Here is a 72,089-nt window from a genome sequence, read left to right as displayed (position 1 = left end):
CTGAGAGAAGCACCACCAGCCCCTTGTCCAGAACTCCTGAGTCCTAGGGCACTTCTTCAGAGAGTGTGTGTATGGGTGCGGGCGGGAGATTTCTGATCTGCTGACCGTGCCTCACAAGCTGGGCCCCGGCAGGGCAGTTTCAGAACAAAGCAAATCACCAAGCACAACAGCAACAACAACAACAAAGAAAAATATCAAATACATTCACATTCAAAACCACCTGATAACCCCCACTCGACACAGGCAAATATATCAAAGATATAAAGACAAAGCAAAACAAAACAAAACAAAGCAATACAAAAAGCAGCGACAGTCTCGGCCTAAGCCCACCAAGCAATGTCCGGGTTGTACTCTGCTGTACCAAAGAGCCCCCTGCTTATTGCGCAGGCAGAGCCGGTCACCTGGTGCCCAGAGATACTTTGGGACTGCAGACTTAAATGCGTGGGCCTGAGGGGTCTGGATGATAGTTTTTACAATGTCAGTGCAGTTTCTGCCCTTGCCTGCACATATGCACACTGAGAGTGGTACCACCAGATCCGTGTCCAGTACTTTTGAGTCTTAAGGCACTTCTTCAGTGTGTGTGTGTGTGAGTGCGGGCGGGAGATTTCTGATCTGCTGAAAGCCCAGAGCTGCGTCTGCCTCACTGCTGATCACCGGGTGTGTCTCTGCAGCTGCACCCACCCTGCCCTAGGCAGGCCAGAAAGGGTGGGGGCTGGGGATGGAGGGGTCTTCACTCTCCCAACCCAGCCGCGCGTCGCCCTCTTCCCGCAGGCCAGAAAAGGTGGTGGCTGGGGGTGGAGGAGTCTCTTCTCTCCTAGCGCAGCCAAAATCACACACACTTCCCAGTCTCCCTGGGTCAGGGATGCCCGTCAGGCTTCCCAAAGCCTGAGCGCTACGGCTCCTCTGTAATCTGACACCACTCCTCAGTTCAGGGGCCGGTTTAAGTCTCTGGAAGGGCGGAGTAGGATTGGAAGAGCGGGGCGGGGGAGGGGCCCAGGTATGGAGACTATGTTCTTTGTCTGCGCTAGGGCCTTCCCGGCGGGAGAAATCAGCTGTGGGACGCAGGGAAAAAGCCCACCCCCTGGTCTCTGCGCTCTCCGCTCCGCCCTGGGATCCCGTGCGTGCCCGGCACAGCGGGCTCCACCGCGGTTTTCCCGTTTAAGTCTCTGGACGGGCGGGGTAGGATTGGAAGAGCGGGGCGGTGGAGGGGCCCAGGAATGGAGTCTGCGCCCCCCGTCCTCCGCAGGGCGCGCCGGCCGGGAAGGCGGCGGAAGAAATCAGCCGTGGGACGCAGGGAAAGAGCCCACCTCCTGGTCCCCGCGCTCTCTGCTCCGCCCTGGGATCCCATGCGTGCCCGGCACAGCGGTTTTCGGTTTTCGCCCCCGCCAGCTGAGGCTCCGTTGGGGGCTGGGCTCTCCCGCCGCTGCCGGCCGGGCGTTTTCACTCCGCTCCTCTTTTTCCTTCCCCTGCTCGCCCTATTAGCGCACCTTCAAGTACTTCTTAGCTTCAAGTAATCCACGAATCTCCCCGCTGTTCTGTGTGATGAGCGAAAAGTTCTTTGATGGGTTATAGGTCTCGTTTGCAATAAGATCCGGAGAACTCAGAAAGTGCGCCCTGCTGCTGCCATTCCTATGACGTCACTCTCGTGTTGTTCTTTGATTGTGTTTCTGAGTTCATTAAGCTGCCTGTCTGTGTTTTCTTGCATCTCATTGAGTTTTTTCAGAACTGTAATCTTGACTTCTCTGTCGTTTAAGTCACATATTTCCATATCTTTAATTTCATTTTCTGGAGACTTTTCACTTTCTTTCTGAGCTGTCTCGTTGCCTTGGTTATTCATGGCAATTACTGATTTACTATTCCTCTTCCTAGACCTCTACAGAAGTGGGTTCTGCAACAGGTTGATAGGAAGAGGTCTTTCTTTTGTTTTCCAGTACGTGTTGGTAGAATGTTTTATTTTCTCTCCGACTGCAGCCTTTTTTTCTGTCTCACACTGTAGTGTTATGTTTTCTCTGCACTATTCCAGCTTCTCACACAATGGGGCCATTCCCTGGAAGGTGGGCTTCTTCTCTGTTAACAGTTCCCCTGGGTCATAGGGCAGCGCATCCGTGTGGGGATGCGGAGAGCGTTTGAAGTTCCAAAGCTCTTCCCTGCACCAGATTCAGGGCCCGTGTGTTTCAGCAGTTCTGTTTACTCCTGCAGGGATCCGCCGAGATAGGTGGGGACAGGGGTGGGTGGGTTGTGAGAGGTGGCCCAGAGCAATGAAGGCGACCACCACCGCAGCCTGTCCTGCTTCCGCAGCTCCCTCCCCTTTGCTGGAACTAGTTGGGCTGCAAATCTGTGTCTGCAGACCACAGTTCTCAGAACTGCAAATATTCTGTTCTTTTGATCTGAAACTGCTACTGTTCTTCTTCTAGCACTGGGCAGGTGGGGGCAGGGCTAATCTCAGTACCTAAGGCTTCCGTTCTCTGCAGCAGTGAGGGCTTAAACCACCATTTTCAGCCTTCTTCCCTCAGTCTTTGCTCCGAGGGCTCTGCCATGAGCATTGTGTTCAGCTGTGTTATATGCTGCCCTCTCAGCCCTGTGGGCCATAAACGGAGCCCTAGCAGTCTGATTTCTTCCCTCTCCCACACCTGCCGTAGTTCTGGGACACAGCGAGCTCGGAGCCCTGAGCTAGGTCTGCGTTCTGGACCCACATGGCCCCATCTCCGCACTGCTCCCTTCCCTTCTCCCCTGCTCGTGCAATTTGCCCACCTTTATGTGAATTCAGTAGTGAGCCTCTTTGTCTTGCCTGTCTGCTGTGCAGTAGTCCTTTGTGTAGTTGTAATTGTTCAATTTGTTGTAAATTCCAGGGGAGCTTTCAAAAGGCTCACCTCATGCCGTCCGATAATTCTACATTTAAGTTTTTGAGGAACTGCCAAACTGTTTTCCACAGTGGCTGTACCATTTTACATTCCTATCATGCTACCAAACCCTTCCACCCTATCATCAAAGCACAAATGTTCCATCTTCTTGACATCCTCAGTAACACTCGTTACTTTCTGTGTTTTTCAAGATAATAACCATCCTTGTGTGTGTGAAGTGGTATCTCATTGGTTTTGACTTGCATTTCCCTAATGATTATACCTCATTTTAAAATAAATCCTATTATCTGATAAATACCTTAAGAGATTTAAAGAATATGCTTACAAAATCTAGAATCCTGACATGTCTAGAAGTTATTAAATTTAGTTTGTGTAAAGTCAACTATACCTTTAACTGAGGAAACTAGTGCTTCAATGCTTTAAGCATAAATATGGTGGGGTCTGTGCTAGACACTTATCACAGGTCAGGTTCCTGGGATGGAAACTCTGAGACAGAGTTTAGAATGCAGGCTGTTAAATAAGGGGTGTCCTTGGGATGAATACCTGTGGGAAAGAGGGGAAGAAAGTAGAATTTGGGTCCTCAATAATTTTTAAGAATTTAAAAGGACCCTGAAATTAAAAAATAAAATAAAATAAAATTGAGAGCCACTGGTCTAGAGCATACTAGAAGAGGTAAAACCCCCTCAGAGTCTCTTCAAATCAAATATTTATCTGACTACTAAACTTGGAAGACCCTGTCTCCCAGTTCCTACCTCTCTCTCTCTCTCCTCATCCATCTCCCCTCCATTTCTTTTCCCACTCTTTCCTAAAACTCTCTCCCCTCTTAGATGTGTTTCATTCTGCAACCCTGTATGCAGCATATGTTTATCTTACCTTCTGCTCCATATCCTTTCCATGTATTAAGAAAAATCAAATTGCTCCTGTCTCCATGCTGGCATTGTCTTTAATGAAGACAGATACATTACATATAGTTCAGGTGTTTTTAGAATTTTTAAATCATGGAAAGTCATTTTGTTATTGTATTATGCAAATAGTCAGGAATGTATTGCATTTTATCTACACTATAAGTTGAAATGGCACTTTTGTAATAAAGAAATTTAAAACAATACCAATAGCATCTATTTAAAATTTACGGTGAAGAATAAAAGTATATGCTTAATTGCCATCAAAAGATTAGACTCTCATATTCAATTGAGGCTCATTCAAAATATGGAAGTTCACCACCTCTGTTTATTTCAATCCAAGTGTGGAAACCACCAGAGGACAGAAAAACACCCAAAAGTCCACCACATGACAATGTTCCTTCAGTGACACAATCTGTCTTGAAAGAATGTCATGCTACAAAGGACACAGAAAAAGCAAAGATCTGAAGTAGCTGGAGTAAGGAATCACCATGGTAATCAAATACCAAATAAGAAGAGGGTTTTTTTTTTATTGTTGTTCTGGGGATTTTTTGCTTTTTGAAAACATACTGTGTTGCTTTCTCCAAGCATCACACACACGCGCGCGCGCACACACACACACCTCGCTAAATTTAGTTGTAGCTCTGTCACAACAATGATGACAAAATTTTCCTCTAACCACAGTGTGTTCAAGCACAAACGGTTCCTCTTTCTGGGCTCTGGTTTCTACATACACAAATTCCTAATGAGGTGACACCTACTCTCCCACAGCAAGATTCCTTCTTGAGAGGGAACAGTGAGTATCCAGCTATATTCTATAGGCGACGGTGCTAAGGAATTAAACTGTATCCTAGTTGGTGAGTTCTCTGACTTATTACCCATTTCACAGAAACTGATGATCCCAGCTGATCCAATTTCATCAGCCGAGGGTGACATGCAGAGTTGGCCGCATGTTGGGCAGTATCTTTGTCACCTTGTGGAGTGACCCCTGCTATGCCACCAAACCCTTTTACCCTCTCTTCCCCAAGAGGTTTCACCATAGCAGCTTGCACACGTAACTGGCCTGAAGATGGAAGGGTAAGAGGAAACAGGAAATTGAATGGCAGTAAAGGAGAAATGAAAGAAAAATGAGTGTGAACAAATGGGACAATGTCAGCAGAAAGGAGAACAACAGAAGCGGAACTGCAAGAGATGAGGGAAACTTAAAGATAAAAGCGTACTAGAACTTCTAATAACAGTTCCCATTTATTAGTGCTTACTATGTGCTAGGCACTGGATACACGTTTTATGTGAGTTTCTTCATCTCATTCAATACTTACAACAAACCCTGTGATAGACACTATTATGATGCCTATTTTACAAAAGATAAAAATGCTCTTGCAATGAAAAGAGACCCCAAAACTCCCCACAACATTTAAAAGACGTCAAGAGAGGAGAGGATAAAAAAAAAAAAATGGGACAAGTAGAAAGCACAAAATCAGATGGCAGATATAACTATTAATATATTAAAACTAAACTCCACAGTTAAAAGACAATGATTGCCTAGCAGAAAATACAAATTTGCAATATATGTTATTTACAAGAGCACATCTAAAACATAATGGGAGAGACAGGAAGGTAAGGATGTGGGAAAACACACCAGGCACATACAAACGACAAGAAAGCTTATGAAGTTATAATAATATTAGTTAAAATAGACTTTATGGCCCAAAGCATTACTAGGTTAATGAAAGTTACCTCATAATGACAAATGACTTGGTTCACTATGAAGCTATAACAATTCTAGATTTGCATGCATCTGATGAAATAGCCTCAAAAATCATATACCGGGGGTGCCAAAAAAATGTATACAAGTGTACACTTTAGTCAACGTTGCTCAAGCAATAGTTCACCATAATCAGAAGTATCTGGACGCTGATGGTAACCACTTTGAGCACCTCTTGCAATTGCAGAAGTCAAAAATGACTCGTATTCATCTTTTGTTATCAGTATACATTGAGTATTACAATTTTAATATACTTTTTTCCTTTCTCAAAATGTGTAGACATTTTTTGGCACCCTGTGTGTGTGTACACACACACACACACACACACACACACACACACATATGAGGTCAGACAATTAAGTTTGCAAACTTATCCCAGAAAAAGTGCCACACACCTCATTGCTGAATATCACTAAGGTCACCTTTGAAGTACTCCCCTTGGGAAGCTATGCACTGATGCCAGCGCCTAGTCCACCCTTCAAAGCAATTTTGGAACTCTTTTTCTGGAATGGCCATCACAGCTGTCATCATATTACCCTTCATGTCCTGAATGTCATCAAAATGTCTTCCTTTCAATATTTCCTTTATCTTCGGGCAAAAAAAGAAGTCATTGGGGGCCAGATCAAGTGAGGAGGGAGGGTGTTCCATTTTGTTTACTGGCTAAAAATTCCCTCACAGACAGTGCCATGTGAGCATTGTCGTGATGCAAGAGCCATGAATTGTTGGAGAAAAGTTCAGGTCGTCTAACTTTTTCACACAGCCTTTTCAGCACTTTCAAATAGTAAAGTTGGTTAACTGTTTGTCCAGTTGGTACAAATTCATAATGAATAATCCCTGTGATATCAAAAAAACGTTAGCAACATCGTTGCAACAAGTTTGTGAACTTAATTATCAGACCTCATATATACATATACCTATGTGTGTGTGTGTATGTATATATATATGTGTGTATGCACATATATATGTATATGTATACACACACACACACACACACACACACACACAGAATTATAAAGAGAACTTGACCAATCCATCATCATTGTATCATAGTGGGAGATTTTAACATGTCTCTCAGTAACTGATAGGTCCAACAGACAACAACAACAAAATCAGCAAGTATACTGATTTGACCAGCACTATCCATAAACTTGATTTGATGGACACATGTAGAATATTGAGTGCAATAATTGGAGAATATACATTTTCCTCAGACACTCATGGAACATTTACAAAAAGCTGTGCCACAAAGCAGAGCTCATCCAATTCACAAGGATTGGTACCATCCTGGAAACTGAGGCTGCAGAGAAGTTAAATGACTGGCCTTTGCTGCTGTGGTTGAGAAGTGGTGAGGCTGGCCTCTAGTTCTTAGTCCAGGGTGCACACAGCACAGCACAGCACAGAACAGCAGGAGAGACGCTACCAGTGAAGTCGGGCTGCAGTTGTCTTGCTCTAAGTAGCACAGAACCAGAAAGGGCAATCCAGGTGAAGGTTGTGGGAAAGATGAGGTAATTCAGGGACTAAACTGGGGTAGGTTTTGCTGCTTCACTATCCCCCAAGCCCAGTGTTTGCCAAGTGAGGCCTCAATTCCTTGCTTGCAGCGGGAACTGTGCAACAGGCAGATAGGCAAAGTGACTTCTGGGGATGTGCAGATTAGAGTTTTGATTCCTGGGGCAGAGTCACAGCTATGCAAAGAGCCCCTTCCTCAGAGAGGCTTTGTGGATTGAGGGGCCAACTAAGAGGCAAGAGAGACTGACTGGAGGTTTCTATGTTCAGATGTAAATATTAATTACCCTACACATTCAAGACAAACAATGGAGACTTTTCAGGGCAAGAAGATGTAGGCTACTAACATGCAAATGATACATTTGAATCTTTAAACTGAGGAGTCTTGAGGCTGAGAGAAGAAAGAGAGAGAGAGAGGGAGAAAAAAAGGGAGAGAGAGGGAGAGAGGGAGAGAGAGAGAGAGACATGAGGGAGCTGAATGGTGAGGCACCAACAGGGCTGTTAAAGGCTGCCCTTGACAGTGTGCAGCTGGGCAGGGAAAGGGAAAAGGGGATAGGGCCTACATACGTAAGGCTGTAGATCCAGGGTGGAGAGGGTGTTGTGAAAAGGTGTCATGGTATCCTGGCTGAGGTGCTGGGGTAGTGGCAGCAATGACAGCACTCCAAGCAGAAGCCAAAGAGGGAGCCCTGACCGATGCACAGAGGCCCTTTCCTCTTTCAGACACCAAAGTGTCAGAAAGTAGAATAGGGCCAATTTTAGAGAGGAAGGTTTTCAGCCTGAAGGGACTGAGGCCACAGAGCAACTGCAGGGGATATTGAATGCTTTCAGGAGAGCAAGAGAGAGTAGGGCCCCAGGGGCGTGCTGTTTTATAGAGTAGCACCCTAAGTCCTCGGGCCCAGAGAAGAATCAGCATCACAGCCCTGGGGTCTGATGGTAACAGCAAACCACTGTCTAGGAGGCTGACTACCAAAACCTCAAAGGGTATTTCCCTAGCCTTCTTGCCACTGGGCAAGAATTAAGGAAGTCTTGGTAATTCATCTTAGAAACCAGATCTCCCAAATACCACTTTTATTATGTCACCACCTTGTTTGTAAAAGTCTGCTGTGATCCCTTATTGCTTGAGATCTAGCCATAAACTGACTGCTGCTCACTGCTCACCTCTCTCTGTTTCAGTTTTGGTCGTCCTTCAAGGTCTAGTTCAACTCCATCTACTCCAAGAAGCCTTTAAAAACAATTCCAACCACACTGGTCTGTCTCACCTTTCTCTGAAACCTGTATCACAAATGAACATTCTTATTGTTTCTGGTTTTTTTTTTTTTTTTTTTTTTTTTTTTGCATTTTCTTTAACTGCTTTATATACCTTGTCACACTTAGATTGGAAGTTTCCCAAGGGAAACAAGAACTGCTGCTTTTGGTTGGTTGGTTGGTTGGTTGGTATCCCTCATAGCACCTAGCAAAGTGTGATTTCTTCATTCATTAAAGTATTTATTGAGTATATACTATGCATCAGGGACAGTTCTGAGTGCTGGGGATACAGCTGGAAACAAATCAGAAAAACATCCCTGCCCTCATGAAGCTTCCACTCGAATGCTGAGAGATGGAATCACCTGGGAAGGGGGATAATGAGTGAGTGTGGATGGGGCTTGCAATTTTTGATATAGTGGCCAAGGCGGCCACCATGAGAGATCTGAATGATGGGAGGGAGTAAGATCTGTGGCTCTTTTGGAGGTGGGGAGCAAGTAGCAAAGGAAATAGGCAGGGCAATAGTGTACTAGGCTGTTGTGACGAATAGCCAGGAGGTCAGTGTAGCTGGAAGAGAACAGAAAGGACAGATTAGTGAGGTGGAAAGGGGTAGGGCCTTGGGGGCTGTTGGAGAGTTCTGAGCAGAGGAGTGCCTTGTGAATTTAAGAGTCAATTTAATAACCTCTGTAAAGTTTGGAGACCTAGAGGTCAATAGGACTCAGGACACTGACCCAGATACCCCAGCACCACGCTACTCTGCCTCAGGCTAAACCCAAAGGGTCCTGTCACAGACCTCTTGAGCAAACAGCACTCCCTTGAGTGACCCCTCCGACCTTGTAGAAACACCACTTGCTGAAGAACAAGAACCTTCAATCAAGGCAATTAAGCCTGCACATTGAAGGCAAGGTATGTCACTGACCATGTGACATTCATCTTTATCTTCTCTGTGGTGCCACATGGTATCTTCACTCTAGCTGCCCCAAATAAACTTAGAATCTAAGTAAGAGCAGTGTGCTTGCTATACATGTATGGCTTCAAGACAAGGCCCGTGGTTGTCCTTTCCAATTAGATGACTGCCCCTAAGCTCCTCCTATGTGGAAATCCTAGAGTCACTCTGAACAGAGTCTCTGGCCTCCAGGAGGTTGAATCCAGTGGCAGAAATAGATATGCACACACACCTCTGTATTATTTGCTATGGTAGAGGGATTTGTCAAGTGCCATGAGCACACATATAGGAAGGAGTAAAGAATTTTGCATTTGGGGGTTAAACAAGCCCCAAAAATGTGACACTTGAGTAACAGAAAAGCTTTCTGGGCAAAGAGAACAGCAAGAGGAAAGGTTTGGAGTCAGAAAATATCAGAGGTGATAAACAGGGGCCAGGCAAGTAGTAAGTGAAGGGAGCAGGCCAGGCCAGGGAGCGTGTGCCCTGTTGCTAAGGTGGCCGCCCCTGTTTGTGCCTGCTGACTGTTGGTATACTGGAATACAGTTCTAATGTTACCAGAACTTCTGATTTCTTAAGAAAAGCTGGAAATATGGAGTGTTATGCAAAATCTCCTGATTTTTCTTTTTTTTCATTTTTGTCATCTAAATCCAAATAAAGTTAAACATGATGCGGGCCGAACAAAATTGCCTACAAGGGACATTCAGCCTAAAGGTGGCCATTCGGCTAGGAGTGCGAGAGCTCTGAGTGACTTGGGTAGCCTGGCTGGTGGTGAAGCTGGGAAGAGTTAGGGAAATATATCATGAAGAAGCAATCCTGCAGACAAAAGAGTGGGACTTCCTTTTGTGGCATTTGAGAGGTAAGGGTGTCACTTAAGAAACAAGCTGGGAGTGAAATGATCAGATTTGCACATTGAGAAGATCTGTTTTGGGGAGGGCGGATTTGAAGACCAGTTTGATAGTATAAGGGAAAGGCAAAAAGGCCCTAAGTTGAACAGTGGAAGTGAAGAAGGTAGAGAATACATCTGAGAGATGTCTTATGATGTAAGTGACTGCAGGGCTAGATGGTGGGGTGGAGAAACTAGGAGCACTTGATACAAGGAAAGGAGGTGTCAAGGATAAGTACCTTTAGCATTAATCTCTCACAAATTTTTAGTTGGCATTAGAACAATGGGTGGGTAGGGGCAAAGTACAAAAGATAATAAAGAGTACAGTAGCTCAGGATTTCTCAACTTTGGCACTATTGTCATTTTGAGTTGAATAAGTCTTTGTGGTAGGGGACTATCCTGTGCATAGTAGGATGTTTAGCAGCATCTCTGGCCTCTACACATGAAGTGTTAGTAGCACGCCCACCACCCAAAGTCATGACAAAAATATCTCCAGACATTGCCCAATGCCCCCTGAGGAGGCAAAATCACCCCCATTAGAACCATTGCTCTACTGTCAGAAGGAGGGAAATTCCCTATTTGCTTCTTCCCTTTTTGTCTTTGCAGTGGCCGTGAGGATCTGTTCAGTTTTTGCTTAATAAAAGGTAGGAGACACTTTGTGGGATTCTTGACTAAGGAGCCAGAATTCTTAGGGAAGACGATGGTTTATGCGGGTGTCTGTGCGCTTTATGAATACAGGAGGGTGTTTCTAACTGATGGAAGAAGACCTGACTTTGGAAAGAGAGACATTATTCTCTCCTCCCAGATATTTTCTTGTTTGTGCCCTTTTCTAACTTCACTTAAAGAAAAGGAGAAAGCCCAGTTAGAAAGGGCAGGGGTCGGGAGAGGGGGAAGCCACCTAGAGTGGCTGAGGTAAACAGATCAGCCCAGAACTCCAGCCACCTCAGGACAAAGTGCAAAGGAACGGGAATTGGTAGTCTCACACCCAAGTTGTCAGGGCTCAATGAATTAAGGGTTAAAGCTAAACTTGATGTTGACTCATCATGACTTCGATTACACAAAGGCAAAATGAGAGCTCTGTGTTTATGGCAGTTCCTGGAAAGCCTTCCATTTATCTTCATCTTCCTGCAGACTAGGACAGTGGCCTAATTCCATCCAAGATTTTCTTTGAATAAAAGTACACAGAAATTACAAATAAAAGTTTGATGTCCAAGAAACAGCATTCCTAACCTTCACCCTCCCTTCAAATTTTTAAAAAAATGTTGCTTTATGTTTAGCGTCCAGAGGAAGTGGAACTGACTATAACAGTCTTACTCACAGACAGCAGGCCAGAACTATCATGGCCACACTGCCGTCCTTTGTCCTTTTGTTCACAATGTTCAAATTCTCAGGGTCCGTTCTGGAAGCGAAGGACAAGCTGTGACCCTTATTTTCCTAATCATTTGCTACCATTACTGTTCTTTCATTAAGCACTTGCTCAGTCTATGCAGACAGTGCCCCCAATGGCAGTCAGCCAGTTCCCAAGGACTCCTGTTCCAACTGGAGACTTCTTAAAGGCAGATGACATAATCATTTTGGAAACATTATTATAAACTTATAATATGTTTATGGCAAATGTCAACAAGTGCGTGTGTGTGGTGATGGGGGAGGGAGGCCTTAGGTTAGAGAGTGGCTGCTGTCCTGTTTGCAGGGAGATTTAGAAATTATAGTATAAGAAACGATAACTGAGAAATAATCTGTCAGTTCTGTGGGCTTTGATAGTTTACAAAGTGTTTTCATAAACATTATTTTGTTCAATAATATATGCAGGAAAGGATTTATGCTGAACCTTGAACTGCAGGACTCAATGTCCGAAGATTCAGCACAGGCAGGCCTGCTTCCTGGAAGCCTCCCTTGCTCTTCCCTTCCCAGAAGGTGCCCCTTCCTTGTGTCCCAGAGTTCCTGGTTCTTGCCTTTATGATAGCCCCTCGCACTGGTTGCAGCTTTTAATGACTGTCTACCACAGTTCGTGGAAGGACAATAAGTATTTATTGAATTTAAGGGTCTTAATTCCAAGAGCAAGTTCCGGATAGGTTAAACATCCGCATGCCCTATGGGGAAGATCTAGACTAGGTGTATTATCAGCATTTTAATTGCTATATTCTTTGCAACATATTTCAGGAGTATACACTGGTTTCATTCAACCAAAATACACTTCAGTTACTGGGTGTCATCATCCATTCAGACATGACTCTTTTTTGGGGGTGGTGACAGAATGATACCCCCCACCCACGATGTCCATGTCCTAATCCCAGACAACTGTGAATGTTCCCTTACATGGCAAAAGGGACTTTGCAGATGTGATTAAATCAAGGGTTTTGAGATGAGATTATCATGGATTATCTGGTGGGTCCAATCTAATGACAGGGTTTTTATAAATGAAACGGGAAGGCAGTAGGGTTAGAGTCAGAGGAGATGTGACCAGGGAAGTAGAAGTCTAAGTGGTATAGCAATAAGCCAAGGGATGTGGGCAATCTCTAGAAGTTGGAAAAGGCAAGGAAACAGATTCTCCCTTAGAACCTCCAGAAGAAAAGCAGCTCTGCCCACACCTTGATTTTAGCCCAGTGAGACTTCTAAGATCCAGAACTCGAATACTTCAAAACTGTGTTGTTTTAAGTCACTAAATTCGTGGCAATTCATTACAGCAGCAATAGGAAACTAATAAGGGTTCCGGCTTTCCTCCATTCCCAGCCTCAATGACCCTAACATTTAGACTTGTGCTTTTTCTTTCCCATTCGACATTATGTATTATTCAAATAAACCTCTCTTCCTTGTCACAGAGCAGCTCTGCCAAGTCCTCTTTCTGGCCTTCGAAATCCACCCTGTGAGGTCGGTCTGCGATTATTCACCCTGATGTCACAGTTTAGGAAACAAGGGCTCAGAGGTCAAGATTGGAAGCCCAGACTCCCAGGCCAAGGTTCTTTCCGTAGCTGGCCCTATCCTCGGCACTCCTGAGGCCCCGCAGTCGGCACGCAGCGGCGACGCAGGCCGGGGCGGGGACGCGAGGCACTGGGGTTGGGCCTCGACGTAGTCGAGGAAGTTCTGTTGGGCCGGCGACGGGACTCGGGAGGGGACAGGAGCGGCGAGACCAGGTGTCGCGCCGCGGAGCCGCGGAACCGCCGCGCCCCGCCCCCGCCCGCGCCCCCGCCCGCGCCCGCGGGCTCGGGTTACCTGCGGCCGGTGGGCGGGGCGGCCCTTCCCGTCTGCGCCGTCCCCCAGCCTCCAGGGCGGCGGAGCCGGGAAGTGGGAGCGGGAGCGAGGGAGGCGGAGACTGGCGAGGCTGCCACCGCCCTCCGGGATCCAAGGCGAGGGGCTGCATGGAGCTGCCGGCGCGGCTCTGCGGGCTGTGGGCGCTGCTGCTCTGCTTCGCCGACGGCGGGGACGCCGCGCCCACGGGTGAGTGCAGCCCTTCGGCCCGGGGCGGCGGCCGAGGGGCTGGCGAGAGCTCCGCGGGGCCGAGAACCGCGGCGGGGGTGGGCGCCGGCGGTTTTCTCTTGATACCCAGCGCTGGGCGACGGCAGCCTCCTGCGCAGGGTTAGAGGTGGGGGACCCTGGAGCGGCGGGGCTTGCCCGGATTCCGGGCGGCGGCGGCGGAGCGCGAGGACGACTCGCTGCCGCACTTCCCTTACGCTGTCGGGAAGAGCCAAGGAGCCCGGCGCCGGGGCGCGGGACCGAAAAATGTCCGCGGCGTCGTCCGGGGGCGGAGGGGCTGGTTGGAATCTTGAATGTCCTGTGTGGACTCTGGGGATGAGGGGCCAGAAGCCAGTGGGGACGGCGACCGATGTCCTGGCGAGCCGGATTCAATGAAGGGGTGGGTGTGAAGGGAACCTCTACAGAGCCTCTTCCTCATAGAGTAAGGACGTGACGGTCACGGCCTCCTCCGGAGTCCAAGAAATCCGTTGGGAAATCCGGAGCAGCATCCAGGCAGATGCCTTTTTATTTTCTTTAACAACCTTTATATTTTGGAATAATTTTCTATTTACAGAAAAACTTGCAAACAAAGTACAGAGAGATCCTGTATACCTTTCACCCTGCGCTGCAACTTTTATTCAACTCGTCAGAGTTTCTGTGAAAAGTTGGGGGTTAATGACTTCCTCACGAACAGCTCCTGGCATGAGTGACCTTGCGGACATTTTGGGCCATGATACTATCTCCAAATTTGATAGTTTTTTTTTATCATATCGACACAAACACCCACAGTTTGCTTACTGCATTTTCACCAGCGTGTTGTGCTTTGAAACCCAAGTTGAATGCTTATTAGGAAACCTTGACGTCCTCTATTGATTCAGTCAACAATACGTATGCAAAGTCTGCTCTGTGCCACGCAGTGTTTAGGGGCTGAGAATGCAGCGGTGAGCAAAACAGATCAAGTCCCCGCCCTGTGGGTAGAGTCACAGAGCGGGGAAAAAGTAAAATATTAAGGTATGTCATATGGCCCGGAGTACTGCAGAGATAAACTAAGAGGGGAGGGGTTTGCCATTGTAACGAGGGTAGAGTGGGAAGGCTCACTGAAAAGGTGACATTTGAGTAGAGACCTGAAGGAGGTTTGAAGTTTGTCAGTCTGTAATTATTCAAGTGTCTGCCTTGTTTAATACTGAGCCAGACTCTGTAGGTTCTCTTAGAACCTGTGCATTTACAGCATCATCCTTGTCTCCAATGTGCCTCTAAGTTTAGTTGAGGAGATTCGATTCCCATAATAATTTGGGGAAACAGGTCCAGAGATGGGAAACGACTTGTCTAGGGTCACCCATCTCATTAGTCTCCTGATTTTCACAGTGCTGCTCCAGCACCCTCCCTCCTATAGATTCCCTCCCACACACACCTGAAACAACAGCTGGCCTTCTAGACAATACTGGCAACCCCCAACTTAATCAATTTTGTCACATGGGTTCATTGGCAACTTGATTACTTAGAATACAGAAACTTTTTTCCCTATTAGAAATATTGATAAAATTGCATTGAGGTATGAGGAAGGAAAAAGGGGGGGGGGCTTGAGTTTTAGTGGTCTGACATTTCCCAGCTGTGGGACTCTGGGCTAGTCATTTCCCCTTCCTTATGCAGCAGTTTTCTCATCTGTGAAAGGAGGGGATGGAGCTCCGTAAGTTCTAAAGGCTCTCTAGCTCTAATCATCTGAAAGTTTATAAAAATGATTAGGTTACCAGCTTAGTTTAGTCTGTTTAGGCTGATAGTCCACATTGTGACATGTCTTAATAACCATCTAGCATTTATGTAGTGTTTATGTGAGGCAGTGTTCTAAATTTTTCACTTGTACTATTTCATTTAATCTTTACACAAAACCTATCTTGTAGGTGCTATTATTAGTTCCATTTTGTACATGAGGAAGCTGAGGCACAGTGGGGCTAAGAGCCTTGCTTAAAGTCTCATAGCTGGTAGAGTGGAGGAGCCAGGCTTCCGACACCAGCAGCCTGATTCCAGAGGCCAGGCCCTTAACCATGGTATTCGTCACCTCTCTGTTTAGAAGTGAGGGGAGTCCTTGGCTGGGAAAGGAGCTGGGCACCTCCCATAGTAGCAGGGCAGGACTGGTTCGAACCCATGAAAGTACGTACAGGCCATTTGTTATGAAGTGAATAATCATAGATTGGAAACTCGCTTTATAATTGCCAGAATGTGTGGTCCAAACAGTAAACACTGTAGGCATTCAGAAGAGTGGAAACCGAGGGCTGGTAGTTTCGTGGAAGAGGTAAAACTTGAGCTAGACCTTCAGAATGGGTGGAATTTGAGTAGGCGGAGGAGAGAAGTTATTCCCTATGTGGGGGCATAGCAGGACAGCGAGGAGGGTGCATTGGCAAAGTCAGTCCAAGGGGAAGAGCCTCATTTGCCCTTGAAGGCCCTGAGGGGGGGCCAGCGCAAGGGAAATGACACTGGAGGAGAAGCCAGCAGGGAAACTGAACTGGTTGAGGGTAATTGCTGGAGTATGATGCTGTCGTGCGGGAGACCCTGCTCACTGTGCCATTTGTCTTGCTGGGTGTCATGCGGGGCCTCTGGTCCCACTCCCCACATAAAAACGCAGGATATGGCTAGTCCAAAAAGAAACACCCACGGAGCCATAGATAGGGGAGTCATACCACTATAGTCTCTCTGGCAGCTGGGCGAGACACGCGCAGTAATAGCCACAGGATCCACAGTCCGCCATTCACTTCTCTGCCTGCCAACCAACCAACCAGTCAACGCAGTCCCACAGTTACATCAGTAGCCAATTAGCTAACTGGTTACAGTTGATGGCCAACCAATCACAGCTGATGGTCATTCACTACCCAAGCCAGCACCTCCCCATGTGAGGCCGAGAGCCTGGAAACTGCTCTCTGGGACTCTGTCCCCACAGATGCTATGCAGGAATTTAGGCTTGAAGGTGTCCACTAGAAAGATGTGTTGTGAATGCCTTCTGGTCAGAACAATGGCTTAATGGCGTCTGCCTGGCTTGTGGGGCCCAGCAAAGCACATTAGTGTGATCGGGATCACGAGAGAGGTATTGCAAGAAAGAATGGACAGAGGTCGATGACTGAGTAGACATAAGGGAAGAAGATGGATGACTCATATGTGATTCCTGTGATTTCCTTAACTTTTCCCAAAATATGCATGCAAAACTATGAGCTAAGCAATATGTCTTATTATGAGAAAGAGCATTGCTCATGTTAATTCCTAATTAGAATAGGATATTGTGCTAGATGATCATACAGACTCACCTGAGGTTTGAAGTTTAGTTTGGGAAGCTACGTGAGTCCCTCTCTCCTTCCCACTTCGCTCTCTGAAGTCAGTGATCAACCTCTAAGACATGGGTGAAATTAGGTAACTAAGGAAAGCGTATCAGGTAGAATAGATATATGTTCTGTCTCAAAGACCATGGGCACATATCACTTCCAAAACAATCATTTAGAATTCTTTTGTCTCTTCAAAAAGAAAGACAGCAGCTAGCTGACATTTATCTAGCACTGCCTGGTGCCAGGCACTGTTCTGAGCATTTTATCTATGTTAACTCATTTAATTCTCATAACAATCATTAGGTTATTGTGATCATCCTCATGTTATAGATGCGTAAACAGGCATAGAGAGGTTAAGTGACTTGCCAGCTAGTGAGTAGCATAGTTAGCATATGAATTCAGGCAGTCTGGCTCCAGAGTCCATGTTCTTAGTCACTACACTATACTGAAATTATCTATCCTACTACATTGAGCAGTTGTCAGAGACTTTTATAAGAAGTACAGTCTCCACTTATTTATGTAGATGTCACAATGTATTATACACGCATACACATGTATTTACATATATTTAAACATCTGGAGATTATATTTAAAGTTTCTGTGTGTATGCGTGTGTATGTGTGTGTGTGTGTGTGTGTGTGTGTGTGTGTGTGTGTTTTAAAGTATAGGAAGTAGAAAAATCTCAAGAGAAATGGAAGGAACCATTAGAAAATGGATGGCAGATAACCACAAGTAGCCTAAAATGCAAAACAATTAGACGATCTGACTAAAGGACACTTTAAAACAGATGGGGGAAACATCAAACCCATTTGGAGATTGGAAATAGGGTAGGTTATTTATTGTTCTATTAAAATACTGAAGTTAAAAAATAGACTAAAAAGGTCTTGTACCTTGAAAATTGGGGTCCAATTTAAGTGAACCATAACTAGATAATATTTTTTATTATCAGGGCTTTAATTTTTGTGTGGGAGTGGGAGGTGGGTGGGAAGATAGTGCCAGGAAGTTTGCTGCAATGTGGTTCTGGAACGTGCAGAATGCGTTAGGTAATCCTAAAGTAGATTGTAGTCTTCAGTAGGAGCAAGTTTTTATTGGAGACTCTATATCTGACCAATGATTTGTCTTCAAAAACATCATTGATAGGGCCAAAACGGAATAGTGGTATACTCCTGTAATCGCTTCATACCCTAACGCCAGCACTGTTGCCAGAGCCATTGGTGCTCCCTGGCACTAGCTGGGTGTGAATGCAGTTGGGATTCCCTGTTTCCACAAGAACTTGGCCTGCTGTGGGCTGTTCCTCCTCACAGTTGGGCCTCTGGTCTACCTTGCAGGAAAGCTAATGGTACTGGAGTCGGGAAAGAGGGAATGAACATTGAGTCAGGGGTCTCTGCAGGCTGCTTTGTAGAAAACTGACTGTTGGGGAAATCCCAACTACGTAGTGCCTGTCCAACTACGTAGTGCCTGTGTGGTTGATATTCTTGGGACACATAGAACTTTTTTGTTCAGTTAAAGAGGAAGGTAATGGTTTAAGTATTGCAGATTATATAGGAGGCCCAGTGTACTCTAAAGCGTTGGCATAGAGTATAAAATATAACTATTGACTAATAAATTAATACAACTGTAGTCCTTAGTAATTAATAATGATTAAGTTTCCCACTTTAGACAATTTGAGGGGGTTGTTTTTTAAATTAGTTTAATAAACTTTATTTTGGAATAATGTTTGATTTACAGAAAAGTTGCAAAGATAGGACAGAGCATTCCTGTACATCCCACACCCAGTGTCTGAGGGGATGGTTTTCATAGTCCTGGCCTCAGAAGAAGTTCTCAGGAAAGACTGAAATGATGTTTTCTCCCCCCACCCGCCACCAATGTATTTCCCTGTATTTGGAAGAAGCAGTGAAACTCCTTTCTCTGATATTCAGAGCTGCGTCCAAAATAATAGTCAGTAAATATTTGGTGGAGACAGTGGTGGGTTTTCTCCAGATGAATTATTTTTAAGACACTGGTTCAAAGTTTCTCCTCTTTTCCTCCCTCTTCAGATGAGTCAAAGCTACAGTTCCAGCTGTTTAGTGTCACACCTCAGCGGAGCAGCAAGGGCTGTTCAATTTCTTTCTCAGTGCTTCTAGGGAAAACTTATAAAAACAATTACCAGGTTAAGTTGGCAAGGATGATTAAAGATGAGCTGCTTAAGTTCACTGGCAGAACTGCTGAGAGGGAAGTGTCTGTTGAGGGAGATGTGGATTCCAAGTGTAGGGGACCCCAAATTCCTGCAGAACGAAAACTTAAAAATTTGGGAATATACTCTTCTCTGTGTTCACAGTATAGCAAGTAGTTACGAATGTGGAGCCTTGGAGCCACACTGTTTGGGTTTGCATCCCAGCTCTGCCATTTACCAGTCTTGGGATATGGGACAAGTGACGCAAAGTCCCTGTACCTCAGTTGCCTCATACTTAAGGTTGTTGTGAGGATTCAGTGGTTGAATATGTGGAGAGTACTTAGAATCGTGCCTGGATCATTGAATGTTAGATATTTCTACTCTGTTTTCTTGTTCTTGGCCTCTAGGACTTGGAGGAATGGATTAAATGAACCACTAAAAACACTGGCTGATGTTGATATATTTATTTCTTGTGCTTGATTTGAACAGAAACTCAGCCACCAGTGACGAATTTGAGTGTTTCTGTTGAAAACCTCTGCACGGTAATATGGACATGGAATCCTCCAGAGGGAGCCAGCCCGAATTGTAGTCTATGGTATTTTAGTCATTTTGGCAACAAGCAGGATAAGGTAAGTTTTCTGGAACATATCTCATTGATGAGATAAAGGGAACACGATGAATTAGAGCCAAGAATAAGCCAAATTCTAATCTTACTTAAAAATGGGAATTTTATCTTGGGTTGTGTTCAAATTTTAACTGGCAAAATTGCAGAAACAACTGTTGACAAAATTGAACATTTGAGGGTATTTGCTAATTATTTGAAAATCAAATGCAGTTGAGATCCTCTGATAGGAAATGCTAGATATCTTTATCTATTAGGCACTCAGTAAATAATTATGTTAAAATTGGTCCCTGTGTTCCTGCCTGTAGCCTTGTATCTATACAACACTTCTAATTTCTCAGGGGTTTTTCACATTCACCATCTTGCTAATTACATGCACTGATAGGTATGCAAGAACTAGTGATGCAAAGCAAATGGCCATATGGAAAGTGAAAAAAAAAAAAAGATGTCAATGGCAGGTGGGGTTGACTAGACTAGGTTTCCTGATGCCTGAGGAAAAATGAGGGGAACTTTCACCCTATCCAGTCAGATGTAGTTGATCGATTTATGTGAATTTTTGTTAACAAGATTGGATAATTTTGGGTTCTTTATGATAATCTTATTCAACAGAATTTTCTCTTGGACCTTACTAGTTTGTAGCCCCTTCTAATTGATGGGTTCTTCAAAACATCAGATCATCTGTTCAAATCTGTTTTATATCTTTATACTTTCTTTCAGTGGGGGTGTGTGGCGGGGAGGTGGGAGATGTTTGGGGTTGACTTTGTCCAGGATTTTGTGGAGGCCGAATGAGAAGTTGTTATTAGTGACTACTTTGGAGTAGGGAATTGTGAAATCGCCATATTCAAGTAGCTTGGTGGCAGAAAGTCAGGAGAACTAGGTTCTTGGTAGCTAGTGCACCACTCAGCTAGCTCAGTGGCCTGTGGTAAATTACTTAATTGAAAAGACCTCTCTGAGCCTCAGTGTCCTTGTGTGTAAAGTGTGGCTCTACTCACTTCCCTGGCTTGCTGGGATATGGAAACTAATGTATGCGAAGGCTTAATAAAGTGAGGATGGAACAGGCTTTTTCTCTTGTGGGAAATTTGCTAATCTGCCTTTCTGCCCTTTTCTTGCTGAGGTGTTAATTAAAGTGTAGGTGTTAATGGATAAAGAATTGAGACTAGTCAAAGTATTTGTATTTTAAAAGAGGTCCTCTAAATGCAGAAGCCTGCAGTATTTCTAGCAGGGAAAACTTGAGTAGTTGAGTTCCCCTTTTCACTATGTTGGCTTCCTCTTCTTCCTAAGGAGGGGTCTTAGGCATTTGGAGTCAGTAGCAGCTTTTGGTAGTTCAGTCTTGAGAAATTCCGAGAAAGACCCTTAAGTGTCCACTAAGTATCTAATCCAAACTTGATGAGAGGTCACCTTTTTTCTAACAGTCACCTTTTTTCATTAGCCTGTCAACCATGCTCAAGGATCAGTCAGGTAGACATGCTGATATTCTAGCCTATAAATGGGTCTAATTCCTCAGTATACTTACAGAAATTTAGACTTAAAAGTAAATTTAGGAGGCAGTGGAATCAGATAGAATTGGATTTGAAATTTTGTCTCTTCCCCTTTCAAGCTGTGTGATCTTGGGCAAGTCACTTAACCTCTCTGAGTCTCCATTTCCTTGTTTGTAAAAGTCCAGGGGGTGGGGGTGGGATGAGCTAATAATAGTACAGAGGACCCTTGAACAACTCAAGTTCTAACCACACAGGTTCACTTATACATGAATGTTTTTCAATAAATACAGTAGGTTCTTGATATGTGCCGGTTTTTGTATCCGCGGATTCAACCAATCACTGATCAAAAATAGTATTTTTATATTCCCGACCGCGGTTTCGCAACTGTGAATTGAAAATATTGTTTTGGATTGAAAATGCTGTTTTCGATCAGTGGTTGGTTGAATCTGCGTATTCAAAGGGTCAACTGTAGATCAAAGTTATATGAGTATTTTCTACTGTGTTGGGGGAGAGTGGGTGCCCCAACCCCCTTGTTGTTCAAGGGCCAACTGTACCTACTTCACATGAAGAGCATGTGTATTAAAAGGAGATGATGTTTATGATGCACCTGGCACAGAATTAGTGTTCAATAGTTGTTAGCTTTTATTATTACTATTGTTAGGTTGAACCATAAGCAATTGTCACTTTTATAGGTCATATTCTATGGTGCAACCTAATGTCATTTAATCTTGTTCCCTCCATTTTGCCTCTGAAGAGACCAGATGGAGAACATAAAGGGTGACCTCTGCTTAAAGTCATTTATTCCAGCCATTTGACAGCATTGGTGACTATCAGTCCCTCCGTTGTGATAAATTATTCCTTCCAATCAGTGCTGGGGGGAGATTTCCTGTCTGGACCTTTTGATTACAATCTTGAGGCTAAGAATGAATGGCAGGAGTGACTTTCCTTTTTTCATTTTGTTCTTTGGACACAGCATTAACATCATCAGACAACTGGGGTGCATATATCCTTTGAAGCATATTGAAGCAGTGGCATTATGATAGTTTGTAAATGTTAAGGGGCTTATGCGAATGTCTAAAGGTCCCAAGTTGCTAAGTGAGATAAACCTTTGAGGTCATTTTCAATCTTCAGATTGGAAGACCATTAAAATGAGTCAAGGATTCATAGATGATTTAAAAAAAAATTATCTTAAGTGGTTGCCCTCCACCACTGTTTAAGCAATCTCTAATAGTTTCCCAGTCTGGCAAGTAGAAGAAGGATCTGGCATTAGATTTTAGATAGCTTTCATCACCAAGAGATAGGCAGGTCTCACCAGGTGAGTAAGTTAAAAGGCATCCAGAGAGGCAGAGCTGAAGCTGACACCCCTTTTCTTCTGAGAAAGAAATCTGTAATTGGGAGGAGTTTGATCCAGCCAAATGAACATTGTTCCTGAGGGGTAGGGGTCAGTTCAGGACTCTGGCCTTGGTTTTTGGTAAATATTCAAAGGAGGCCTGATTCACTGAGATGTGGAACAATACCATACAGCAGCTAGCTACCAGTGGAATGAGTCACCGTAGCCAAAAGTCACATGGGAGCCATCACACATACCTCATCAAGATCTGCTGGGAGGGCTTTAGCTCCTCGCCTGATAGAGAGAGATGCACTTTACTTGGCAGTCGTTGACAATTCGGGTTCCTATTTTATTCATGCCAATTTAACATTATTTACTTTGAGCTTTGAAGAAGATTGAAAAAAAAATATTTCTATTCCCCTACTGTCTCTTTTCCAAGTAATTTTATTATTCATATGCCCAAAACATAAGGTTCAAATTAAGGTACTAAAGTAATTTTTCAATTAAAACAATTCCATATAATAAACATATTTGTATAATAAAACTCAGCCCTCTCACTGGAACAACATCTAATATAATAAGAGAACTGGTATTTTTCCATGATGATTCTAATTTATGGCATTTGACTGTATATTTTTCCCCTGGTGTCCTCAAAAGTCAAATGCAGCTTCCAAACAAGAATTATCAAGGATCCTTAGGTCAGGGTGGCTCCTTCAGGGGTATTCAACAGGTCCTCAAATAACGACATTTCTTTCAATGTTTTGTTGTAACGTTGATGAGATGCCATAGGAACTTAACTCTTGTTTACATCAACTCGCCTGTGGTGCAGTTGGTTTCCTTATATGTCGTTTCACTTAAAGTCACAGAACCTACTAACAACGTTAAGTGAGGATTTACTGTGTAGGACTTGTGCTTAATAAAATTATGAGGTTGGTGAAATTTGCATTTGGAGCTTTCCTGCCACCATTACTATGATTCTGGTCTTCAGCTTCACAGGCTGAGAAACCTCATTTGCTCAGCACACATTCACCTCTCAAGGGCCACTTTCTTACTTTGCCATGAAAATTATAAAGGCAAAACATTCTAGAAAGCCCTCTGTCAGCAAAACTGGTGCGTTCCATCCCTGTAAGCAGCAACTGTATGGAAAGCCAAATGATAAGTAGGTTTCTTAGCAAGGAATCAGGAATTAGGTGTGAAAATGTACTTGGCTAAGAATAGCTGGAGGCCCCATTCCGGGTAGGCGTAGCTTTGCAGGTGGGACAGAAATACCCAATGTTCATGGAGTCTTGTCTCCTGGCCAGAATTTTGCTCACAGACATTTCTTTTTCTTTTCCTGCAGGGCTAACCAAATAACTCCCTTTTCAGAGTGCTGTCTTGCCTGGGTCTAAGAGCTGTTCCGTATCTATAAAGTGATTTTTTTCATGTCTTTGCTATGGTTCATGAATTCATGAATTCTTGAATTCATGAATTCTTGGCTAGCTACCTCTCAGAGAGCATCCTATGTCCTGGTTTTGGGAGTTGCCTTCATGTTCAGCTGGCAGCAGGCATGTAAAATGGCAGAGTATCCCCTTAGCGTCGTAGAGATAGCTATGACAAATTTTCCCCTTCATGTCCATCAGCACGTATATAAAAGGAAATGCTGTCTCCATCTTGAGTCAGAAACTATTGCAAAACAGGAAACTCCTTGGAGCTCTGATTAAAAGCAGCTCCATTCTTAATTCCAACTCTGTCACCATGGGAAATGTTAATTTCCTGAAGAGCCCTTTAATCTCATTATTCTAAATCATAATAACCAGATTTATGATTTATGTCTGTGTGCTGTCTATGAGTTGGCTTTCTGTTGTGGTTCCACAAAGCTGATCTACTTTTCAGAATAAGAGTGTGGTATACTCAGTGCACATAGTGATCCTTAAAATTTATATGTAGACGTGAGGTAGTCAAAATGGTCAAACAGTACAGAAAGATGCTTAATGAAAAGTCTCTCTTTGGCCCGCAGGTCCCCCTTCTTTACTTTCTTTCCTCAGAGGTAACTAGGATCACTAGATTCTTAAAGCAGTCCCATTTACCTTGATCTTGATGGCATACTGTGTCTGCTTGTAATTGAATTTTAAGAATCTTACTGTGTTTCCTTTAGAATGGCTTTTAGACAGTTGAATGTTTTAGTATGGTAGGCTTATAGGTAAAGGTCATGATGTTTCTACATTTAAAATGTGGGAAATTGTCTTTTATCTATACCGGGTTTTCTCAGTGGTAGCACCATTAACATTTGGCACGGGATAATTCTTGTTGTAGGGGGAAAGGGAGGTTGTCCTGTGCATTGTAGGATGTTTAGCAGCATCCTTGGCCTCTACCCATTAAATGCCAGTAGCAGCTCCCTTCAAGTTATGGCAACCAAAAATGTTCTTAGACATTACTAAATGTCCCCTGGGGAGCAGGGGAGCAAAATCACCCCAGGTTGAGATGACTTATTTATATCATTGGATAACTTTCCTTTTTTTTTTTTTGGTCTTATAACACCTCGACATGCTAATGTTTTATTATGTAGGTGTATTTCTGTATGTTTGCTACAGCAATGCCTATTTTTATTTCTAAACTTTAGAAAATTGCTCCAGAAACTCATCGTTCGAAAGAAGTGCCCTTGAATGAGAGGGTTTGTTTGCAAGTGGGGTCCCAATGTAGCACCAATGAAAGTGACAATCCTAGCATTTTGGTGGAAAAGTGCATCTCACCCCCTGAAGGTAATAACTGAAAGCAGTTTCTTTTGGTATTTAGAGAATAAATCCAAATTATCCGTGTGCTTATGTTCGTTGTTAATTTCATTTTCAAACATTTGCTGAGTCTAATAAGTTTCCAGCACTTCACTAGGTGGTAGCAACACAGTGATCAATATGAGGTCATCCCTGCCTTTGAAGTGTTCACAGACACCTTGAATACCAATGTCCTGACTCATTTTATGAGGAAGAAGGGAACTGAATGAGTTGTTGTAGGTCTTCAGAGTCCAGGTCCAGTGCCTCAGAAAACCCCAAAATATGTACCATCTTCCTCATTATATAGAGAGATTAGTTTGATATACAGGATTATTTGGGGAAAGATGTATAAAAAGGAAAATGGGCATGGTGGCCTGGTTCCAATTCAAGACTACCCCTAGGAAAAGCTGTCAAGTAGTCAGGTTGATCATTGTGCACCAGCTGCCTTCCCACCCATTATCCAGTGTCCTTTGGCTTTTATGTTACATGCAGGGAGTAGCATATAGTGATTAAGAGCAGGGCTACCAGGACCCAGATGTTCACATTTAAATCTCAGCTCGGCCAGCTTCTAGTTGTATGACCCTAGGCAGATCACTTAGCTCCTCCTCCCTTCAGTTTCCTCTTCTGTAAAATGGGGATGATGATAGTACCTGCCTCCCAGGACTGTTGAAAGGATTACATGTCAGTATAAGTGAGGAGCTTAGAATAGCGCCTGGCAAAGAGAAAGTGCTCTATACATATTATCTATTAATATCATGTTGCCCCTTGATTGTGCAGGGCCTCTTCTCTAACCTCCAAACCTTAGCACTACATGGCTTGTTCTATAGACCATTCTGTCTACTTGCCTTGTACTAATCAAAAGTATATGAAGTAGTATTTGTAAAATTGTAAAATTCAGTACTGCTAGGAGGCTGGGAGCATGGTTTAAAACAACTTACCTCCCCTGTTCTCATTAGTTTAGGAGTTTGATAAATAATAAAAGAAACCTAAATTGTATTATGATAGTAAAATGGTTGATGATGACTCGGTATAGTACCACTTCAAGGATTCTTAGGGATAACATGTTTGCATCTTAAACAGAGGCATTTAATTTAGAGACGTGATGCCTTAACTCAAAAAGCTTTATAAAGGTAGAGATTTTAGATCATAAAGATTTTAGGGCTCCTAAAGTCATAACACATAATAGGCAACTACTAAGAGTCACATTCATTTAGGAATCCTGTAGTCATTTCCTGTGATTGAAATATATTTGATCTTTAAACTCCCTCTCCAGTTAGGGATATAAGAGTTGGGATCCCTTTATGACAATAAAAATGTTTTCTTAGTATCAGGAGTTAAGAGAGAAAGTTGTGAACATTTTAGATTTGGGTAAAGCAGCATGAAACACCCTCACCATTCCCATGCCCCAGAGTGATTGGCTAGTTTCCTTTACAAGGAGAAAAGCGTCCTAAACTCTTGGCTGCATATTCTAGGTGATCCTGAGTCGGCTGTGACTGAGCTACAATGCATTTGGCACAACCTGAGCTACATGAATTGTACTTGGCTCCCTGGAAGGAACACAAGACCTGACACTAATTATACTCTCTACTACTGGTGAGTATGGACAGGAGACTTACAGGGGAAGAAGCACTGATTGTGATGATGTTGGGAACCTTTGGATCTAGCATAGTTTGTTTTTTTAAAAAGACAAAAGCCTATTTTTGGCACCCCCAAGAAGATGGGCAGTTTGCTTCAGTGGAAAATGCATCTGCTTTTGGTGTCTACTTTTAGGAAAATAATAATTATAGGTCCACAGGATACTGCAAACAAACGTACAGGGAGATCTCAAGTACCCTTCACCCAGCTTCTCCCAATGGTAACGATATCAAACCAGAAAATTGGCATTGGTACAATCCACCAAACTTACTCAACTTTTACCAGGTTATATGCACTCATTTGTGTGTGTGTGTTTCTATGCAATTTTATTACATGTGTAGATACAGAATAGTTCTATTACCTCAAGTTGCCCTTTTATAGCCATACCTACCTCCCTCTGCATTCCCCCCTACCCACATTCTCTTCCCCAAGTCTCTAACCTCTGGCAACCTCAAATGTGTTCTCCATCTCCATAATTTTGTCATTTCAAGACTTCTACTGAAATGAAGTCATACAGCATATAACTATTTGAGGCTAAAGTTGTTTTGCTTTTTTTTTTTTAACTGCATGATACCCTTGAGATCCATCTAAGTTGTTGTATATATCAACAGTTTACTCCTTTTTATTGTTGGGTAGTATTCCATGACATGGATGTACTACTTTGTTTAACCATTCATTTATTGAAGGATATCTCGATTTCCTATTTTTTGCTATTATGAATGGAGCTGATGTAAATATTCGCATTCAGGTTTTTATGTAAACATAATTTTTCATTTCTCTGGAATAATGCCTAAGACTGCAGTTGCTGGATCATATGCTAATTGCATATTTAGTTTTATGACAAACTGTTGTCCAGTGTGGCTATACCATTTTACATCCCCACCAGCTATGTATGAGTCACTGGTGCCTACCTTAAAAAAGGAAAATTATTGTCATGTCCAGGGTTAAAAAGTAATTTAGCTCCCCACAAAATAACTTATATGTGCCATTTTTGACTATAACTGCAAAATTTGTTAAATTTCTAACTTAATCTTTAATCATTCCCTTTCCTTTAGAGCCTAGAATTATTAGCAACAGAACAAGGAAGAAAGGACCAGGTTAATCAATTCAATAAAAATTTAATTAGCACATATTGTGGGTAAACCACTCAATAGGCAGCTGAGATAAGAAACATGTCTCTTTGCTCCTAAAGCTTAAAATGTAGAGGGGGAGACAGTGCCCAACACAATTACTTATATATATAAAAGGACAAATGTGTGATGAAGGCAGTGGCAGAGGTCTAGACAAACTCTCGTGAGGTATAGAAAAACTCTTGTGAGTAGCTAGTGTGGAGCTTGGGGTAGTAGCAAGGGGAGGTTTTGATGAAAGGGTGAGCAGCATAGATGGAGGGTTTCTAAGAGGCTGGCGTTTGAGGAGGAGCATTCCGAGGAATGGGGATATTTAGTCAGTGTGATGTCAGGGTGGGAAATCTAGTGTTGGCAATCTGCTCTCCACAGAGCCTTGTCCTCCTTTCTGTCATTCTTTCAAACCACTTCTGAGAGAATGGAGTGTGAAAGACCGTGTCCAGGACTAGTGAAGCTATAAGATAAACATGGATTTTCATCCTGGAGTGTCCATTTTGCCCAATGACTTGAAAAATATTTTTGGCATATTAAAGCACTCATGGCTACATCATGAATTGTATGCAAAAGTTAGGGTTCTGCTCAAGATGGCAGAGTAGGTAAATGCTGTACTTGCCTCTTGTCATGACCACATCAAACTTTCAACTAAACTATAAAACACCCTTTATTGAGAATCACCTGAAGTCTACCTGAACCGAATTCCTACAACTAAGGACATACAGAAGAATCCATGTGGAGACTGGTAGGAGTGGCGGAGACACAGAACAGACTGGTGCCACACACATATGTGGTGATTAAAAATTAGGAGCGAGGTGTCCCAGCCCCACATCAGACTCCCCAGCCCATGGCTCCAGTGCTGGGAAGAGAAGTCCCCATAACTTCTGGCTGTGAAAACCAGCAGAGATTGGGGCTGAGTAAGATGGAGGATGGCTGCACTCCCAGGAGCTCCTCTTAAAGGGCCTGCACATGAATTTACTCAATGACATACTCACTTGCTCAGAGCTCCAGCACTGGGGCAGCAGCTCAAAGGATGCCAGGGACACATGGGGACAAACTGAATTGTCTAGCTTCAGGACGAGGGCTGGAAGGACAGCTTTTTCCCAGACAGAAGTGATGGCAGAAGCCATTATACCTTTGTTGAGCCCTCCCTGCCACCCAGAGTGCAGAGTCTACATCAGCCTAGCTGACACCATTTGCCCCACCCTGGTACCCCATCCCACCCAACTTGCGGACCCACCCAAGCCACTTGTAGTGGCTTTTCCATACAAATGGCCTGTCTTGGCTCATGCTTCAGACTTTCTTAAAACGTCTGAAAGATTCACAAACCGCAAACAAGCAGCATCTGGCCTCAGCATGCCCTGTACCTCTTGCTAAGCAGCCCCACGCCTAGCACTAGTGGCAGTTGGTCTCGGTTTGCATTAAGCTTCTTCCAAGTACCACCAAGCCCAGCACAAGTGGCGACCATTGGCAGATCACACTGTAGCTCATACCAAGTGACCCAGAGCAAGGCACAGGCAGCAGCTGACCTTGGCGAGCAGTAGAGCCCCTCACAAGAGGCCCCAGGACCAACACACCTGGTGGCCCGCTTCAGATCACACCAGAGCACCACCCAACCACCTCCACAAATGACACACCCAAAGGGCAGACTTGGCAGGTACCAGAGCCCCAGTAAAGTGAACCATGCTCTGTAGAGTTAGCCCCTGCACAACAGCTCCTCCTCTGTAGTCACAGCCAGTCCTCACAACCAATCAGATGAGGGTCAATCCCTCCCATTGATGTGCAAACAGCAACCAAGGCTCAACTACAATGGGAAGGCATACACATCCCATAAAAGGGACACACCTGGAGCACCCAGCTTAGGTGACTGGGGAGACTGCACTACTAGGTCCATAGTTCACCTGCTACATAAGACCACTGTACTAAGAACAGGAGACATAGTAGCCCTACCTAATACATAGAAACAAACACAGGGAGGCAGCCAAAATGGGAGACAAAGAAACATGTCCCAAATGAAGGAACAGAACAAAGCTCCAGAAAAAGAACTAAACAAAATGAAGACAAGCAATCTACCAGATGCAGAGTTCAAAATACAGGTTATAAAGATGCTCAGTGATCTCAGGGAGAACTTCAACAAAGAGATAGAAGATGTAAAAAGGAACCAATCAGAAATCAAGAATACAATAACTGAAACGAAGAATACATTAGAGGGAATCAATAGTAGATTAGATGAAGCAGAGGATCGAATCAGCAATTTAGAAGATAAGGTAGCAGAAAACACCCAATCAGAACAGCAAAAAGAAACAAAAAAGAATCCAAAAAAGGATAGTTTAAGAGGCCTCTGGGACAACGTCAAGTGTACCAACACTTGCATTATAGGGGTACCAGAAGGAGAAGAGATACAGCAAGGAATTGAAAACCTATTTGAAAAAATAATGATGGAAAACTACCCTAACCTGGTGAAGGAAATAGACGTACAAGCCCAGGAAACGAACAGAGTCCCAAACAAGATGAAACCAAAGAAGCCAAGATACATCCTAATCAAAAGGTTAAAGACAAAGAGATTCTTAAAAGTAGCAAGAGAAAAGCAGTTAGTTACCTACAAGGGATCCCCCATAAGACTGTCAGCTGATTTCTCAACAGAAACTTTGCAGACCAGAAGACACTGGCACAAAATATTCAAAGTGATGAAAAGCAAGACCTACAACCAAGATTACTCTACCCAGGAAAACCTATCATTTCGAGTCTAAGGAGTTTTCCAGACAAGGAAAAGGTAAAGGAGTTCATTATAACCAAACCAGTATTACAAGAAATGTTAAAGAGACTTCTTTAAGAAGAGGAAGAAAAAAAGATAAAAAATATGAATAATAAAATGGCAATAACTACATATCAATAATTACTTTAAATGTAAATGGATAAATGTTCCAATCAAAAGACATAGGGTGGCTGAATGGATAAGAAAACAAGACCCTTACATATGCTGCCTACAAGAGACTCACTTCAGATCAAAAGATACACACAGACTGAAAGTAAAGGGATGGAAAAAGATACTCCCTGAAAATGGAAAAAACAAAACAAAACAAAAACTGGGGCAGCACTTGTACCGACAAAATGAACTTTAAAACAAAGGCTATAGCAAGAGACAAAGAAGGACCCAGTAATCCCACTTCTGGGTATTTATGCAAAGAAACCCAAAGCACTACTTTGAAGGGACATGTGCATTGTATTTTCATTGCAGCATTATTATAATAGCCAAGATATGGAGGCAACCTGGGTGTCCACAAATGGATGAATGGATGAAGAAGAGGTGGTACATATATGCAATGGAATAGTACTACGTCATAAAGAATGAAATCTGTCATTTGCAAGAACATGGATGGACCTAGAGGGTACTGGACTGAGTGGAGTAAGTCAGAGAAAGACAAATGCCATATAATTTCACTTATATGTGGAATCTAAAGAACAAAGTAAATGAACAAACAAAATAGAGAACATTTTGATGGTTGCCAGATTGGAGGGGGGGTTGTGGGATGGGTGGTAAAGGGGGAAAGGATTAAGTACAAATTGGTAGTTAAAACATAGTCATGGGCATGCAATGTAAAGCATTAGGGAATATAGTCAATAATATGGTAATGAGTATGTGTGGTGTCAGATGGGTACTAGATTTATCGGGGTGATCACCTTGCAAGTCATATAAATGTTTAATCACTATATTTTGCACCTGAAACGAATAGAATATTGTATGTCAACTGTAATTGAAAAATAAAAAATTATTTTTAAAAAATGCAAAAATCACATGAATTTTTGAAGGAAAACCTCCAGAGTTACCTGGGGGTTTGCATTCACTCTCCTTCCCTGTTCCACAGGGTATTTCTGGCAAAGTTGAGAAGCCTTGCAGGTGAAGCCAGGTGGCATTGAGATTGTGTGGTTGAGTCTGGAGGGGTTTTTCTGATATGAAGAATTGTCCTTTGAGGTTTTGTAGTTTCACTGCCCACTTGTGTTACCTGTTGTTTCATCTGTCCTTAAAACCCTTCAGTGTCCAAATCTTCAGTATGACAGACAAAGCCCTTTATGACCTGGCTTCTGTCAGTCTCTAGCCTCAGTCTCATCTCTCTCCGTGCACCCCACCCTTCTTACACCTTACTGTCCAGCCCACACTGCTTTCAGTTCCTCAGTCTGACTCTTCAAACACTCAAACAGAATAATGGAATTCAAACTGAACAGTGGAAGCATTTGTGTCCCTTTGCGGCCTATGTCTTGCCCTCTCACCTGGATGCCTCTTATTTGTCCTTATCTTAGCTCAGATATCACTTCCTCTCCAGAAAGCCTTCCTTGACCTCTCAAGTTTAGATATGTGCCCCCATCATCATCGTGTCCCATGGTACCGTGCACTTTCCCGTGACTTAGTACTCAGCACATTGTGTTGTCATTTCCTGTTTGCTTAGTGGTAGCCTCCCCAGACTGTGGTCTCCCTTGAGAACAGGGTCTGTGTCTTGTTTTCCCCAGTGTCTGACACGTGGTGGGTGCTCCATAAATAAATCTTGAATGTTTGGTAAGATCCAAAGCTAGAGAACATTTGGGACTGGGGTGAGGACTGAGGAGGGATAAACAACTCAGGAGAATTATACTTCAGAAATAAAAAGAGAGGAGGATTGGGTTGATCTGACTCCCCAAAGAATTGTTAGTGAAGGGGCCAGAAAAGCCTTAAAAGGAGTAGCTTGGCTCTGATGATGTTGCAGTGAACTCTGGAGAGAGCTGTTACTACAGGCTTTGAAGGGGTTCTTAAAATTGGTAACATCCCTGTGTTTGTTATGCTGCTAACTCCTCTTGCTTTCCCTGGAGTTGTTACTGGTAAAATCACAGGCAAAGCCTTTAAAGAGTCTGTGTCTATAGAGGGGGCAGGGAAAGGAAGGGAAGAAATCTTAAAACTGTGTCTTATTCCATGGCCAATTGTGTGGGATAGGAATCGGGGTGACAATAGCGGTAGATGGTGGCCTAGTCATTGGAGTTCTTGTAACACAAAAATGGGGAAGTGTGTTCGCGCATATATTAGCACAATCCAAGTCTTAGAGCAAAGTGCAAAATGATCACCCTCCTGGGTGAATAAATTACAAAACACTGGACCAACCAATTCAAAACAGCATTCTTCTTCCTCTGGGTTGAAGTATTCCTCTTGCTCTGGGCTGATGCAGTGTCTTGCCAAAGCTGACAGCAGAAGGTGCTTGGGCTGCCTTTCAGCCCTCAGTTGACACCATTGTGCAAGGCACAGTCTACCATTACTGGAGGTGGTTCTAGAAGCCATCCCAAGAGAGGGGCAGTTCGCTGGCACCCTCGGGGGCAGGGATCGTATTTCTTGTCATATATATTCCCGGAGTTGGTCATCAGCGCGGGCTCTTGCTGTAGTGTAGACTTGTGCTGTCCAATACAGGAGCCACTAGCCACATGTGACTATTTACATTTGAATTTAAATTAAAGCAAATTAAAGCTTCAGTTGCTCAGTCTTATTAGCCTATTTTGCAGATGGCTGGTGGCTCCTGTGTTAGCACAGATACCGAACACTTCCATAATCCCAGAAAATTCTGTTGGACAGTGTAATATAGATTCTATATCTTCTGTCCTCACCATCCCATAGCTTTTTATTTTCTGGAGGCACACTGCCTGGGTTCAAATCCTGGCTCTCTTTCTTACTAGCAAGTGTGATTTGGAGTAAGTGCCTTCCCTCTGAGACTCATTTTTGTAATCTGTAAAATGGGTATAGTAATAATAGTACTACTTCTTAAGGCTGTTGTGAGGGCTGCTATTGTATGGAAAGTATTTGGAACTGTGCCTTACCCCTAACATGGATAGAGTAAGCTATATTGTTTTTGATTATTCATCCCCATTCCCTTGCAGATTAGCCAGTATACATTGCTGGTCTCTTCCCCCACCTCACAGGACTAGTACCTAGCCCATACTTCCTGCTCCTCTGCTCTCCCCTAGAGATTCTTTCCAGTCAAAAACGCAAAAGAAAGGGACACATTTGGCTCATTACCAGGCACTCAGAATTGAATTCGGTACCAGTTTAAACCATGTCAAACTGCCAGACTATTTCCCTAATCCCCAATCAAAAAGTGGAGGGTCATTTTGAAGCCCCAGGGCAGCGACCTGTGGCTCTGCAGGGACAGTCTGGCATTGAAGAAGCCTGACCTTAATAGCTACAGACTAGCCATGCCAATGAATTTTAGGGAATTTCTTGCCACATTAATCATCTTCAGAGTTTAGGAAACAGCCTTTCATTTGTCCATTCCCTCATGTCTGCAGGGTGAGTCTGTGGAGGATTTCAGTGTGTAAATTTTAACAGGAAGCACCTTAATGCATTCTGTCATAGGTCATCATCCAATCTTTCACAAAAAGTCCCCAAAAAATCATCTATTCAAAATCAATATTTTTCCCTTTTCTTATTTTTTCTAAATTACAACAATTTTTTTCTTTTTAATTTTATGTATGGGGTCCGTGACAATATGTGAAATAGGGTACAAAAATGAAAACGGAATCTCAAAGATTGCTCAGTAGAGGAGTGCTTTTCATTTGAAACAAAAATTAATTTTCTACATAGTTTTCTTTAGTTATGTAACAGAAATGTCACGAGTGTCTTCAGTTTCTGTTTCTGGCTGTGGATGGAAAACATTCCAGGCTTGTGTGATCTAAAAACTAGCCAGGGTAGTAACTTACTTTTTAAAAGACTATTGTCATTCACGAACCAGTAGGGCCTACAACTAGGAAGAAAAGTTTGTGTACTTTTTTTTTTAAAGGGACAAGAGCATTTTCTATATGAAGCATTTCTTTGCACAGCCTTTGAAGGATTAAATATATTGGATCTAAATTTTTCTTCTCTCTTTTTAAGACCTTTTAAGAGCAGTTTTGGGTTTACAACAAAATGGAGAGGAAGGCACAGAGATTTCCCATATATATATATATATATATATATATCTGCGCCCCCCCACACACACATAGCCTCTCCATTATCAGCATCACTCACCAGAGGGCACATTTGTTACCGAGGATGAACCTGCATTGGTGCATCATAGTCACCCAAAGTCCATAGTGTACCTTAGGGTTCAATCTTGCTGTTGCACATTCTGTGGGTTTGCACACATGTATAATGACATGTATACATGATTATAGTATCATGCAGAGTATTTTCACTGCCCTAAAAATCCTCTGTGCTTTGCCTATTCATCTCTCCTCCACTCCAACCTCTGGCAATCACTGATTTTTTTCCTATATTTTTACCTTTACTAAAATGTCATATAGTTGGAATCATACAGCATGTAGCCTTCGCAGATTGGCTTTTTTCACTTAAGAATATGCATTTAAGTTTCCTCCATGTCTTTTAATGGCTTGACAGCTCATTTTTAATTAGTGCTGAATAATATTCCACTGTCTCAATGTACCACAGTTTATTTATCTATTCACCTACTGAAGGACATCTTGGTTGCTTCCAAGCTCTGGCAATGGATGAATAAAGGTGCTATAAACATTCGTATGCAGGTTTTTGTGTGGACATAAGTTTTCACTCCTTTAGGTAAGTATCAAGGAGTGGGATTGCTGGATCATATGGTGAGAGTATGTTCGGTTTTGTAAGAAACCACCAAACTGTCTTCCAAAGTGGTGGTAGCATTTTGCATCCCCAGCAGCAGTGAATGAGAGTTCCTGCTGCTCCACATCCTCGCCAGCATTTGGTGTTGTCAGAGGTCCGGATTTTAGCCAATCTAATAGGTGTGTACTGGTATCTCATGGTTGTTTTCATTTACATTTTCCTGATGACATATGATGTGGAACATCTTTTCATATGTTTATTTACCTTCTGTGTATCTTTGGTGAGGAGTCTGTGACGGCCTTTGGCCCATGTTTTATTTGGGTTGTTTGTTTTCTTATTGTTGAATTGTAAGTGTTCTTTGTATATTTTGGATAACAGTCCTTTATCAGATGTATCTTTTACAAATATTTTCTTGCAGCCTGTGTCTTGTTTTCTTATTCTTTTCATATTGTCTTTTGCAGAGCAGAAGTTTTTAATTTTAATGAAGCCTAGCTTATTAATTATTTCTTTTATAAATCATACCTTTGGTGTCATAGCTAAAAAGTCATTATTCTACCCAAGTTCATCTAGGTTTTCTCCTATGTTATCTCCTAGGAGTTCTATAGTTTTGCATTTTACATTTAAGTCTGTGATCCTTTGTGAGTTTAGTTTTGTGATGAGTGTAAGATCTGTGACTAGATTCTTTTTTTTTCCATGTGGATGTCCAGTTGTTCCAGCACCATTTTTTGAAGACTGTCTTTGCTCCCTTATATGGCCTTTGCTCCTTTTTCAAAGATAGGCTGACTGTATTCATGGAAGTAGATCTGAGTTTTATAAAACCTGATTTGTAACAGAATCCCCTGGAGAATTGCTGTCAAAATGATGATTCCTAGGCCCTGGGCAAAGCCTTCTAAGTAGGATCCTCTGGGAGAAGGTTTGAGGAATCTGCATTTTAAATGACTACAGATGATTGTGAGGTAACAGGTCAAGGGTTTGGGACTCTTTACTCTTAGTTCATTTTTTAAATCGTTTCCCTTTTCTGCAGAACTTTTGCACAGCTCCCATTGTGGTTGATGATGTAAGGCTTGACTCTGTGTCTTCTGCCAGTTATTACAAAACAGAGTCCTTTGATAGCCTAGAAAAAAGTGTAATGAGCACATGCTATCTGTCTGCACTGTGCTAGGTGTCAGTGATCACTGGGGAAAGGTATGTGTAGAGGTTTTCGAAACAGGAAATAAGATACCAGTAGTACTGGTTATGGAACACATTTAAAGCCACACGGTGAAGTAAGACACTTAGAAAGCCAGTGTGTTCTGGAATACTGATCTGGCAGTGATTGGAGGGAACTAATAATGAAGGTCCAAGAGGTCAATCTGGAGAAGATATGAAGCCTGAAGTGATTAGGACATGAAACAGGGTGAGGGCAATGGGAATATTATAGGAGAGAATGCAACAAGCTTTGCAAAGGAAGAAATAACAGAATTTGTTACTAGAATGTAGGGAAAGGAGGGAGGAAAGGTGATTTCAAAAGCTCTAATCGAGGAGCCCAGAAAAAATGAGCTGTAACTGATGGAAATTGGAAGGTTAGAAGAAAAGGCAGTTTGTCAGGGGAGAGGGGACATATGTTTTGGATGTTTTGGAGGCAAGAGTGGAACACTCAGATGGAGCACTTAGAAATCTGGGACTGGATCCAAGGTGAGAGATCAGGATTAGGAATCCCCAGCATAGAAATTCTAGTCGAGAGATGGAAGTGATAAGCTGGGGGTGAACAGATGAGGGAGTTAGAAATAGAGAGGAATGTGCAGAGGGCTGAGGACTGAGTGGGAGCCCTCTGAGAAGAGGAGAAAGGAGAGGGACAAGACAAGAAAGCAAGGAAGGAGCAGACAGAGAGACCAGAGGAGAACCATGGACTTCAGCAGATGGGGCATTTTCAAGAAGTGCAAAATTTCTCATCCTGGCCTCATAACATCTTCTGTACAGAAGAGGAAAAAGAGTCAGGATCCCTATAGTTTCCATAGCTATTGAAAGTACCAATGTTCATCAAAAAGGAACATTCATTTCTACCTAGAGTATGAAATGGTGCCACATAAAATCGGGTTTAGGAAAAGCTATCTTACCATATTGCAAATACTGCTTTTCATGGACATCTTCAGTCGTTAAAAACAAACCTCTGCCTTTGTTTCTTGAATGCCTTGTTAAAAATAATGCAGAAGATTGTCTTGTTTTATCTTGTAGGCACAGCAGCCTGGGAAAAATTCTTCAATGTGAAGACATCTATACAGCAGGTCAACACATTGGTTGTTCCTTTGCTCTGACTAAGTTGAAGGATTCCAGTTTCGACCAACACAGTGTCCAAGTAATGGTCAAGGATAATGCAGGAAAAATTAGACCATCCTTCAATATAGTGCCTTTAACTTCTCATGGTAAGTTTGGGCAGTCCTCTATGACAGTTGGATAAAAGTATTATGTCTTTTGAGCAATCAACACAAATAATAAAAAATGATGATTTTGGTTTTAAGATCTTTCCAGAAAACACACACACACACACACACACACACACACACACACAAACGGCTGTGTTTATATTTCTTTGATCCTTTTTAAATAAGCAAGCTTGGGAATTCTATATTTATTGAGCACGTGCCACATGCTTTCTCCTTATTTACTTATGAGTACACTGAGACTGAAAGCAAGCAGTTAGTTTTAGAACCAAGATGTGAACCCAGGCTCTCTGACTCTTAAGATCTACTCTCTTTTACTTACAATATTTGACAGGTTGATGCTGCAGAATAAATATGATCAAATATAGCTCCTGAATAATCTACTTCTTAGTTTAAAAAAGCTTAGACTGGCGGTGGAGTGATCGGGGGTGATACTCAAACTACCTGCCATTCTGGGTGCCCAGGCACTGATCAATCAGAACAACCAGTGCAGCCAACTGTTAGCTATTAGAAAGAGCCCTCCACTTGAAAACAAAATATCTGTTTTAGGTCTTAGCTTCTTCATTTTGGAAAAGGCATATAAATTCTTTTAAAGTGTTTCCTTACCTATAAAACGGGGTACATAGTCCTTAACCTCAAAGGATTGTGCAGTTGACCCTTGAACATGAGTTGGAACTGTGTGGGTCCATTTATATACATGGATTTTTTTCAGTGAATCCATTTAGTACTATAAATGTATTTTCTCTTCCTTATAATTTTCTTAATAACATTTTCTTTCTCTGGCTGACTTTATTGTAAGAATATAATATAAAGTACATATGCAGAATATCCATTAGTCGACTATTTATGTTATCAGGAAGACTTCTGGTCAACAGTAGACTACCGTGTTTCCCCGCAAATAAGACCTAACCTGAAAATAAGCCCTTGCATGATTTTTCAGGATGACATCCCCTGAACATGAACCCTAATGCGTCTTTTGGAGCAAAAATTAATATAAGACCCGGTCTTATTTTCGGGGAAACACAGTAGTTGAGTTTTGGAGGAATCAAAAGTTATATGTGGGGGGCCAGCCCGGTGGCTCAGGTGGTTGGAGCTCCGTGCTCCTAACTCCGAAGGCTGCCGGTTCGATTCCCACATGGCCCAGTGGGCTCTCAACCACAAGGTTGCCGGTTCAACTCCCACAAGGGTTGGTGGGCTGCGCCTGCAACTAGCAACGGCAACTGTACCTGGAGCTCAGCTGTGTCCTCCACAACTAAGATTGAAAGGACAACTTGAAACTGAACCGCACCCGCCACAACTAAGATTGAAAGAACAACAACTTGATTTGGAAAAAAGTCCTGGAAGTGCACACTGTTCCCCAATAAAGTCCTGTTCCCCTTCCCCAATAAAATCTTTAAAAAAAAAAAAGTTATATGTGGATTTTCAACTGCACAGGAAGTTGGCTCCCCTAACCCGTTTTGTTCAAGGGTCAGCTGTAGTAAGGTCCAAATAATGTGAGGTGTATAAAAGTGTTTGTAAATCTCTAAAGCAGACTACTATAAGCATCATGTTTATTTATCTGTTATAATACCCCAATGGGAACTCAGATTCTGGCTAAGTGGTATACAGAAAATTTATAGGCAAATAATCATGAATTAACAGAGGCTCCCAAGTCTGTGGGCAGAGCACTGTCAGATTTACCGCCCCTTCAGATGGTCATGGAAGTGAATTCTAAGAGTGGACCAAAGGCAGCTTGGTTTGTAGGCCAAGGAAGTGAGGCCACAGTAACTTGCCAAGTAGGATAATCTGAAGCAAAGCCCATCTCTGTCTTCTCCCTTGCTTGGCAGGTTGTCCTCCATAGAATTTTTAAAGCTCATTTTGCTACTTTTCTTCCCAGAGATTAGTGGTGACATTAAGGGAGATCCTTCTCAGCTAGAAGATGACATCTTCAAGTTGTTTTCTGTTAATTATCTGTTCTCTTCTGTTGTGCAGTCTTAAGCATAGTTGACTCCTCCAAAACTAAATTGGCTAAGCTAATTTTTTTTTACTTTAAATTGTAGTTAGAGTCACATAACATTAAACTTACCGTCTTAAAAATTTTCAAGTGTACTGTTCAATAAAGTACATTCATATTGTTGTGCAGCAGATCTCTACAACTTTTTTTCATCTTGTAAAACCTAAAACACTAATTTCCCCCACCCCTCCCACAGCTCTTGATAACCATCCTCCTTCTTTCTGTTTCTTTGATTTTGACTACTTTAGATGCCTCACATGAGTGGAATCATATAGTACTTGTCCTTTTGTGATGGGCTTATTTCACAAGGACATGGATGTCCTTGAGGTTCATCCATGTTGTAGCATGTGACAGAGAGTAAACTAATATTTTAATTGTAGTTTTTGATTGGCACAAATGAGTGATAGTTGGGGAAAACCCCTGTACCTGGTGCCCCTCATTACCCATCAGGTGGAGGCACATCTGGACCCAAGCATTTCTTTTCTTTATTCTCTGTGTTGCAACTGGATGTCCTGATTATGCCCCAGCCATGTTCTAACCAGATGCAGGTCAGAATTCATGTCATTTGCCAGAAACCCAGAGATGTTCCTTAGATGCACTTTTCTAGGCAGTTTAAAAGAAGCTTCCTACATTAATTGTGGCGAATCAGAAATCGAGAACTGTATGTCTGGTCATGTAAAGCCATTAGAAGTATCAGCCCTATTTTGATTTAAATTTATGACCTTCGTTATCTCTGCCCATGTATGTATCTCTCCAATATAAACTCTGGAAGCTAATTTGTATTCTTCTATTTCTATCTTTCAGTGCAACCTGATCCTCCACATATTAAAAATCTCTTCTTTCAACATGGTGACTTATACGTACTAGGGAAGAATCCACAGAATTTTTATAGCAGATGCTTATCTTATGAAGTAGAATTCAATAACAGCCAAACTGAGACACATTATATTTTATCCGTAAGTTTTTTTTAAATCATTGTTTTTATTTGATATTTTTCTTTCACTTGAATTTCTTACGGTATAATAAATTGAAATATCCATGAAATTTAGCTCTTAGATTTTTCACATGATGATAATGAAATGTCCTGTCTGAAATAGGGTGGTGGAACATTTGAGGGTTTGTGGTAGTAATGACTGCAAGATTCAAGCTATACATTAATTCATTTGCTCAACAAATTTTTACTATGTGTCTGCCATGTGCCAGGCACATGACACCTGACAAAAAAAAATTTGTTTTTCCATGGAGCTTACCTACTAGAAGATAAGTATGTAAATGAGTAAGCTAATTTCAGAAAATGGATGTGAAGAAAATGAAACGGGGTGATATAGTAGAGTGAGGGGAGAGCTTGAGGGAATATTAGGCAGGGCAGTCATCCAAAGTGATGGCATTTGAGATGAGACCAGAATGATGAGAAGGAGCTAGCCATGTGAAGGTCTGGGAGTAGATGGGACAGCAAGTACAATGACTGTGGCATGTGGGAGAAGCAGAAAGGAGACTGGTGTGGCCTAAATACAATAGGAAAAGATGTCTGAGCAGGAGGCTGGGGTCAGATACGTGGAGGCTCTGGTATGGCCATTCAGTTTTCTTGCAGTTTGTGGCAACTGAAGTAGTCAAATTTGAGTAGTCAGTATCGATTGGATTATGTACAGTTTCACTATTTGGAATCTAATACAAAACATGCTTATTAGAGGTCCCTGTGGAGCATCGGGCATAACATCAGGGCATAAGTCTCATTATCACGCTTTAAAATTGAGGTCACAAACTGGGCCTCAAACATTTTTGTTTGGACCACAATCAAAGAAGGGTTTTGTTTGTTTGTTTGTTTATTAAATTTGAATTTTTGCCCAGATTTAAAACTGTGGTAGTACCTGAGGAGTGTAGTTTCCATAAGGTGGTGCCTCAAGGCCGTGGTGAGGGACTGTACCACTCACTTGTGTGACACCTGCCCCGGCCTTGTGTGCATTTGAGTTTTAGAGGTTAGAATGACCAAGTGTTTTATATTGGCTTTTAAAGGAGCACAGCATCACACATGTGGGCAAATTCCTTGGTTCAGTTGTCTTAGCTCATCATGGAAGTTTCAAAATACAGGCAGTCCCCGACTTACCATGATTCGACTTACAATATTTCGACTTTACGGTGGTGTGAAAGCGATATGCAATCAGTAGAAACTGTACTTCACATTTTGAATTTGATCTTTTCCTGGGCTAGTGATATGCGGTACGATACTCTCTTGTGTGTAATTAATTTTAGTTCAATGCTTCAAACATTCATCAGGCCCAGTGTGCTTTCAGCTGTGTACATTAATGGTAAGTAGCCATACAACCATTCTGTTTTGCACTTTCAGTACAGTAGTCAATAAATTACCTGAGATATTCAATACTTTATTATAAAAGAGACTTTGTGTTGGATGATTTTGCCCAACTGTAGGCTAATGTAAATGTTCTGAGCACGTTTAAGGTAGGCTAGGCTAAGCTATGGTGTTCAGTAGGTTAGGTGTATTAAATGCGTTTTCAACTTATGATATTTTCAACTTATGAGGGTTTTATCAGCATGTAACCCCATCATAAGTTGAGGAGCATCTGAACTTACTAAAATAAGCCAGTGTTGACAAGCTGTAACTCCAGAGAGAGTGATCAAGTCCACAGCTGAACAGAGCTCTTGAATCTGTTTCTGAAATAGAATAACCATTTTCCAAACCAGAAACCAGTGTCCCCATAGAATACCGCAAAGGGAAAAAGCAAAGGGCTTCCAAGTGGGGAAGGGGTGCAGCTTGGAATTCCAACTAAGAGAGCTATCAGAAAGCTGAAATATACTTGACTACTCCAGCCTTTACTGCTCTCTTTTGTCAAATCATGAGACACATGCTATTTGTATTACTCATTTAGCACTGAATTATGTCCTGCTAGTTACCCTCATCACATTTGTAGGCCTTTTCTCTATCTAAAAATATTAGCTCCTATAGGGAGGAGTTGAGTGGTGTTGACTTTTTGCTGTTTCTGCTATTAATACTGCTAACATGTGTTGAGCAATTACCATGTATTAGTATTTTAATAAACATTTCATCTGAATTGTCGCATATAGTCCTCATAGTAACCCTAAGGATATAGATCCTGTTATTTTGTCCCCATTTTACAGATGAGGAAACTCAGTCTCAGAGGTTACTCCTAAGATCACTTTTCTAGAAAGTGGTAGAATCAAGATTTCAGCAAAAGCCTAACTCCAAAGCTTTTCTTCTGAACCACTGGGAGCCATCTCAATTCTTGCTCTTAATAGTAACAGCCATCATTTATTGTTTATGATATGATATCTGTGTACTTTTTATACAGTGGCTCATAACAATTCACAAAATAGATTGAGAAACTAAGGCTCAGAGAAATTAACTAACTTACAGGCAATACAGCTAATAAAAGTTGGCCTGCGAGTATTAAACTTTGACCAAGAATACTTGCACAGTCATCATTTAATACATTTTTATTGAATTGAGTTCTTTTTTAAAAAAATTAAATTTCAGAACTGAAGAGAACACATGTACTATGGAATTTATCCACCTAAATCAGAACTGTAGTCTATGTGGAGTTAACTTTGTTTATACACTTGAGTTTAATGTTCTGTCTTCTAGCAGATGGTCACCAGCTGCTTCCTCTCCTAGAATGTCATCAGCTTTTTGTGTGTTCACTGATCTTGAGCTCTGTTCGTTAGACCCTTTTTTTGTCTTTTTCAAGACTTTTTGAGGAATCATTTTGCCTGGTGTTCCAGTTAAGAGGAGGAAGTAGGCTTGAACATGAACTGGTGACATCACATGGGGGCTGTGGTCAGAATCATAAAGGAATTACTTGTCTTTGACCAACCCCATCCCTGCAAACGATCTACTTGGTGCTCTGTGCCCTTGTTTGCCTTCTCTCACAGAGGTATCTGAGCAGCTGATAAACAACACAAGAGGATTTACATTTGAACAAGAGCCCAGAACCTTCAACACTGACATGATGATTTGCTGACGTTTGAATACACACACACACACATACACACACACACACACACACACACACGGTGCCAAAAAATGTATACACATTTTAAGAAAGGAAAACTGTATTAAAATCGTAATACTCAATTATACCAATAACAAAAGATGAATACAAGTCATGTTTGAGTTCTTCAATTACAAGAGGTGCTTAAAGTAGTTACCATCAGTGTAATTTTAATACAGTTTTTTCTTTCTTAAAATGTGTATATATTTTTTGGCACCCTCTGCGTGTGTGTGTGTGTGTGTGTGTATGTGTGTGTGTCTGGGAGATGGCCCAGGGGGTGGGGGACATCAGCCTGCAAGTTGATCCCTCAAGTATATTTTATTAGTTGACACTTGTGATTCTCCAGCAAGCCTCTGATTCCAAATGGCCAACAATGGGGTACAGTAGCCCCTAAGTGGCTTTTTCTCTGCCCCTATATGAAGTATTGATAGGATGGCCTTTCATCATTCAGTTGGCCTTTCAGCTCTTCACCAATGCTGGCAGGAACCATTTAGTGAATGACATTGAATGCCAAAATTCATAGCTATGTGTTCTGGTCTCTGTCCCACGTTTAAATATCTCTTTGATAGAAGTTGACTGTTTTTCCCAGCTTTATTGAGATATGATTTGACAAGTAAACGTTGTATATATTTATGTTGTATGGTGATTATTTTTAAGACATACAGGATGATTTAATATACATTTATATTGTGAAATGATTACCACAATCAAGTTAATTAACACATTCATCACCTCACATAATTACTTTTTTTCCTTCTTTTTTTTTGGTGTGGTGAGAACGTTTAACATCTACTCTCTTAGCAAATTTCAAGTACATAATACAGTATTAATAACTATAATCACAGGCTGGACATTAGATCCCCAGAACTTATAACTGAAAGTTTGTAGCCCTTAACCAACATCTTCCCATTTTCCCTATTACCTAGCATCTGGCAACCACCATTTAACTCTCTGCTTCTATGAATTTGACTTTTTTAGATTCCACATATAAGTGAAATCGTATAGTATTTGTCTGTCTTTGTCTGACTTATCTCACTTAGCATAATGCCCTCAACTTTCATCCATGTTGCAAACGGCAGGATTTCTTTCTTTCTCATGGCTGAATGATATTCCATGGTGTGTGTGTGTGTGTGTGTGTATGAATGCTATATCTTCTTTATCCATTCATCCATTGATGGATACTTAGGTTGTTTCCATATCTCGGCTATTGTAAATAATGCTTCAGTGAGCGTGGGAATGCATATCTCTTTGAGATCTTGATATCATTTCCTTTGGATTATTATACACAGAAGTGGGATTGCTGGATTATATACTAGTTCTATTTTTTAATTTTTTGATGAATCTCCATACTGTTTTCCGTAATGGCTGCACCATTTATGTTCCCACCAACAGTGTGCAACGGTTCCCTTTTCTTTACACCTTTGCCAGCATTTATTATGTCATATCTTTCTGATGATGGCCATTCTAACAGGTATGAGATGATATCTCATTGTGGTTTTGATTTACGTTTCCTGGACGATTAGTGATGTTGAACATCTTTTCATATAGCTGTTGGGCAGAAGTAGACTAAGCAACAGATTTTCATGTGTTGATTTTTTTACTTGATGTTGAAATATTTGCATTTCAGGAACTGATTATTCTCTTTACATCAGATAGCAAGTTATTTAAATTGTGCGGAGGAGAATTTTGCATTATACTTCCTTTTCTGTAACCCAGTTGTTTTTGATGTATTATACTCTCCAGAGGGGAGACTGGTCACTCTTTTTCTTTTAACTTTTAATTGGTGTATAGTGTACTGTAGAAAAATTGCACAAGTCTTTATGTAGATTTCAATGATTTTTCACGAGTGATTTTTCACAAATGATGTAACCGGCATCCCAGAAGCCCCATCATAATCACTTGGTCTCTACTCTCCCAAAAAGCAACTTATTATCCTGACTTCTAATCCCATAGGTTAGTTTTGTTGCCTCTTTTTAAATTTTATATAAATGAATTGTAGAGAATTTACTTTTTTGTGTGTCTGGCTTCTTTCATTCAGTGTTATGTTTCTGAGATTGACTGATATTGTTGCTTATAGTTATAGATGGTTCATTCGCATTGCATTCATTCCATCATGCCAACATATCACATTTGATTTCTCTGTCCTCCCATTGATGGACATTTGGATAGTTCTCAGTTTGGAGTTTTATGAATAGAGTTTTTATGAACATTGGCGTACTTGTCTCTTGGTACACATGTGCATACATTTTGTTTGGGCATATATGGGCCATAGGGTTACATCTGATTCTCTCTAGTAGATAACAGTTTTCCTAAGTGGCTGTGCCAGTTTACACCGAGAGCAGAAACAGAGTGCTAGATCCTTTACATCCTCACCAACACTTGGTATTGTATGGTAGGTGTGTGTATTATTTTCTTGTGGGTTTAATTTGCATTTCCCTGATGACTAATGAAGTTGAGCACTTTTTCATGTTTATTGGCAATTTGAATATCTTGTGAAATACCTGATAACGTCTTTTATCAGTTTTTCTATTGGATTGTCTGTCTTTTCCTTATTAATTTGTGGGATATATGTATATGTATGTATTATGTATAAATACAAATATATGTTATATAATATATACATGCAAGTCTTTTGTCAGAAATTGCAAATATCTTCTCACTCGATGGCTTACCTTTTTATTTCCTTAATAGGATATCTTTTAATGAACTGAAGTTTTTAATTTTAATATAGATGACATTTTAAAATTTTTTCCTTTATGGTTAATATTTTTTGGTCCTTTTAAATAAATTTTTTCCTGCTTCAAGATCATGAAGATGTTCTACGTTTTCATCTAAAAGCTTGCTGTATTTATGTATTTATTTTTCATTTATTTGAACTTCCACACTTTGATCTGTAATCCATCTGGAATTGACTTTGTAAATAGTGTGAGGTAGGGGTCAAGATTCTTTTTTTTTTTTCTTTCTCCCATATAGATAGATAATTGACTCAGCACAATTTATTTAAAAACCAACCTTTTATCACTGTACCTGGTTATCTTTTAATGGGATGAAAGGAAACCTTGTTAGAAATGGTTAAATGATGTGAAATATGGTCTTTTGAAATTTTTTAATTTATTCTTTTTTTTATATTTTCAAGGTTGAAGAACCCAAATGTGATAATTTAGAATTTGAGGGAAACCTGGAGGTCAGTAAATTCAACTTTAGCTATTTGGGCTTGAACTCATAAGAGTAATTGGGGGTGGGGCAGGGCAAGCATAGCCTAAATTGAAACTGCTTTGAGAAAAACAAACTAGTTTTTTCTGTGTGTTATTGCCAATTTTTTTTTCAGAAGTTAAAGTCAGAAAATTTGGATTATAGTCCAAGTCTTAATCATATACAGAATTTGGAAGATAATTATATTTAGGATTCAGAAGCAGAGAAGGAGAATAAATTGCTAATATGTCTTCTGTGTTTTTATTTTATATCTAAGGGTACAATTTGTTTCCGGGTCCCTGGTGTTTTTCCTGATACTTTGAACACAGTCAGAATAAGAGTCAAAACAAATAAGTTTTGCTATGAGGATGACAAACTCTGGAGTAATTGGAGTCCAGCAATGAGTATAGGTAAGAGAACAGGATTTCATTAAAATTTTTATTTATTTATTTATTGGGGTGACAATTGTTAGTAAAATTACATAGATTTCAGGTGTACAATTCTGTATTACATCATCTATAAATCCCATTGTGGGTTCACCACCCAGAGTCAGTTCTCCTTCCATCACCATGTTTGATCCCCTTACTCTCATCTGCCACCCCCACCGCCCTTACCCTCTGGTAACCACTAAATGATTGTCTGTGTCTATGAGTTTTTGTTTCTCATTTGTTTGTCTTGTTCTTTTGTTGTTTTTGGTTCATGTACCATATATCAGTGAAATCATATGGTCCTCTGCTTTTTCTGTCTGACTTATTTCTCTTAGCATTATACTCTCAAGATCCATTCATGCTGTCACAAATGTTCCTATATCATCTTTTCTTACCGCCAAATAGTATTCCATTGTGTATATATACCACAACTTCTTTATCCATTCGTCTATCAAAAGACATTTTGGTTGTTTCCATGTATGGCCACCGTAAACAAAGCTGCAGTGAACATTGGAGCACACGTGTCTCAATGTATAAATGACTTCAGATTTTTTGGGTAGATAACCAGGAGAGGGATTGCTGGGTCATATGGTAATTCTATTCGTAATTTTTTGAGAAACCTCCACACTGCCTTCCATAGCGGCTGCACCAGTCTGCCTTCCCACCAACAGTGTATGAGGGTTCCTTTCTCTCCACACCCTCTCCAACACTTGTTACTATGTGTCTTGTTGGTGATAGCCATTCTGACTGGGGTGAGATGATATCTCATTGTGATTTTTATTTGCATTTCTCTGATGATTAGTGATGTTGAGCATTTTTTCATATGTCTATTTGGATTTGTATGTCCTCTTTGGAGAAATGTCTCTTCAGGTTCTCTGCCCATTTTTCAATTTGATTATTTTTTTGTTGTTGAGTTCCATGAGTTCCTTGTATATTTTGGGTATTAGCCCCTTATCGGAGGCACTGTTTACAAAAATCTCCCATTCAGTTGGTTGCCTCTTTATTTTGTCGATGGTTTCTTTTGCTGTGCAGAACCTTTTAAGTTTCATATGGTCCCATTCGTTTATTTTAGGTTTTACTTCCCTTGCCTTTGGAGTCAATCTCATAAAAATGCTCTTTGAACCCAAGGTCCATAAGTTTAGTACCTATGTTTTATTCTATGCAGTTTATTGTGTCAGGTCTTATGCTTAAGTCTTTGATCCATTTTGAGTTAATTTTGGTACATGGTGACAGATAGCAATCAGTTTCATACTTTTGCACGTGGCTATCCAATGCTCCCAGTACCATTTATTGAAGAGGCTGTCTTTTCTCCATTGTACGTTTTTGCTTCTTTGTCAAAAATTATCTGTCCATATTTATGTGGTTTTATTTCTTGGTTCTGAATTCTATTCCATTGGCCTATGTGTCTGTTTTTCTGCCAGTACCATGCTGTTTTGATTATTGTAGCCCTGTAGTACAAGCTAAAGTCAGGGAGTGTGATACCTCCAGTATTGTTCTTTTTTCTTAAGATTGCTTTGGCTATTTGGGGTCTTTTCTGGTTCCAAACAAATCTGATGCTTTTGTTCTATTTCTTTAAAAAATGCCATTGGGATTTTGATGGGGATTGCATTAAATCTGTATGTTGCTTTGGGTAATGTGGCCATTTTAACTATGTTGATTCTTCCAATCCATGAGCATGGAATGTCTTTCCATTTCTTTCTGTCTTCTTCAGTTTCTTTAAAAAATGTCTTATAATTTTCAGTACATAGGTCTTTCACATCCTTGCGGAAGTTTATTCCTAGTATTTTATTCTTTTTTTGCAACTGCCAAAGGAATTGTTTTTTATTTCAATTTCTTTTTCTGAGATTTCATTGTTAGCATATCGGAATGCAGTGGACTTTTCTACGTTGAATTCGTAGCCGGCAACTTTATTGTATTCGTTGATTGTTTCTACGAGTTTTCTGGTGGAGTCTTTAGGGTTTTGTATATGTAGCATCATGTCATCTGCAAAAAGTTGCAATCTGACTTCTTCATTCCCAATTTGGATGCCTTCTATTTCTTTCTCCTGCTGGATTGCTCTGGCTAGGACTTCCAATACTGTGTTGAAAAGCAGAGTTGATTGGGGACAGCCAAGTCCTGTTCCTGAATTTCGAGCAAAAGGCTTCAGTTTTTCACTGTGAAGTATGAGATCAGCTGAGGGTTTGTCATATGTAGCCTTTATTATGTTGAGATGTTTTCCTTATATATCTATTTTGTTAAGTGTTTTAATCATAAATGGATGTTATATCTCGTCAAACGCTTTTTCTGCATCTATTGATATAATCATGATTTTTGTCCTTTATCTTGTTTCTGTGGTGTATCACGTTGATTGATTTGCGTATGTTGAACCTGCCTTGTGCCCTGAGGATGAACCCCACTTGATCGTGATGTGTAATCTTTTCAATGCTTTGTTGCATTCGATTGGCTAGAATTTTGTTTAGGATTTTTGCATCTGTATTCATCAGAGATATTGGTCTGTAGTTCTCTTTTTGTGTTGTCCTTACCAGGTTTTGGTATCAGGGTAATGTTGGCCTCATAAAATGAGTTATAGAGTACTGTCTCTTCTTCAATTTTTTGGAAGAGTTTGAGCAGGATTGGTATTAGATCCTCTTTGAAGGTTTGGTAGAATTCACTAGTGAAGCCATCTGGTCCCGGACTTTTGCTTTTGGGAAGGTTTTGGATGACTGATTCAATTTTGTTACTGGTGATCGGTCTGTTCAGATTTTCCAATTCTTCATGGTTCAGCCTAGGAAGGCTATATTTTTCTAAGAACGTGTCCATTTCTTCTAGGTTATTGAATTTGGTGGCATATACTCCTTCATAGTATTCTTGGATGATCCTTTGTATTTCTGTGGCATCCGTGATAACTTCCCCTTTTTTATTTCTGATTTTGTTTATTAGTGTCTTCTCTCTTTTTATCTTAGTGAGCCTAGCCAAGGGTTTGTCAATTTTGTTAATCTTTTCAGAGAACCAGCTCTTTGTCACATTCATTTTTTCTATAGTCTTTTGGTTCTCTATTTCTTTTAGTTCTGCTCTGATTTTTATGATTTCCTTTCTTCTGCTCATCTTGGGTTTCATTTGTTCTTCTTTTCCTAGTTCTTTAAGGTGTACCGTGAGATTATTTATTTGGGATTTTTCTTGTTTCTTGAGATAGGTCTATAATGATATAAATTTCCCTCTTAAAACTGCTTTCGCTGCATCCCCAAAATTTGGTCATACGTATTTCCATTGTCATTTGTTTCTATGTATCTTTTGATCTCTCCTCTAATTTCTTCTTTGACCTGGTCGTTCTTTAAAAGTATGTTGTTCAATCTCCATGTATTTGTGTTTTTTCTGCTTTCTTTTTGCAGTTGATATCCAATTTCAAAGCCTTGTGATCAGAGAATATGCTTGGTATGATTTCAATCTTGTTAAATTTTCTGAGGTTAGTTTTATGTCCCAATATATGGTCTATCCTTGAGAATGTTCCATGTACACTAGAAAAAAATTTATAGTCTGACGTTTTAGGATGAAGTGCTCTATATCTGTCAAGTACGTCCATTTCATCTAATGTGTCATTTAGAGCTGCTGTTTCTTTATTTATTTTCTGTTTGGATGATCTATCCATAGCTGTCAATAACGTATTTAGGTCCCCTAGTATAATTGTGTTTTGGTCAATTTCTCCCTTTAGTTCTGTTACTAGTTGCTTGGTATATTTCAGTGCTCTCTGATTGGGGGCAGAAATATTGATGACTGTTATGTCTTCTTGTTGTATAGTCCCCTCTACCATTATGAAATGTCCATCTTTGTCTCTTGTTACCTTTTTCACCCTGAAGTCTGTTTCATCTGATATCAGTAGAGCTACACCTGATTTTGTCTGGGTGTCATTTGGTTGGGGTGTCAATTTCCACCCTTTCACTTTGAGTATATGCTTGTCCTTGGAGCTGAGATGTGTCTCTTGGACACAGCATATGGTTGAGTTTAGTTTTTTGATCCAACCTGCTACTGTGTGACTTTTTATTGTTGAGTTCAGTCCATTTACATTTAGGGTGATTATTGATATGTGAGTATTTCCTGTCATTCTATCTTTAGTTTTCTGGTAAGGCTGTGTGTCCATTGTTTCTTTGCCTTTTTGTTGTTTATTATTTCTGTGTGGTGGTATTCTATGCTGTTTCCCTTTGTTTCTTCTTTTATTATAGTATATATTTCAGTTCTGGATTTGTTTTTGAGTGGTTACCCTTAAATTTATGTAAAAGAAAGTTTGATATTTAGAGTATTCCATTTTCTTCTGCATGTTTACTTTGTCCATTCCCATATTCCGGTTCAGGCCTTTACTCTCCCCCTTTTTATGTTTTGTTTGCCACAAATTGTCCCTGTTGGTGGTGGTCGAATACCCTCCTTTAGTATTTCTTGTAGTGTAGGTCATGTATTAGAAAATGCCCTCAGCTTCTGTATGTCTGGAAGGGTCTTTATTCCTCCTTCATATCTAAAGGATATCTTTGCTGGGTATATTATTGTTGGCTCATAATTTCTCTCTTTCAATAGTTTGAATATTTGGTTCCACTCCCTCCTGGCTTGTAGAGTTTCTGCTGAGAAATCTGATCATAATCTAATGGGCTTTCCTTTGTAGGTTACTGTCTTCTTTTCTCTGGCTGCCTTGAGGATTCTTTCTTTGTCATTGATTTTAGAGAGCTTCGGTACAATGTGCCTTGGAGAAGGCCTGTTGGGGTAATTAGGTGTTCTATTTGCTTCTTGGATTCGAGGATCCGGTTATGTCCACAGGTTTGCGAAGTTCTCGTCGATGATTTGTTTGAATATATTCTCTGTTCCCTTCTTTCTTTCTTATCCTTCTGGTATGCCCATTATTCTTATTTTGCTCTTTCTGATGGAGTCACAAAGTTCTTGTAGAGTTCTTTCATTTCTTTTAAGTCTCAAGTCCCTCTCTTCTTGCATCTGTGTCATTTCCATATTTCTATCTTCAATGTCACTGATTCTTTCCTCCATCTGGTCAACTCTACTACCTAAGCTGGCTATTTCATTCTTCATTTCTTCTATTGATTTCTTAATCTCCAGAAATTATATTTGGTTCTTGTTTAAAATTTCAATCTCTTTGGTAAAATGTTCGTGTTGTTCTTTGATTGTGTTTCTGAGTTCATTAAACTGCCATTTTGTGTTTTCTTGCATCTCGTTGAGTGTTTTTCAGAACTGCAATCTTGAATTCTCTGTCATTTATGTCACATATGTCCATATCTTTAAGTTCCTTTTCTGGAGACTTTTCACTTTCTTTCTGAGCCGTCTTGTTGCCTTGGTTATTCATGGCAATTAATGATTTGTTATTTCTCTTCTTAGTCATCGACAGGAGTGGCTTCTGCAACAGGTTGATAGGAAGAGGTCTTTCTTTTGTTTTCCAGTACATGTTTGTAGAATGTTTTATTTTCTCTCCGACTGCAGCCTTTTATTTCTCTCACATGGTAGTGTTATGTTTTCTCTGCACTATTCCAACTTCTCTCTCGATTGGGGGATTCCCTGGAAGGCAGGCTTCTCCTCTGTTAACAGTTCGCCTGGGTCATAGGGCACCGCGTCTGTATGGGGATGCGAAGAGCTTTTGAAGTTCCAAAGCTCTTCCTGCACCAGATTCAGAGCCGGTGTGTTTCAGCAGTTCTGTTTACTCCTGCAGGGATCCACCCAGATAGGTGGGGCCAGGGGCAGGGTGAGTTGTGAGAATTGGTCTAAAGCAGTGGCAGCAACCACCAGCACAGCCAGTCCTGCTTCCACAGCTCCTTCCAATTTTCTGGAACTAGGTGGGCTGCAAATCTGTGTCTGTGGATCACCATTCTCAGAACTACATATATTCTGTTCTTTTGATCTGACACTGCTACTGTTCTGCGTCTAGCACCTCGCTTCTGGTGGGGGCGGGGCTAGCTCTGGGAGGGTAGGGTGTGGGCGGCCAGTCTCAGTGCCTAAAGCTTCCATTCTCTGCTTGCCAGTGAGGGCTTAAACCGCCATTTTCAGCCTTCTTCCCTCAGTCGTTGCTCTGAGGTCTCTGCCATGAGCGTTGGGTTCAGCTGTGTTATATGCTGTCCCCTCAGCCCTGTGGGCCATAAGCAGAGCCCTAACAATCCGAGTTCTTCCCTCTCCCGCAGCTGCGGTAGTTCCGGGATGCAGCGAGCTCGGAGCACTGAGCTAGATCTGCGTCCTGTGCCTGCGCAGCCCCGTCTCTGCACTTCTCCCTTCCCTGCTCCCCTACTCGCGCAATTTGCCCACCTTTCGGTGAATTCAGTAGTGGGTCTCTTCGTCCTCCCTGTCTGCTGTGCAGGGAGTCCTTTGTGGAGTTATAGTTGTTCGATTTGTTGTAAATTCCAGGGGAGATTTCCGGAGGCTCACCTCACGCCTCCCATTTTGATGACCCATTCGAGTTTTCATTTCTTTTAACTCTGTTTTCTCTCTCTTCTTTTTTCTGTGTCATTTCCAGATTTCTGTCTTCAGTGTCTCCGGTTCTTTCTTCCGTCTGGTCAGCTCCAGTACTGAAGCTGGCTCTTACGTTCTTCATTTCTTTGTTTTCTTTTTTTTGAATTCTTAATCCCAAAAAATTCTGTTTGGTTCCGTTTTAAAGTTCAGTCTCTTTGGTAAAATGTTTATTTCATTCTCTGATTGTGTTTCTGCATTCATTAAACTGCCTGTCTGTGTTTTCTTGCTTTTTATTGAGTTTTTTCAGAACTGCAATCTTTAGTGCTCTCTCATTTAAATCACATATTTCCATGTCTTTAAGGTCATTTTCTGGAGACTTTTTGTTTTCTTTCTGAGCTGCCTTGTTACCTTCGTTATTCATGACAATTAGTGTATTATTATTTCTCTTCCTAGGCATCTACAGGAGTAGGGTCTGTACTAGGTTGGTAGGAAGATGTCTTTCATTTGCTTTACTGTAGGTGTTGGTAGAATGCTTTATTTTCTTTTAAGCTGCAGTATTTAATTATCTCTCTCACTCTGTAGTGCTGTATTTTCTCTGTACTGTTCGGGCTTCTCACTCATTGCAGGGATTCCCTGGCAGGTGGGCTTTTCCTCTGTGAGCTGATTGCCTGCGTCTTATTCACCACCTCCATTGGCAGATGTGGAGAGCTTCTGAAGTTCTGAAGCTCTTCTTGCACCAGATTCAGGGCCTGTATGTTTCAGCAGCTCTGTTTGTCCCTGCAGGGATCCACCCAGATAGGTGGGGGTAGGGACAGGGTGGGTTGTGAGAGGTGGCCCAGAGCAATGGCGGCAACCACCAGCACTGCCTGTCCTGCACCCAGGGCTCCCTGCCCTTCACCAGAACTAGTTGGGCTGCCAGTCCGTGGCTGTGGGCTGCAGTTCTCAGAACTGCAAATGTTCTGTTGTTTTGATCTGAAGCGGCTACTGTTCTGCTTCTAGCACTGGGAGAGTGAGGGCGGGTCGAGAGGGTCAGCTAGGTTCCATACCTAAGCCTTCCATCCTCTCCTCAGCAGTGAGGGCTTAAACTGCATTTTCACCCTTCTTCCTTCAGTCTTTACTCCAAGTTCTCAGCCGTGAGTGTTGTGTTCAGCCGTGTTATATTCTGATCCCACAGGCGGGACTCTGGGCCGTGAGGGGAGCTCTAGCATATGGAGTTATTCTCTCTCCTGTGACTGTGGTAGCTGTGGCGTGCAGGGAGCTGGGAGCTCCGAGCTCAGGTCTGCGTCCTGCACCTGAGCAGCACTCGTCTCTGTGCTTCCCTCCTCCTCCTCCTCCTACTTGTCCCCTCTTCTCCTAATTTGCCCGTCTTTACATGATGTCAGTTGTGCGTCTCTTAATCGTGCCTGTCTGCTGCACAGGGAGTCCTTTGTGGAATTATAGTTGTTCAATTTGTTGTAAATTTCAGAGGAGATTTCAAGAGGCTCACCTCATGCCGCCATTTCTAAGATGTCCGCTATTGAATTCTTTACAAATGAGTCAATTAGTCCAGCTCACCCTCAAGGGGAGGGGATCACGGAAGCATGTGAATATCAGGAAGCAGGGATCATTTGGTGTCATCTTAGAGGCTGCCTACCATAATGATGCTAGGCTCTGATGACACTTTCTGGATGTAAATGCCCCAGTGAAAAGTGAATAAGTAGACATAGGACATTCCATGTGTTAGGTGTAGCAAAGTAGTTAATGAAAGACTTTGGAAGTAGTGCTGGATGTAAGGTTTGACTTCATCACTTACTACACCCTTCTGGACAAGTCAGTAAACTGCTCTGAGCCTTATCCTTCTCATCTGTATAAATGGGAGATAATATTATCTATCTCCATAGCATATATATGTATGTAAAAGCACCTAGTATGGTATCAGACATAATAGTAGGTGCTCAATTAAAAATAGTAGTGATAGTTGTTAGGATTATTTCAAGTGTTCTAATAGTATTAAGTAACCAAAAAGAAAACTTAGTCACTGTTAATGAGATGACATATTTAGCACATATAACATCTTTGTTAATAGTGTCTGAAACCAGTGAAGATATCCTGGTTTCAGAAAGTCTTTAAAATGTTTATTCATCCATGGAATTTTAGGCACCAGAGCAGGTCTTTTTTTTTTTTTTCATTATTAAGATAACATTACATAAGATCATTGAAGAGTTTTGGAAAATAGGTTGGGGTAGAGGGCAGAAATATCTGTGATCTCACTAATCTAATAGAGCTGCTGCTTGGTTTATTTGTAAAAGGATTTTATTTCTCATATCTTTTTGTTTGCTTTCCATTTTCCAGGTAAGAAGGCCAATCCGACATTCTACATAACCATGTTACTCATCATTCCAGTAATCGTTGCAGGTGCAATCATAGTCCTTCTTCTTTATTTAAAAAGGTGAGGCCGCTGCCCAGGCAGGCTTGACACTTTCTGCTAGCCTGATTGCTATGGTTATTTCGGCTACAACTGGCTTTTGGTAGTATGGCATAGCAAAGAAGTATGTTTGTGCCCATTTTTTGGTGCAGAAAGTATTGGATTTGTTTCCCAAGGCCATGCTTAGCTACTGTTCTCTTTGCATGTGTTTAGAATTGTTAATAGGACCATTGTTCCTTCTACTCTTTAAAATGCTTAATTTATCGACAGTTAGTTGCTAGCTGTTGGAATAAAGTTTTAGAAATGGAGACCATTACTAATTAAATGACTTGTCTGGTATGAATGCAAAGCAGCTTGCTACTTAATGCTGGAAAGAGTGCTTCACCACGTTATCTGTAATATACAGTACTCCTTCCTTGAGAATGTTTTACTTTTTCTGTCTCACCATATGGGCTAGTCTAGTGCTATTATTTGCTCTTTCAGTAAATACCTATGGTTGGAATAAGGTTATTAAGCTGGGTCTAGAACCAGTATTTTATCATTATATCAATAGTCATTCAACGTACATTTATTGAATGCCTGTTTATGTGCCAGTCACTGTCCTAATTGCTGGCATAGCAGTGACAGGACAGAGTTCTAGTGGGAGGGATCTATATCCACATCTCCATAGCTACCTGTATTTATAAAACAAAAATAAATATTACGACTTCACATAGTGTACAGTAAAGTTGTTGGGGGTGTTGGGGAGAAAGTCTAGGAAGTGATATGTGGCTCATCCTACATATGATGGCCAGGGAAGGCCTCTCTGAGTAAGTGACATATGAGGAGAGACTTGAAATAAAGGCGTGAGATATTCAGGTATTCAGAGAAAGAGCATCCCAGGCCAAGGGAACAGTAAATGCAAAGCTCCAAGTGTGTCTTATTGAAGTAGAGTGTGCAAGGGAGAGAGTGCCAGGAGATGAATCTGGAGAGGTTAGCAGGACCGGATCATGTAGGCCATGGCAAGGAACTGAGATTTTTATCCTAAGCATGATGGAGAGTTTTAAGCAGGGGGGGGACGGAATCTGATTTATGATCATGAAAGATCATTGTGGTTGCTGAGTGAAGAATGGGCAAGAATGGAAATAGGTACATTAGTTTAAGAGACAGTACAGTATCTGGGAGTGGGTGGGTGGTAGAAGATGAGAGTGGCCTAGGCTAGGTGGTTGGCAGTGGAGGTAGTAAGAAGTCGTCTGTGTGAGATATATTTTGAAGATAGAATTGATAGCACTAGCAGATGGCTGCTTCTCTGTGAAGGTGTGGGGGAAATTGAGGATTCAACGATAACTCTTAGATTTTTGTCTTCAGCAATTGAGTGAATGCTGGGACCATTTACTGAGGTCGGGGGAGACTGAGGAGAACAGATTTTTGTGTAAAGGTGAGAACATGATAAGCTTGAGACTCCTGTTAGATGTTCAAGTAGAGATGTGAATGGGTAGTTGTATACATGAATCTGGAGTTTAAGGGAGAGGTCTGGGCTGGAGATAGAATTTTGGGAGTCCTCAGCGTGTAAATGGATTTAAAGCTCCAAAAAGGGAAGAGATCGCTCATAAAGTGTGTGAGATAAAGAGGACAAAAGGCTGAACCCCGGAGCACACCACTGTGTAGAGACCTAGGAGATGAGGTAGGTCCACCAAAGGGTTCTATAAGATGCAAAATTAGAGGAGAGAAGTAAGAAAAAGAAAGAAAAATAGGAATGTACCCTGTTCTCAGATTATTTTTTTCAAAATTATAAACAGTAGGCTCCCATCTGGTCTGTGATAACTAAAGCATTATTATTGTTCAAATGAAGAGTATCACACACACAGTCATAATTATGTGAGGTGATGGATGTGTTAATTAGCTTGATTGTGGTAATCATTTCATGATATATACATAGCAAATCATCACATTGTATACCTCAAATACATACAATTTTATTTGTAAAGTATATCTCAGTAAAGCTGGAAACATTTTTTTAAATGAAAGCGTGTAAGTGGCCTACTTGTCCTGATGGCCCTTTTGCTCCACACAGACTTTATACTCTTTGGACATCGATTTCTCAGCTTGTTTTAGAAATTTCTTCATAACTGCTGTCACTAAAAATGACTTATTGTACCATGTGTCTTGTTCAAGCCTCCTTTCAATATGGCTGTATTTAAGTGGGATGTTCCTATTGGGTGGAAGATTTGATTAAAAATGTCTCTGTTTTCTCAAAGGCTCAAGATCATTATATTCCCTCCGATTCCTGATCCTGGCAAGATTTTTAAAGAAATGTTTGGAGACCAGAATGATGATACCCTGGTAAGCACTGACTCTGTGAGACTAAAAAAAAATTGATTTTTTGGAGGCTTTGGAATTTATTAAAAATTTGGTAAAATATACATAACATAATATTTACCATTTAAACCGTTTTAAGTGTACAGTTCAATGGCATTAAGTACATTTATAATGTGCAAATATCATCACTATTTCTAGAAAGTTTTAATCTAAACAGAAACAATAACTCCCCGTTCTCCCCAGCCTCTGGTAATCTCTGTTCTACTTTCTGTCTCTCTGAATTTGCCTGTTTAGAGAGAATCCTAATTATAAGTGGAATCCTACAAAATGTATCTTTTTGTGTTTGGCTGCTTTCACTTAGCGTAATGTTTTCAGTGTTCATCCATGTTGTAACATATGACAGAATTTCATTTCAAAATTGGTTCTTTGAAACTACATTTTATCTAAAAGATTAAAGAAGACCTGATTGAAAATGTTGTATCCCAGGCTAAGCATAGCTTTTAAGAACTTCGTCCATTTCGTATGTCTGGGCTTCATTCTCTCTCTGGGGTAGGGAACATATTTGATGCAAACATGCAGGGGAGGAGCCTGCTTTATGAAAATAACCTAATAGGCAAGGCTTCTGACTCTTGGATGACTTTTACAACTTGATTTGGGGAAACAAAAAGAGAGGGGTAACTATAGCAATAGATTTTGTTCATGTTATTGCCTGGAAAGCTGGCCTCTGAATTCATGGAAGTAAAATAAACCCACCCCAACTGTTATAGTTAGTTTGCTACAGACTCTCATGCTAGAATTTGTGGTTGGAAAACCTAAGACTTTGTGGGAACAAAGGAATTTGAAGTTTCCCTGATAGATACATTTACTCATAAAATAATAAAGACATTAAATGAAATGAATATCAGTATTATTGTATATATCTTAAATTAATGATAACAGGCATAGGATAGTTAATTTAGGGAAGTAGTTCAGCATAGTAGATAATAGCCTGGGCTCTGGAGTCAGACTGTCTGGATTCAGATCTCTGCTGTGTCATTTACCATCTATTTGACCTTCAGTAACTTCCTTAATCTCTCTGTGCCTCAGTTTTCCCATTTGTTAACTGCAGGTAATGATAGCATATGTCTCATAGTGTTGTTATGTGGATTAAATTCATTTAATACATAAAAACTGCTTAGTGTACCAGGCATATTATAGGTGTTTAATATCATGTTTCCCCAAAAATAAGACCTAGCCGGACCATCAGCTCCAATGCATCTTTTGGAGCAAAAATTAATATAAGTCTCGATATTATATTATTATATTATATTGTATTGTTTGTTTTGTATTGTATTATATTATATTATAAATTATATTATATAAGACCCGGTCTTACATTATAGTAAAATAAGACCGGGTCTTATATTAATTTTTGCTCCATGAGATGCATTAGAGCTGATGGTCTGGCTAGGTCTTATTTTCGGGGAAACACGTTAAGTGTTAGTGATTAGTATTACTATTAATATTACTTTCTACTTATCTTTAAGCCCCAAACAATTCTTATAATGATTCATATGGATCATTTTTTCACCAAGTCATGGTCACAGACAGTGGGTATCTGCCAGACCCTGGGGGATAGGGCACGACTAGGCAGTAGTCAGCTCCATGAGAAGGAGATAGTACACTGTAAGTGAGGTGAATATGGCAACCAGTAGTTCTTTAAGTTTAGTTGAGTCACAATCAATTGGAATGCTTGTACAAATGTAGAATCCTGGGCTCTAGCTCCAGAAATTCTGATTTGGCAGTTCTAGGATGGGGCCCAGGGGTCTGCATGTTTAACAGGAGCCCACAGGTGATTCCTATCCTGACATGATAGTCTGTGGACCTGACTTTGAAAATCATATAGATATTTGCCTTAGGATTACTACTATCTCTTTCTTCATTTCACTAGCTACTGTGATAGATCCTGGAGGTTGGGAATTGTGCAAGTACTTAACAACAGCTCTAACCAGCTATTAAAAGTCTGCTATGTTCCAGGCAGTGTACTAAGTGCATTGCTGATAGTCTCTTATTGAATCCTGCACTATAGCTGCTGTTAGTACCATTTTACAGATGAGGAAATGCGGCCTCAGTGAGGTTAAGTAACTTGACTGAAGTCACACCGCTAGTAGGTAGTTAAGTGTGATTTGACCCAGAACTGTCTGATCCCGAGTTCTCTCTTTGCCTCTTGTAAGATAGAATGCTTACCCTCAAGAACCTTGCCCCCTCCAAAGAGTTCTGTATGACAGAAGTAGAAGGCTGGGACAGGGGAGTTCTGAGAAAAAGATGTGGGGAGTCACATTATGGCTGGCCTTTTATGGGAAGGTATTAGGAATATCATTCTGATAGCAGTTTGGAGGGAATGGATTAGAGAACGGAGGCACTGGCATGGTAGCAAACTGGGAACCTAGTCCTGAATTTGCCCCAAAGATGTTTTGTTTTGCCAGCATGGTATATTTAAAATTTTTCAGTTTGAAGTCTTAAGCAGGGCACATACTCTCCAATTCATCTCAGGCCCTACCATTCCCAATTGCCACTGTGGTTTCACACGTTGACCTAACATGCCAGACTCCTGGAAGGCGTTTGAATTTGCTACCCCTGTTAGCAGAATAAGGCCAAAGTGCCGTGATACAAATGCCCAATACCTGTGAAAACATGTTTGGACTCACTAATATACACAAGACATGCCAACCAAAGTATTGATGAAATATAAATCTCCAGCCTAATATGTTTCAAAAAAGTGATAATGTTCAGTATTTACAAGTGGACAGGGAACTGGCATTTTTCATGTACTACTGCGGGGGGCCTTTAAAATGGGATATATCCTTGCTGGAGAGCAACTTGGTAAAATGTAACAAGAATCTTTGATCTTGTTAATTATACTTTTAGGAATCTATTTTAAAGAAATAATCCAATACTGGCACAAGGATGGTCAATGCAGCATTTGTTTCTAACATGAAAAATTAGAAACCAATGAAACATCAGCAATCGAAAATTAGTTTTAAAAAGTTAGGTTTTCAAAACATTTACTGTCATAGCAAAATATTCTTGATATAAAAGTAAGAAACATCACAAATGTGTAGTATATTACAATCCTAATTTTTTTTTAAAGGAATGACTATATACATAGAACAATGAGTCGCAGGAAGTGGATCAAAATGACGATCTCTTGGGCAGAAGGATTGTGGATAATTGATATCATTCTCTCTCTACCTTTCTGAAATTTCCAAATTGCCTGTAATGAGCATATATTACTTTTATGATAAAAAGAAACCCTATACAAGTCATTAAGGAAAAAGAGAATATTGTCATCTACGTCTGAGAGTTAGATAATAGGGACTTGAACTTGGGTGGTAGCAGAGGAAATTGACACAAGAGACATTATGAAAGGAAACTCCATTAGCCTTGGTGACTGTGTGGCTGATGAAAGGTGGAGAGAGTAAAAAATAATTTCAGGGTATCAGGCCTGAGTAATAAAGTGAATGATGGTAACACTAACAGCAAAATCAGATCAATTATCTTTCTCAGAGATGGGAAAATTGCTTTTTTTTTTTTCAATTTGCTGTCTGGAGGATAATATGTTGTCCCGAAGCGTCAGATAATTCTATAATTTAGTGAGACGGATACACTGACAAAATGGACCACTAAAAGCATACAAAGTTTTTGTGATGGTTGCAGACCATTAAATAAAATCAGTGTTTCAAACTAAAAGTATAATAAAAATGCCAGACAGGGGAAAGGATAATAGAACAAATTTTCATGTTTTCTTTTTAACCAAATGAACAATCCCCTTTCTCTACACGGCAGCGCATCTCCCAAATTGAACTGTGTATGCAGCAGGAAGACTAACGTTTTACTTCTAGAATCGTCGAATTATAGAATGAACATGGCCCTAGAGATCATCTAATGAGGTGGAGGTTAGCATGGTTAATTTATATTTCTTAATATTATAAATTTCCAGAACTTTAGATTCTAGTCCTACTCCCTCATTTGAGAGATGGGGACTTTGGGGACCACAGAGAAATTTCTCAAGAGCTAGTACACTCAAATTGCAGAACCTGAACTAGAACCCATTGTAGCCCAAGTTACTGATTCATAATACAAAGAAATAATCCATGCCCTTTCTAAACACTTTCTTCTTCCACACTGAACCGTCAGTAATGGTTCTTAAAAAAACTCATTTAGGTGTGGCCACAAATAAATTTAATCTTCTGTATAGTTTTCCTTAAGGTTTCTAGTGTTTTGACAATGTTTTGTTCATCGCTGTAGTAACATTTTGGCCAACAGCATTTCTTTCTGTTGCTTTGCTGTTTGCCTTTTCTTTGTGACTAATTGGGCTGCTGGCCATATTGGGGTGGGGGGGGAGGTGCACACAGGGAATTGTTCCTCCTTTGCATCTGTGTTTCTTCTTTCATCCACAAAAAATTATCTATTCTTCCCCTGCTTCTTGGAAACCAATTATATTTTCAGTACTGTGCCAGTTTTGCATTCCTGATTGGAAAGCAGCTGTTAACTTGGAGTTGACTTTCAAATATTGCTGATTTTTTTTTTTTACTTCGGTATATCTTCTTAAAAACTAACAATGCTTTCCTATATGGCAAAAATAGCATGATCATGCTTTAAAAATTATTCATTTCTTAATATCACCTAATGCTCAGTCCATGTTTAAATATTTTCCAACTGTCCCAATTGTCAAGAGGCAGATAATATCCAGTTGTCCCACTGTTAGTGAGGCTAAGATTGACCACTGAATTTAAGGTGGTAATAGCATATCCCCTCCTGCCATCTACACTTTTTCCCCCCTTGCCACTTGAAGATAATCTGTGTGGTATTATGTTAGCACCCTGACAACTGTTCAGCTAATGCTTTTTATGCCAGTTGGTATCCTTGCTAGAATCACTAATTTCATTAAAGGCTGTGAAATGATGGGTTTTTTTTTCCTACATTTAATCTACATTTATAAGCTGGCACTTTAATATAAAGCACTGCTTTGAGTCATCAACTAACTTCTTTGGTTGTTCTGAAACTCAGTTTCTGCTAGAAAGGCAGGATACATGTTTAATTCTTTCCCTTTAATTATCAGTTTTTAAAGTGAAGGGTTGGATTATTAACCGCCTCAGATGGTACCAAATTAGTCCCCTCCACATCACATTCAACTAGTTATTTTTGAAGCTGCAGTGATTAAGGCATGGGGGACCTACAGTTCATATTGTACAGCTTTCTATTGTGAATGTTGGTCTGAAGAAGACTGGGGAATGCATTCGGTTGGCTTGTGTACAAAAGGCCAACGTTTTGCATGGCATTCAGGTGCATGAAAGCCACTTCACTCCTATAGAAAATTCCTGTGAGAAATAACCAGATCTTGAAAGTACTCTTAAATTGAGGCTTTACGTTTCATTATACTATGAAATTTGTTTTTTTCTTGAAAACACACAAGCCTGTATGACACTCTGTTTTTCTCTGATTAGATGACTAACAACTAAAAAGCCATTTGTGTTAGCCTCCTGAACACTATTTTCCATCTATGATGTTTTTCATCCTTGGCCATTATTCTGTTGTTGATTACCTTGTTTAAAAAATTGGCGTATGAAAATTTAATTATGGACTGGTAATGTTGTGTTTTTTTTTTCTACAAGTGATTTTAAAATTACACTGACATAAAACTCACAAAATTAAAGAGTAGTCTTCCATTTGTTCCTTTTACCTTACATGGCCATAGTCATAGAATCAGCACTCAGAAAAAGGTCATGATGCACATGATGGGTGGATATGAGAGTAATTCAAGTTTCAGAAATGAAAAAAGGCAACTGAAAAAATGAATGTATTCTTAGAAGCCATTTCTGCTGCAATGTTCACCTCATTAAAACAGATTGCTTTTTTCCTGTCCAACACAGCTAAGCATTGGGTCTATGACCAGAAAACAATGAAAGTGTCATGTTCAGGGTACATTTAAAAAAATTAAAATGTTTTCTTTTAAAGCAATACATATTTATTGTAGAGAAATTAGCAATACAAATAATCAAAAGAGAAAAATAAAATCACTCTTAATCCTATCACCCAAACATAACCATATTTAATGTTATGTAAACAACAAAGAGAAATGGAAATACTTTTATTGGTAAATGGAATAATATAATAGCAATAACAACAGTAATAGTTCATACTTACTGAACTTTTACTATTATCAGGCACTTTTCTAAGCACTTACTTCCCTAATTAATATGTCCCCATCCTGCAGAATTATCTCCATTACACAGATGAAGAAAATGAGGTACCAGAGGGATTATGTGTAACTTGCTATACTGCTAGTACATAGCAGAGCTAGGATCCAAACTTAACCAACAACTATCAGAGCTGGGATCTGAAGCCAGGCATCCTGATTCTCCACTCCACACTTTTAACCAGTCATACTATATAATATGTTTTAATAAAATGCTCATATTTCCTTTTATTTGAAATTAACAGATGGGAAATAGGTGAGACTGAAGGAATTTCTGAACTTTTGACAAATTATGAAATAATTTTTAATGATTATTGTAAAGAGCAATTTTTCCATGTGTTCTCCCTCTTCTCTCCCCATTTTTAAAGTTGTCCAGTATCTACATTGTCAGTGCATAAGGACATTATATACTATATTGTCTCCCTTTTAGCCCTCATTTAGTCTTAATTCTGTGTGGGTATGTATTCTATGCTCACTACTGGTCTTTATGTCTCTCCAGTCATTTTGGTGGTTTGAAGCTCTAAAAGTTTTCTCAGAAAGGATTCATGGGACCAGTATTTCCCAAATTATTTACATGTTGATGGAGTTTGCTACATTAATAATTGAAAATCATTTTAGCTAAATATAAAATCCAAGGCTCACATGGTCTTGCCTTGGGTATAATAAATGTGTCATCCATTTTCTTCTGTCATAAAATGTTGTCAAAGTCAGCTGACAATATAATTTTCTTTCTGTATTAAAACACTTGGTATTTTCAAAAGATTTTTTTTTCTTCAAAGTCCAATAATTTTACCAAAATATGTCTTGCTATTGTTGGTCATTCTGGGTTGATTTTCCAAGGTATATAGTGTGCCCTTTCAGTATGTAGTTTCAGATCTTTTTTTTTTCTAATTCAGTAAAAACTTCTTCACTTACGCACTTTAGTTATGTCCCCTTGTTTTCTTTGCCTGTCTTCGATGTTTATCACATCCTCTTGATAATTTTCATCCACCTTCAATGTCTTTTTGATTAAAATAGCTTCCTTTTCACCTGTTTCTCTTAAGGTATTATCTGTTGTGTTTATTTGCTCCTGCGTTCCAATTAGCTTTGTCTTTATTTCTGAAAAGATTATTTTCTTCTAATTCTTTCTTGAGTTTTATTCTGTCATTTCTGAATTGTTCTTACTCTGAATTTTATAGTCTTCCATATCATGTACATTTTTAATATCATATAACTCTTTCTTAATATATTTTAGTTAGTTTTGAAATATTAGATTTTAATTTTCATCATTTTTTGGTAGATGTATCTCTCTGGCATGTTTTAATTCTCTAAGTATATTAATCTGTTGCTTATTTTTAAGTGAAATTAATTTACCTGAAGTTTTAGAAGGAGGCTTGATTTAAGATAGGTTCCCCCCCCCCCCCAATGTCATGGCTATAGAGTTCCATCTTCTATTGTTTTTGAGAATTGTTCAAAATTATAGTTAATTCCTTTCTACCTCTTCTACTTTTATCTGGATGTTCTATTTTGTCTCTCTTGTCCCTTTCCTGGCCAGTGTGGAGTCTGTTCCCACCAGTTTCTCCTCAGAGTGGGACTTCCCCCTGGAAGGGAGTTTTGGATGGTTTTGAGAGTTCACGTGGCCCAGGCGGCTCCCAGCTGTACCATTGACTCCTTGCACTCACTCTTTGAAAGTGCAAACCCCTGCTAGTGTCAGTTATTCATAAATTAGCTTGCTGAGGTTTGAATAAATTATTTTACAGTTCTCAGATCTCACAGATAGCTTGGTGATTCTCGCTGCAGACTCTTCCATAGCCTTCCATAGCTGATACCATTTTGCTCTTGTAGCTATCTCTGATTTGTCCCCATCCACTCCAATTTCAGGGTTTATGGGGGAATCATTTTCTTTTTTCTTTTTTAAAGATTTTATTGGGAAAGGGGAACAGAACTTTATCGGGGAACAGTGTGTACTTCCAGGGCTTTTTTTCCAAGTCAGGTTGTTGTCCTTTCAGTCTTAGTTGTGGAGGGCACAGCTCAGCTCCAGGTCCTGTTGCTGTTGCTAGTTGCGCAGTCCACCATCCGTTGCGGGAGTCGAACCGGCAACCTTGTGGCTGAGAGGACGTGCTCCAACCAACTGAGCCATCTGGGAGCTCAGTGGCAGCTCAGCTCAAGGTGTTGTGTTCAATCTTAGTTGCAGGGGGCACTGCCCACCATCCCTTGCGGGACTCCAGGAATCAAACTGACAACCTTGTGGTTGAGAGCCTGCGCTCCAACCAACAGCCATCCGCGAGGCAGCAGCTCAGCTCAAGGTGCCGTGTTCAATCTTAGTTGTGGGGGGCGGAGCCCACCATCCCTTGCGGGACTCGAGGAGTTGAACCAGCAACCTTGTGGTTGAGAGCCCACTGGCCGATGTGGGAATTGAACCAGTAGCCTTCGGAGTTAGGAGCATGGAGCTCTAACCGCCTGAGCCACCAGGCCGGCCCAGGGGAATCATTTTCATTTGATTTTGTTCTATATTGTGTCCATGGATTTCGGTTTTGCTTTCCTATTTGCCTTCCTTACTTGTGGTTTTTATGGTGGTATTTGGGGAAATTGAAAAAACCATGCTGCCAACCAGAACCTTCCTCCCAGGATGTCTCTGTAAATGATAGACACAGGTCAAATCTTACTTGCCACTTGTTTGTGTACAGCCTACAAGCTAAGAATGATCTTCATGTTTTACAATAGTTGAAAAAAATCTAAAGAAGAAGACTCTGTCATGGCATATGAAAAGTGTATGAAATTCAAATTTCAATGTCCATAAGTAAAGTTTTGTTGGAACATAGCTACGCCTATTCATTTATGTATTATCTAAGGCTGCTTTCATGCTACAACAGCAGAGTTGAGTTATTGGAACAGAGAGTATATGGCCCTCAAAGCTGGAAATATTTATTATCTGGCCATTTACAGAAAAAGTTGGCCAACCCTGGTTATATGATATGCTTTATAATGGCTAAATAGTATTCCTTTATGTAAATATGTCATAATGTACTTAACCAAATTCCTATTATTGGGCATTTAGATAAGTAAATTCTAAGTTTCATTATTATAGATATTATTTCATAGCTAATATTAACATATATATTTTATTATTTTCTTGGGATAATAATAAATAGTATTCCTTTATGTAAATATGTCATAAGGTACTTAACCAAATTCCTATTATTATTTCTTTATGTAAACATGTCATAATGTACTTAACCAAATTCATATTATTGGGCATTTAGATAAATAAATTCTAAGTTTCATTTTTACAGATATCATGTCATAGCTAATATTAGCATATATATTTTATTATTTTCTTGGGATAGATTGTTACAAGTAAGATTGCTGGATCAAAGGAGATTATATACATTTTAAACTCTTGTATTGATATTGACAAATTGTCATCCGGAAAGGATATACAGGTTAAATATCTATTAAGGATACTGGTTAAATAAGTTATGGTGCATTCATGCAATGAAATATTATGCAGAGGTTAAAGAAAATGAGGTAGCTCTGTTTTACAGATGTATAAAAATATATAATATATGCTGTTGAATTAAACACTCTGGTTACATATGTAAGATCTGATTCTTTCATATTAAGGAAATGGGGGCACTGGAACACACACAAACTTTTCACAAGAAGCATAGATTACAATTAGGTTGCACCAATTTATATACGTACCAGTAGTCTGTCTGAATGGTTGTTTTACCATGCTTTTGCGTGAATGTATCTAATTTTTAAAATTATTGCCAACTTGATAGATGAGGAAAGGGCATCTTAGTTTGTTTTTACATATCAACTTTTGTATTTTTTCATATGTTCATTGGCTTGAATTAATTCTTTTGTGCATTTCTTATTCATTGTCCATGCTTTCCCTGCAATATTCATCTTTTCCTTGGTGGTTTATAAAGCTCTTTTTATATATCAGATATTAATCCTTTGGCTTGTCATCTATGTTTGCTTTTGTATTGTATTTAAGGTGATTAATGACGTACAAAAACTTTTTTCCTTTTTAAAAAATAAATCTTCCTTTTTTTTTTTACGTGTGGAAAGTGCTTTCCTACCTCAGATTTATATAAGTGTTGCCCAATATATTTTCCTAGTACTTATGTGATTTTGTTTTTTAGATTTCAGTCTTTTATCCATAGGGAATTTATCCATGTAAGCTGTGAGGTATGGCTTAACTTTATTCTTCAAATGCTTAGCCAGTTATCCTAGTGAAATTTCTTGAATGAAGCATTATTTTAAAGTTATGTAATTTTTTCAGATTGTTTTTTTATTAGAAACCTGCATTTCTCATTTTTAAAAATCAGGTTTGTTGATTTGATTTACATACAGTAAAATTTACTGTTTTTAAGTTTATAGTTAGAAGAGTATTAGCAAATGTATGCAGTTTTATAGCCACCGCTGTAATCAAAATACAGAACATTTCCATCATCCTCTAAAGAGTTCCCTTGTGCCCCTCTGCAGTCAACTCCTACCCCCTGACCCTATACCCTTGCAATCGCTGATCTGTTTTCTGTCTGTAAAGTTTTGCCTTTTCCAGAATGTCATATAAATGGAATCATAAGTACACAGAGTTTTTAAGTCTGCCTTCTTTCTTAGCATATGCATTTAAGAGGTATCCATGTTGCATATATCAATAGTTCATTTATTTTTATTGATAAGCAATATTCTATGATATGGCTGTACCATGGTTTATTTAACCATTCATTTTAGTATATGTGCTGCCGAAGCGAGCACTAACCATTCATTTATTCAAGGACTTTGAGCTTATCTCCAGTTTTTGGCTTTTAGGAATAAAGCTGCTATAAACATTCATGTAGAGGTCTTTGTGTGGATATGTTTCTGTTGTGTAAATACATGGGAGTGGGATTTCTGGGTCATGCGGTAAGCAGATGTTTTGTTTTATAAGAATCTGTCAAACTGTTTTCCATAGTGGCTGTATTATTTTGTTTCCTCCAACAACATATGAGAGATCCAGTTACCCTGGATCCCTGGAAGCACTTAAATTGTCAGTATTTATTATTTTAGCCATTCTACTAGGAGAATCAGAATTAAGTAATTTATTTAGAATTATTTGGATGTTTTAAGCAGTGTTTCCCAACTCATCTTTCCATAGGCTGTATAAGACTGGATGCTCCTGATTTGCTCAGTCCATCTCCAGTTAGTCAACCTAAAGTGGCTGAATATCCATTGTTGCTCTTGCTTATGTTTTTCTTCTTTCCATTTCCTTTCCTAGGCTTATAGAACCATAAAACAGAAGAGCAGAAAGGGAGCTTAGAAATAATCGAGTTGCAGGGGTTGGCAAACTTTTTTGGAAAGGGCCAGATAGCACTGTGTCCATGAGGGATTGGTTCCAGTGCCCTCCGTGGATACCAAACTCTGGGAATGCTCAAGTACCTTATGTAAGATGGTGTAGAACAATGCAACTGGCCTTACACATCCATGGAATCCCAACCTCAGATCGAAAATACTGCTTTTGATCTGTGGTTGATTGAATCCCTAAATGTGAAACCCACAGATCCAGAGGGCCAACTATAAATAGTTTTGGCTTAGCAAGCAATTTGTCAGTTCAACTCTGCTGTTGTTGCATGAAAGCAGCCATAGACAGTACAGAAACAAGTAGGCATGGCCGTGTTCCAGTAAAACTTTATTTACAAAAACAGGCGGCCTGCTGGTTTGGTCTTTAGACCATAGTTTGCCAACCCCTGATTTAGTCTAACAACTTTTATTTTACAGATGAGGGGACTGAGCTCAGGTTTTACCCTTTTCCTTGATTTATAAGTAAAGAAGGCAAGGACCAGGATATTGGGTTTCACTATAAGAGACACACTTGAATTGAGTTCAAGATGGGCTTAACTTATGCATAATTCCCTGTACTAGCAAATGGTGTTATATGAAGTTGTTAATACAAGGTCTTTCAAAAGTCTTAACTACCCTAAGATTTTTGGGACATTTTATGTTGCCATTCAGATGCTAGTTGACTTTTTGAACCTATTATATATCCCCCGAGCAATGGTCAAATTTGAGTGGTGAGAAAATAAAGATTAAAAAAAGTATGCAACTCTTATTTTTCTTCCAAAGACTCTGTTTTCAATTTTGGAGATGTCCAAATTTGTTTATCTCTTAAGATAGCCATTAAATGTCACATAATAATCCCATGCTTTTTCTCTCTTTAAGGTTAATTCCTGATTCTTTTGTTTCGTTAGTTGTTCACATAGATGAAGATTCTTAAGTCAAAAAATAAACACATAACAGGAAACATACACTCATGGTTCCATGCACACAATCCTAAAAATAAGCATTGGCTGTGAGTACTCAGGGAAAGAACATTATTTAGAAAAGTCATTGTGTATGTGTTTTTTCCTTTCTTCCAGCACTGGAAGAAATATGACATCTATGAGAAACAAACCAAAGAAGAAACTGACTCTATAGTGCTGATAGAAAACCTGAAGAGAGCCTCTCAGTGATGGGGATAATTTATCTTAACCTTCAATATGACCATGTGAAGACTCATCCCATTCTCCATTTGTTAACTGGTAACTTGTTAAATGGAAACTGAAACTACTGGACCATTTAAAAACAAGCAGCTCAAAGAGCCACACGTCTTTATGTTGAGTCATGTACCAAAAAAAAAAACAAAAATAATGGGCCCTTTGGAGAAGTGAGTGGTGTCATTCCCATTGAATTATAAAAGCAGATGTCTTTTTTGAAGGCTTCCAACTAGGGGACAAAGAAAAAAGTGATGATCACAGTAGAGTTAATCTTATCAAGAGTTGTGACAACTTCCTGAGCGATATACCTGCTTTGTATTCTTTGTGTCAAACAGTACCAACAAATTTTATTTGTGGGGGAACTCATTTTGGGTGCAAATGCTCATGCCAACTTGAGTCACAGAGAACACCTAACAAACAAAATTGACAAAATCTGTTCTCTGTTCGAGATCCCATTAAGTAATGTTTGTGGCTATTAAAACTTCAGAGTCCGAATCCTCATCCCTTCAGCAGCATTTCCCTCTGCTTTGAAAGGCCCAGACAGCAGTGTTGGCTGTGATAATGACAACTACAGCAAAGGCAGAGGCAGCTTCTTTTACCAAGACCTTTCAAAGCCATTGCAGTCTTTTAAGGGCAGCAGAGACAGAATGACTTATTGGGTATTAGAG

The 72,089-nt window shown here is 40.5% G+C and overlaps 1 protein-coding gene across 1 annotated transcript; it reads left to right on the top strand.

Moving 5' to 3' along the window:
• Window positions 1–13,208: 13,208 nt before the first annotated feature.
• On the top strand, window positions 13,209–71,566 carry IL13RA1 (interleukin 13 receptor subunit alpha 1). Its single transcript, XM_033113950.1, has 11 exons — window positions 13,209–13,534; window positions 19,499–19,638; window positions 25,039–25,177; window positions 26,659–26,779; window positions 37,733–37,920; window positions 40,736–40,887; window positions 47,093–47,140; window positions 47,426–47,558; window positions 56,313–56,409; window positions 58,623–58,707; window positions 71,305–71,566. Exons 1-11 carry the CDS (start codon window positions 13,456–13,458, stop codon window positions 71,395–71,397), a joined length of 1,275 nt encoding a protein of 424 aa, XP_032969841.1. The 5' UTR covers window positions 13,209–13,455; the 3' UTR covers window positions 71,398–71,566.
• Window positions 71,567–72,089: the final 523 nt, after the last annotated feature.

This window comes from Rhinolophus ferrumequinum, chromosome X, assembly GCF_004115265.2.
Source record: "Rhinolophus ferrumequinum isolate MPI-CBG mRhiFer1 chromosome X, mRhiFer1_v1.p, whole genome shotgun sequence".
NCBI classification, from domain to species: Eukaryota; Metazoa; Chordata; class Mammalia; order Chiroptera; family Rhinolophidae; genus Rhinolophus; species Rhinolophus ferrumequinum.
This window is presented reverse-complemented; position numbering and strand designations above follow the sequence as displayed.

Bases quoted from the DNA above. Each gene is read 5' to 3' on its own strand.
- IL13RA1 (XM_033113950.1), top strand. From the start codon at position 13,456: ATGGAGCTGCCGGCGCGGCTCTGCGGGCTGTGGGCGCTGCTGCTCTGC. The intron at 40,888-47,092 runs GTAAGTTTTTTT...TATATTTTCAAG, and splicing joins AGACACATTATATTTTATCC to GTTGAAGAACCCAAATGTGA. The intron at 58,708-71,304 runs GTAAGCACTGAC...CCTTTCTTCCAG, and splicing joins ACCAGAATGATGATACCCTG to CACTGGAAGAAATATGACAT.